General features: G+C 42.1%; 4 protein-coding genes and 1 long non-coding RNA gene across 6 annotated transcripts; 2 read left to right on the top strand and 3 right to left on the bottom strand.

Moving 5' to 3' along the window:
• Positions 1-18174: 18174 nt before the first annotated feature.
• Positions 18175-39379, bottom strand: rps6ka4 (ribosomal protein S6 kinase, polypeptide 4). The gene is made up of 18 exons (XM_077011943.1): positions 38184-39379; positions 37544-37615; positions 32786-32853; positions 31510-31660; positions 30795-30910; positions 30597-30704; positions 30296-30370; positions 29679-29782; positions 29157-29307; positions 28915-29076; positions 27164-27289; positions 26693-26826; positions 26353-26446; positions 26032-26202; positions 25182-25379; positions 24884-25043; positions 23935-24095; positions 18175-22967 (listed from the first exon to the last, which is right to left on the bottom strand). Exons 1-18 carry the CDS (start codon positions 38266-38268, stop codon positions 22749-22751), a joined length of 2355 nt encoding a protein of 784 aa, XP_076868058.1. The 5' UTR covers positions 38269-39379; the 3' UTR covers positions 18175-22748.
• A 2399-nt stretch (positions 39380-41778) lies between these two features.
• Positions 41779-44997, bottom strand: rom1a (retinal outer segment membrane protein 1a). The gene is made up of 4 exons (XM_077010676.1): positions 44848-44997; positions 43259-43689; positions 42541-42787; positions 41779-42082 (listed from the first exon to the last, which is right to left on the bottom strand). Exons 1-4 carry the CDS (start codon positions 44995-44997, stop codon positions 41837-41839), a joined length of 1074 nt encoding a protein of 357 aa, XP_076866791.1. The 3' UTR covers positions 41779-41836.
• Positions 41843-43085, top strand: LOC143518206 (uncharacterized). Its single transcript, XR_013132084.1, has 2 exons — positions 41843-41953; positions 42423-43085. It is a non-coding gene; the product is annotated as an uncharacterized LOC143518206 (long non-coding RNA).
• An 8101-nt stretch (positions 44998-53098) lies between the features above and the next one.
• Positions 53099-57115, bottom strand: cdca5 (cell division cycle associated 5). The gene is made up of 5 exons (XM_077011942.1): positions 56672-57115; positions 56360-56436; positions 56187-56246; positions 55586-56086; positions 53099-55431 (listed from the first exon to the last, which is right to left on the bottom strand). Exons 1-5 carry the CDS (start codon positions 56733-56735, stop codon positions 55351-55353), a joined length of 783 nt encoding a protein of 260 aa, XP_076868057.1. The 5' UTR covers positions 56736-57115; the 3' UTR covers positions 53099-55350.
• Positions 57116-57124: 9 nt separating this feature from the next.
• On the top strand, positions 57125-61185 carry zfpl1 (zinc finger protein-like 1). Of its 2 annotated transcripts, none has more exons than XM_077011940.1 (8): positions 57125-57255; positions 57688-57805; positions 57934-58045; positions 58319-58512; positions 58734-58806; positions 58931-59125; positions 59373-59496; positions 59902-61185. In XM_077011940.1, exons 2-8 carry the CDS (start codon positions 57704-57706, stop codon positions 60086-60088), a joined length of 987 nt encoding a protein of 328 aa, XP_076868055.1. In that variant the 5' UTR covers positions 57125-57255; positions 57688-57703; the 3' UTR covers positions 60089-61185. The 2 variants fall into 2 exon arrangements, with proteins under 2 accessions (XP_076868055.1, XP_076868054.1); XM_077011939.1 differs by having other exon boundaries at positions 57169-57334.
• The last annotated feature ends 10904 nt before the right edge of the window (positions 61186-72089 follow it).

Here is a 72089-nt window from a genome sequence, read left to right as displayed (position 1 = left end):
AATGTATTTACAAAATGACTATAATTTACTGCACCACTCTGCCTCTGAGTGTCTCTGTCAGGTAAATGAGCTTGGTCCATGCAGAATAATACCCCTACTTCAGAGACCAACATCCAGTCATTTAGACAGTTCACAATGCATCGTATAATTGCTTATCGATACTGGACAGCGTTTTTTTGCAGGGACATGAATGATGGGAGATGACATTTTCAAAATATCTTGAAGGTGACGTCGGTATTAACAATATTAACATGAGATCAATACCTATAACTGACGTATCCTCCCCCTTTGACCTTAACACACTTCGCATTGTTCCATGTCATTGCTAGACGCTATGAGATGTCACACTCCCATATCTGTGCTCTCCAAGTGAGCACGGACATAGCCCAGAGCCTACGGCAGAGGTCACGACGAAGGCACAATGGCACATCGATGCAGCTGCGGTGATCGATACACCCTTCGAATAATCCATTTCACTCTCATGTTGCTGGGGCTGAAAGCCTGCAAGCTGATGGGTTCTCTCTGTGTTTACAGCTGCTGAGGTACAGTGGTCTCGTGACCCACAAACCATTGAGTCTTGGATTGAGGACTGGCGAAGTGTTTTGCCAAGTTGTTGATTCCCTGCTAAGACAGAACTGGGATCTCAGAGTGAATGCTGTGTGCACACGCGTGTGTAGTAAGTTTAACTCTACTGAGTGAAAGAGGTAAGTTTAAGTTTAACTCTACTGAGTGAATGAGGTAATTTTACGTTTAACTCTACTGAGTGAATGAGATAAGTTTAAGTTTAACTCTACTGAGTGAATGAGGTAAGTTTAAGTTTAACTCTACTGAGTGAATGAGGTAAGTTTAAGTTATATCCAACTGTGTGTGCATGTTTTTTGCATTACTGGTAAACAGAAAAATCATCAGATGGTTCCGTTCCTGTTACATCAAACTGATCCTGCTGCCCATGATTTCAGACTCTCTCAGTAAATACCCCATTCAAATATTCCCCTCACACAAATACAAAGAGAACCCCCCCACCCCACGCCACACACACACACACACACACACACACACACACACACACACACACACACACACACACACACACACACACACACACACACACACACACACACACACACACACACACACTGCTCTCTTACATCATCTACCCCAGACAGCTGTTTCTCCTACACCATATTTCAGAGTCTGCTCTGACTATCTGGTAAATCATCCCTGTTTTTTGTATTGTACATGATTTTATTTCTTGAACTTGTATTAACACTGAAAACTTAATTGGATCTCATAGCACGAGAATGTAAGTTTAAAGACTATGTGGGGAAGGTGGGGGAAGAAACTTATTCATACTAAGGAAAGCTCTAGAGCAATTTAAGCAATCAATAGTTCAATAATATGCTCTCAGGAGAACTGCTGGGCACACACACAGACCATGTTGGGTGCATGTGCTAAAACAATCTAATCTACATCATACCAGACCGGTCATAGTGGAACTCAATGAAGAGTGTGAGAAGTGCATGAAAGGACATAAATACACTGAAACTGCAACAGATCTCGATATCTTGGTTTATGGATGTGGACACGTAGATCCACTATGGCCCAACTCATTAGAAGAGCACTGGATTCACTATTCCCTCACCCAACCTGTGTACCAGCACAGGTAACCCTCCAGGACATAGACAGACAGGCTCACTGCAAACAGGGACACTGCCTTGCTTCATAACCCAATGCTGGTAATGAACACACACACACACACACACACACACACACACACACACACACACACACACACACACACACACACACACACACACACACACACACAAACTTTGCCTCCTCCACAAAACAGTAAACAGTAACAGTTGAAAAGATTAGCCTTACAACGTTCGCCTCCTCTCCGTGTCCCCCATCACCTTGATGGCACCCTCTGCGTCTAATTAAAATGAGTTAACTACACAAACAAACAAAGGCAAAACAACCATGAAACCATCAACCCCCACGGGCTCTGCCCTTTATGCTATATATGTGACTCCACCGTTCTGGTGTTTCTGTTTCATCCCATCCCGCTTGATGTCTCTTTTCCACATTCTCACATGTGAATCTCTCCCTCCCCCCTCAGGTTAATTTAGTATAAAATAAGATGAACAAGAATTAGAATGAAGCATGAAATGGGTCGCTAATATACAATCAACAGAATGAACCGTCATGATGACATTCCTCTACTGTATGAATTAGTACCATGAAAAGTATCTCTTCCCACTCATAGAACTAATGAGATCATCCCAAGTTGAACTGGGTGTGTTGTAGCAGGGAAACTGAAAACTGAACACTCTCTAAGGATCATCTTTGAGAATTCCCTACTTAATCAAACTACTATGTACTCCAGCGCCGGTCCCAGTCTTGCCCTGATAAAGTCCTCGCCATCCACAGGAATTCCTTTCGACACTGTGCAACGATAGCTGATTTTGCTAATTGGCTTCCCTAAGATGTTAAAGTGGGGTGCACTCATTAGTGGGACCAGGTGGCTGCGCCCAGGTTTGGAACATATATCCGCAATCGTTCCAGGTTTGGCCGACCTGAGCACCCCTGCGGCACGTTCATTTCAGCTACTATTGTAATTTCTATTTAGGGTCCTCTGTATTAAGCAGAATGAAAAAACAAAGAAAAATCACAGCACTGCATTTCAGCTTTGCACGGCCTCTAAGAATGGCGAACCTCCAGCTACGGTGAATCAGATTAAATTTTAAAGATAAACACTCTGTGCTTTCCGGGAAATAAATGAGACTTGAAATCGGACTCAGAGCCATGAGAATGTGCATGAATGTGGTTTCTGTCCTCCTTTAATTTGAACAAGTGTCACTTCTCAGGCCCCATGCCGGCTCGCGACGTCCATCTATTCGACTTTGTTTATTGAATATGTGACGGCCGTTGAAGGGGTTGGCTATTGATATTTTTAGCACACTTAGTGTGTTTTGACATAGATAAAAGTCCCCCGATTTTTCAGGGATGCATTAGGATATTGAATTTTTCTCCATGCTCTTTTGTCAGGCCTAATGCCTTTGAGCTAAAACCTCAGTGTAAACGCATTAAACCCCCTCACGATCACAAAAGCGTCTGGTTCGCGATATGTAGCCATAGAAAAAAGACAAGATGGAGAGAGAACGGGTCCTCAGACAGACCCAGAAAAGGCCAGCTAGGCCCACTTTTATCATGATTGTCCTCCTTTTCACCCCTCCATCGTGAGGCTCTTTTCTGCAGCCAGGCTTCAGTGTGCCTTGTGCAACTTGGGACAAAGGAAGACGAGCAGAAGAAACAAGAGAGGAGAGAAACGAGACGAAGCTGAAAGTCCTGGCCTGTGGGTAAGAAGAGATGCTGAGAGTAAGTGCATATGTGTGTGTGTGTGTGTGTGTGTGTGTGTGGTGTGTGTGTGTGTGTGTGTGTCTGCCTGCTTCAGTAAGCATGAGGAAGTGAAGAGGGAGGAAGAGCCCTGACCTTCCACAGCTCATGTCTGACAAGTACCCACTGTGTAGATAAAAGAAAGGGAACTATACATTCACTGCCCACTTAATTACAGACATTTATTAGTTAGAAACACCTTGTGGGTGTACCGTTACACACATTACACCATCTGTTGCTGTGCAAAATTTGTGTAAGTCATTTAGCACTTCATCACTGGTCAAGGCATGATCAGAGAATTGCTGTGGTCTGGATTTTTGACCTTTCATGACCTAGCATTGATACTTATGCATGTAAAAATCCCAAGATGAATAGATGGGCTACTGTCTGCGATTATGTACCTATGCAATGCACCCAAAAGACAGATGTACTTAATGAACTGGCTAATAAGTATAGGTGCACGGTAGGTGTTTCCAGAACAGTGGCTGTGGAGGCAGCTTCCACAGAGATATGTAGACATAGTGATTATCGACACACAAAAACATTCTTATTGAATACCAAAACATTTAAACAGAAAAACATTTGAACATAAAAACTCTATCTCTCTCATACGCACACATAATATGCTTGCTCAAACTCATTTGCCTTTGAGATTCTTCAATTAAAATGAAAGCAGGTAAATTCCTTGGGGGCAGGAGTAGTTTTTGTGAATAAAGAATCAAATTAATCAAATGGCTGACTAAATAACATTATTTCATACTCTCTCTCTCTCTCTCTTTCTCTGCATGATTTTCCCTCCTGCACATTCATGTACTCGTTTCTGAACCTCATCCCTGCAAGGCGTGTGCACTGACTCAAAATCACCCCTGTGCATCGCCGTGGTCCCCGTGTGACGCCTATTCCACTCCCCCTGGCAACCACGACTGCTGTGATAAGGGACCTAGACAAATCTGCAGGGAGAGAGAGGGGAGGGCAATCATGACTGTGCTATCACCCACGGCGTGTGATCTCGTTTTCAGCCAAAAATCCCTCTTGAGTAACTTCAAACTCTCCCCCACCCCCTTTTGTATGGACGACACAGCCGAACCCGCTGGAGCTTTGAGCACAGCTGCTTAAGATGGAACTGTAAACAACCTCCCAGTAATCCTATGGATTACATTGACGCCAGGGGCATCAAAAAGTACAGTTGTGATCTTCATCATAATCCCATTTCTTCAGAATCAAAATCTATACACTTTATATGAGCCTTTTCTCATTAATCGGGGGAACCATCCACACTGGATTGAAAATACTTTTGCAAACTGGTCTGTAGTCAGCTTCCCTTATTAAAATACTAAATCCTACTATTGAAGGAACAACAGAACTGGTCCCAGATCAGCATTAATGGCCACAGTGGCTCGACAGTGAGCAGTACACTTTTATGGGAATGTGTGACAGATAAATGAGTTATTAGGATAGGAAATGGAAGGCTGAACTCCTCTGGTCCCTCCTCTTCTTCTCCGCCCCTCTCCTCCCTGTTCTGCTCTCCTGCCAGTGTTTTATTTACTGCCTCGTTCCATTGCTGTTTACAGAATCGATTGGCTCTCTGTTTGTTTTACCTGTCGCCAAGCCCATATATCAACACGACCTGGGGGATTGTGGGGTAGTGGGGGGACTGTGATTGGGTATATGCTAAAAGGCCAAATACGAGAATTTTAAAAGCAGGGGTATCTTTATATGCACACAATAACCTGACTGAGATCCTAGTCGGTTTCTGAAAATGGAGCAAACTGATACATGTCCAAGAGCTGTGTAGTAGACACAAGTCCATCCACACTACTATTTACCTACACAGCAGTACAGTGGGGCTTTACCACAGTATACTACCCCATTCTGACCAGCCACAGGGGAGTTTCAGAGTTTTTAAAAACAAAACACTGTTGTCAGTCTTAAAAGATACCATTCTTTTATGCATCATCAGGTATTTATTTGGCAACGCATATAAAAATATCAGCATTCTTTCAATCTAAAAGAGTATCTAAAAAGCGCATTGAGTTCCAAGCACAAGGGATGTCTCTTCACCTCTTCCAAAAATGTGGACCCTTCTCCTTTCATTATTTTTATTTGTTGTTTGACATCAAAGCAAAAAGCTGTTTGTTTTTCCGATGTGAAGCTGGCACCACATGTGTGGTATTGCCTGTGCTGTGAAATGTCGTGAGAACTCTGCGTGAGAGTCAGTGGCTCGATCTGAGCGTTTACATGTCCCAGTCTACCTCCAACAGACTCAAATCAGCCTGGACCACATGTTCTCATCATGCTAAGCTTAGCACAACTAAGACCTCAGTGGCACTATGACATCATCGTATTGCAATGCTAACATGATCATATGATCACAGCTTAGTTCAACTAGCAGTCAGGCTTTTATCGAAATGATATTACAGTTTTTGACGACTGCTAACATGCGTTTCCCAATACTTGTGATACATTGTCAAAACTCTAAACACAGCAACACATTGACCTCACACAAATAATATTAATATTGTGTTCAAAAGTGCATTTTCTTAACTAAATACCAACTCTGCATTTCACAATGCAAACAAAGTTTTCCCTTTATACACCAACTTTGTTAAAACACAGCAAACCTGATTCAGTATCCAATCATTCTTTCAAACACTAGCACAGATTCTCTATTCGAGATGAACATAGTCAATCACTGCACAACCACTGTAAAAAACTAACATGTGATGGCAATACAGAAACCGTGTTACATGTAATATTTTACTTTCTCCCAGCAAACAGACATTTTACAGTAACATCTGTTGTTTTCTTAGTTCATTTTTACTGTAATCCGCTTCATTTGGACTTTTTTTTTTCAAATGTGTGCATTTTTGGCAACATACTGTCTACACAAAGAGTGATATTTACTGTTAGGTACTATATGGAATGTAGATTAGACAAAAAAAGGAGTCAGCAACAGTTTTGCAGTTAAGGTTATATTTTACTGTATTAGGGACATTACTGTAAATTGTGGCCTAATCCCCATGGTCCCATATGTGTAAAAATACAAATATACAAAAAAAGCCACACAAGGGGGAAAAAACAGAATACAAAACTGAACAGTCTTGTTATGTGTAATCTAAGTGGTCTTCAGCAGTTGGCCACATGTTTTCATCCACATCACATCTGATGTTGGCCCTTGCCATGCACCTTTGATAGAAAAGCTTGGTATGCTTTATTCACCCCTGGCAGTCTTCAGCTGAAATGTCTCTGCAGCCGGGATCCATTGCATCCAGGAGGGACATTTGGTCATGGGGCCGATGATCAACCACCTTCCACCTCCAGACTTAAAAAAGTTCCTTAGTGGGGTTGAGGAAAGGCGAGATGGGCGGGAGGAAAAGGGACATCACTCTTGGATGGCCTATAAACCAGTTTGTGATGACATGAGAATGATAAAATGTTACATTGTCCCATCACAAATGTCCTTGTGTTTCCTCCCACCTGTTCCCTTTCTGCTTCTGGAACCAGTTGTTGGTAGATTTCATTCAAAAACGAAAGAAGGAGGTCACTGTTATAGGGACCAATCTGGCATTTGTGAAGGACCAAACCAGCACTTGAGATTGCAGGACAAATTGTTATATTTGCTCCTCTCTGACCCAGTACATTACTGTACTTCATTTTATTTCATTGATCTATATGTGCAAAAATATGTATTACAGTAATAGCTTTTCAGCTGCCTTTGTTTTTGCAGAACTTTGCATTTTATACAGTATTTACGGTTTTGAACCTTAGGTTTTCATTTTTGACATGCTGTGTGCAAGCAATTGTAAATAAGGCAAAAATGATCCAGAATTTTGTTATTGGATAACCTTGTGTGTATAGAAAATTTAAGCATTATAAAAACATGTAAAATGACTGCGTTTTGTGCCATAACAACATTAATTGAACTAATAGTATAGCCACTGAAGACTGATGTTGTGTTCAATGTGTTTAGAGTTTTGAAAATGTAACTATAGATTGGACAAATGCACGTTAGCAGTCATCAAAAACTGTAATGTTGCATGTGACCGGATAAAGAGCAACAGTTTGACTGAAAGGCCCTCCTCGTTCCTCTAAGTTGGTATCTCAGGATCTCAGCCTATAGCCACGTTCTGACACTTAACCAGAACCTGGAAAGCTGATGAGTGCTTCTCCTCATCTCTTCTCCTGCTCTCCAGAGGTGAGTGAAATTACTGGTCTCACAGTCCGCCTTTAAAACTCCCAATCACGCAGCTCATTCTCCCTACCGCACCCGCCCCCACCCTACTGCTCCTCCTCGATCTACTCCTGAGTCAAAAAGGAGTGCGCAGGAGCCAGCGGGCGGAGCAGGTTCCGGGAGTTGCCATAGATACGTATGACTGGAGGTGCAGTGCATCAGCTGAGTAGAATACATTAGAGAGAGAGAGAGAGAGAAAGAGAGAGAGAGAGAGTGCAGAATGACTCACTGAACCCTTGTGGCTTCGCTGTAATAAACAGTGTGCTGGTAATGAAACTGCCACACAAAAACACATAAGGCAGCCTTTTTCCACACACTGGCCCTTCCCCCTGCTCGGATGCCTGTTAACTATGACTGGATTCGCAGCAGCACACCCCGCATTAGGAAAATAAACACCTGTTTTCAATACCACGAGCACGTGAGGCTAGAATAAAGGTCGAGTTCGCGGTTAAAATTAAAACCGCTCTCGTGCGCAAGAGGTAACTACACTAGCTAGCTCGTTCTTCTGCTAGGTGATGCTGAGGGCTGATTATTATAGAATTCACACCGAGCAACACGAGTCCAAATGCTGGCCTTGGTGTTGGGTGAGAGGGAGAAACCGAACTGTCAATCAAACTGACAGCCCCAGCAGGAACACCCCGATTGGTCGTAATTCAGGTACGAGGCCACGGGGCACGTCGCGGGATGCAAAACAGCGCAGTCTGAAGGGGCGGAACCTCCTGGTTCACGAGCCTTGTACCCTATTAGGGCGTACTCACACTAGGCTCTGTGATCCGGGCCCGGATCAGTTAACCGTGCTTGGGCCCGCTTGAAGAGGTGGGCCAGGGCAGGATTCATGTGGACTCGGGCACGGTTCGCTTCTAGTGTGAGCGCTATCCATGCCCAGGCCCGCTTGGTGCCTCGTCTGATTGGCTCATTTCGCTGGAACTCGAACATGACGTCAGTGATGCGACGCTCACGTTAAACAGTCATGGCGGCAAAGCGATTAGCAGACAATCGTGTTAAATTATCGATAAATCTGTAATTGCACCGTGTTTCTGCACTCCCAAAACGACTCCAAAAATACAATAAAAAGAGAATCGTGAACTCCATAGTGTTGTGCGAGCGCACTTTTATTCCAAATAAAGTCACGTTGTGATGACGTAAGCGTGCTCGGGCCGGGTTGATGAAGCCAGTGTGAGTGCAGGCCAGAGGGGGAGTGGGGAGGGGGGATAACCGGGCCCCAGCACGGAACGAGCAAACCGTGCCTAGTGTGAGTACGCCCATAGATGTTGAGTTTAGGGCCCGAGGATGGGGCCTTTTGCTTACTCTACTGTGAGCGAACTTACCTGATTTAAGTTATTATTTATTAATAGCTGATAGCTTGAGTTGAACCAAATGTCCAGAAACAGACAATCCAGAAAGCTGTGCATTGGATTGTAAGCGCAGAGACTAGGCGTAATTTATGATGAGGGCTTTATAAAATGGATTTGTCCCCACCACTTTTCAAAGTGTTCCCCAAAATAGTTTTGATTCCACTATAACCTGTCTTTGATCATTTATTCAGCAATAATTCGAATAATAGCATTATTGTTTTAGTCAATAAAACAAAACGTAGTATTATGTTCCTAATCATAGAATCAGAGATCATTAGCGTTTATATTTTATGCTGTCAAACGATACCAAGATAATGAACACATATGACATTTAGTGAACCAAACTAATTATTTTATTTAGCAAAGTAAAAATAAACTACAAATGTATTGAAAGCATACTTTTTGTGTTGCTAAACACAAAAGAGGCTGAGAGCGTCACCATACAATCTTTCACCAACATCTTGCTTTCAGTACCAGCGCTAATTTATTTTCAGTGAACGCGGACGCCAGAGGACTTCTTAAAGAGTACGCGACTTTGAGTTGCAACCAAATTAAATGCAACACCCGGTCTGCGTTTTTCCCGCAGAACTTTTAAAGGCAATGTTACACCCATAGCTGAACCTGTTTGCTGGAGTGGAACTCGGTACACGCTTATGATGTACCTCAGTATGGAAGCTTACAGCAAGACGTCTGTGAAGGTCCTCAGGTCTTATACCATATGCTTTAGCACGAAATAGTCCTATCTTTTCAGTTGATGTGTGCTAAATTTAAAACCTTGTGGGCGGTGGCAATGATGAGTCTAATCTTAGCGCTTATAACAAACAACCTTACAAATGGTGGCAAGCTAGCCAGCCCGGGCTTCTTTCATTACATCTAAAAGACAAATTCCATGTATGCATTAATGTATTCTTGGGATCTTTTGTGAAAGTTTTACGTTTATTTCAGATCCCACCAGTCAGCGCAGGTTGCCAGACCTGCGTCAGCTGCAGACTAAACGGATTAATTGATTTTGTGGCAACTAGGTCATACCAAACTCCTCTGTGGTCGGTCTTTGCCAAAAAAAAAATTCAAATAAGACAACTGTGGTGTCGAGATCAATTACATTCAATTAGTTGCCCTGAAAAGAAATCTCCAATGACTAATGCCCTTCAAATGGAAAATTGGTTGTGTCTATTTGACGAAATTTGTTAACATCCTTTACTTTCGAAAAGGAATAGAGGCAGACCTTCATAGCAGTCTTAGCTGCCTACATATATTTCACCTGAACATATGAATTATTTTCCCTAAGCCCTAATAAGTCTGTGCTGCACCCCAAATTTTGATGAATAAGATAAATGTTGACAAATAAGACAAAATGTTGATACACATGACATGCGCATATCCTGAAAGTCGAGTCACTGCTCATGGGAGTGGAGGAGTATTTTGAGGTCTTGTTTGAGAGAAGCCTCCGAGGATACTGCACACACACAGGGTTTAGTTTGCCAAGATGACAAAAACGGCACGCTGCAGTCTGGCCAACCCGCTGGCTAACGATAGGCCGTCATTACCACACACACACACGTACACACACACATACCCAGATGCTCATTGATGGACAGTTTTTAATTGAATGCGATGTTGCAGCTAAGCGCCTCTGTTTGCACCTAAGCGCTGATAAGTGGCTGGCGGCGAGTGTCTGGGCCGCGCTGCCGTCTGCGATAGTGGCCACAGTTGCATAACCCAGGCGTTTCTCTCTTTATTTATGAATCAATGCCTGCAGATAGGAATCCAAATGCTAATGAGATAGAAAGGGATGATTATGGTGGAGTGGATCGGTCTGGTGTCTGCTACAGAGAGATGAGATAATATTAAACAGTCTATGTAGCCATATGTGAACGCGCAAATGCACACGCGTACACACAAATACACAGGTGACAATTCAAACAACCTTTTTCGGAACTGGAATTTAGATTGGGGAAAACCGGAGGCATATCTGCAATAGGATATTAGACAATCTCATCAAGAGTTTCACCAGAATGCATCTCATTGTCCTCCTCCCACAAACACTTCTTATTCCATTTTTAGTTGGTTTGTTTTGGGGGGCTTTGTTTGTTTGTGTGTGTGTTTGTTTTCCAGTCAGAATGGAGCAGTAACAAGTTATCTGAATGCTGGCCAGAGCATGACACTGACTCACACTGGCACAACAGCACAACAATGTTTTCTGAGTCACTGACCGTATACCTAAAAACCACTACCAAGTCCTCAGCCAGACATACCTCTCCACAGGCCACGCCCACTAACAGCACATCTGATGCTAAAAGCTGAACATATGTCTCTTGTGCCACGTGTATATCAGGATGCACACATACCAATACACACACACACACACACACACATACACGTGTGTGAGAATTCACATTGCATCAGTGGGAAGAATAGTAACGGTCAGGCACCTTGCCCCATCAAACAGACTGCCATCCAGGTCATCGCAGGGGGCCTGTTTAGACGCCACCTGACACCCCCCACCCCACCCTGGTCTCTCTATCAGCTCAACAGAGACGTGACAAGCTAACAGAAGAGCAGGGGGCTTCACAATGAGGGCCTATTGTCCTCTCTGTTCAGAGCCTGCTAGCTGAACAGTATTGGAGCCAGATAAAAGCACACACACACACACACACACTGAGCAGCAGAGACATGACCTGGCTTGCTGTGAGTGTGTTAGAACAGTGATGGCGTGATCTGTTGAATGTACAGCATTTGTGGTGATGGTGGACGTGTGACATAAGATCTCCAGATACGCTTTTGCTTTGACACAGCAGTGCATGTTCCTGTGATTTCTACATGAACACTAACCCTAGCGAAGGAGTTCCTGCTGTGGCAGCCTGACACCACCCAAGTAAGCCTGGTGTCTTAGTAGCTGATCTGCGCTCAGGCTTAGTATAATACTTCATGGACAGAATTCTGGGCAAGCGGGAAGTTCTAGATCAGTACACGAGAGGCTTGAGAGGCATGAAGTGCTGTTGTGAATGTGATGTATTCCTGTGGCTCGGTGGGTAGATGGTGCTAACAACACCAAGGTCTTGGGTTTGATTCCCACGGAGCACACATGCTACCTGCTGATAACTGTGCAAGTTGCTTTGGATGAAAGTGTCTGCCATATAATGTAAATGAGCTGTGAACAGTCGGTTTAAAGCAGGATTAGTTCTGTGTTGTGTTTAGTGCTGGATGGGACGAAACAGCTGCCACACAACCCTGTCTCTTTCTGGAACATTCCACCTTAATCATATCTCTGCAGAAGGCAGAGCGAGCCTAGTGTATTTGTTCCACAGTCTCTCTCTCTTTTGTTGGCACCCCACCTACTCTCTTTAACCTTGTCTTAAAGTTGCTCCCCTCCATCACTCCGCCTCACTCCTGTGGGGCAAGAGAGAGGGAAAGAGGAAGAGAGATGGAGATAGACAAGGAGAGAAAGAGGGAGACTAGGAGAGGGAAAGGAGGGAGGGTATTATCAACTCATTTACAATGACTTTCAGTTTTTTAATAAACTGCAGATTGCCCTATAGATTAGATACCGTGACGGAAGCAGAGTGGTTGAGTGAGGGTAGGAGAGCCTGCGGAAGAGAGAGGAGCTGAACCCAGTGGAGACACTGTGGGTGAGATATAAGGAGGGAAAGATAACTCATTATTTCTTTAAACTTGACATCTGTGTAGATTCCATCATCCACCTTCCCCTTTTCTCTCCTTCCGGAACATTCACCCTCTTCACCAACCCTCTTTGACATTTCTGACATAAAGATACCCTTTTTAATTAATCTCTCTCTCCTTCCCTCTCCCATGTACTCTCTCTCTCTCTCTCTCTCTCTCTCTCTCTCTCTCAATATCTCAAACTTTTTGACGTGATGTCTTTGTGTGTGACCCTACTCTAAGATCTGAGCCGGTGTGTGTTGAGGATTTGTTTATTTGTGTTGTCTGGGTTGGTGTGAGACACGCAGTAAGCAAGGTACCAAAGCGTCAACAGGGACCGGGCTACTGCCAGAGGCATGATGTTTCCAGAACAATCCGCCAGAATCACCAAGGTGGGGGGGGGGGGGGGGGGGGGGGGAGTGGGGAGAGATGAGGGGTGTGGTAGTGGGGAGGCAGGTCTTTGAAAGCCAAGGTTTCCTTCCAAAGGTAAACATGACAGAGGTAGTGGCCATAATTAGCAGAAGGATGGTTAATAATGGTAATAAAGGAGCTAATAGCATGTTCCTCCCCATTAAGCACATTAGTGTATGTACCCTCAGCCGAGGGGAAGTCATGAGAATTCAGAGAATTCAGAGAAGTCAGTCTCAGTAAAACAGTAACACAGCTGCGTGTCTCTTAGTCTGCGGGCAGAGTAGCATTTAGCAAGCCTGATGACACAAGCAGGTCCATTTGGGTCAGCGGGCCATCTCTTGTTCTCTGTTTATGGAGTGGGGGGGCAGGAGAGAGACAGAAGGTCTGAGAGAGTGTATGTGTACATGTGTGTTTCTATGAGAAATTGAGGCATCTTCATTAGCCATCAAGGGCGTTTCATGTTTAAAAATGGTTGATTGTATGAGACCCACACGGGAGGGAGGGAGTACCTTTATGTGTGGGTGGGGAATGAGAGAATGAGAGAACTAAACAGCAGAGGGGAAGGGAGGGGAGACGAGACGAGACGAATGGACTGATAATTGAAGTGGAGGCTGTGGTGTCAAAGTCACTGAGTGAGAGAGACAGACAGACAGTGAGAAGCAAAGTGCCATGTAAAAGAGATGGGTCACATCTCTCAAACGAACCAGAAGTGAATGGACAAGTGGGATGGGCGGCCCAGACTTCAGGCAGAGGGACAGGGGAGAACAGGGCAGAGGAGAAGAGAGGAGTGAAGGATCCAGGCAGAAGAATGTGAGTGGGGAAGAGAGGAGAGGAGCAAAGGATGGAGGCAGAGAGAAAAGAGAGGTTAATGGAATTGGAGGAGAGTGGGGGGTTAAGATGGCTCACTAACTGAAAATGGCTTTTGCAGCCCAGCACTGAATCGATGGTCCCTGAGCTCAACGTGAAAGCCTATCGCAGCATAGCGGGTATGTGAGCGTGCGCATGTGTGGGCATTAGAGAAGTTTGAGACGCTTCAAGTTGCTCAGAAAAGTAGGCTAAACTCTTGGTTTTCCACTTTTATTCTACCTCAAAGCAAATCCGCCAGTGCGAATCGTGCCGGAGGGCCGCAGCAATGGGGCTCTTCAGCTTGGCCACCAGGGAGCTGATCCACCTCAACATCCCAGGATTCCTTCTGCATAAAAACCAAAAAAAAAACAATTAGCCTGCATAAAATCAATAAAACATTGCATAGCTAACAAATACCATGACAAGTTATGCATTTAGACCACTGGGAAAACATATTAAAAGATAATGGATTTTGTGTGTGTGTGTGTGTGTGTGTGTGTGCGCACTCATGCATGTGTGCTTCTCCTTTATTAGGTAAAAAGGTCATTGGGGGAAGGAAGGATAAAAGCATTAGTACATCAGGCTTCCAGTGTGATTGTTTATGGGGCGGAGGCCTGACATTTGTTTTGGGGGCAATGTCTCACTGGCTGCAGCCGTAGCCCCCCTCCTCCGATTGGGCTGACACTCCGATTAATTTGGTCCACCAATCATTGAGGTATTTCACACACACGTTCAGAGGTATGGGCCATTAATTCTGTTTTAATGCGTTTTGTTGATACCAGAACATCCATCTCTGCCTCCTTCTCTCAGGGACGTCGATATAAATGAGCAGTACAAGAATTAAAAAAAAAAAAACAGTTTTATTCCTTTGCATATTCCTGCAATATTGTTTTTAGATCATTTTTCCACTTCAGAATTATCTCAGTCCTAAATCTTTTGTGGGTTTTTACATCTAATGCTATATAATAACCATTAAAAACAAATGAAACACTCAAAAAAGAGAAATGATGGGACATTTGTGTATTCCGTCTAACACTAGTTTGGTGTCTTAAAAGCGAGGATAAACAAAGACTAATCCAGTAAAGTAGTGGCCAGCTTAACAAACACACTGATTTATGGGTTTATTTCCAAATTATTGCCTTTGTCTCACTGATGCTTCTTACCCAGATAGACATTGTACCGTTGTCAGAAATAAAGTACTGAAGGTCACAGTCACTGTGGTTCAGAATCCTTACAAGTGTTCGAACACTGTCCAGATGCATTTGTGCAGCTTCTCCCCCAACCATTATGACAAACGGCCCTATTAAAATGTGATGGTCCTGTGTTAATCTTTCAGCCTCTTCGATGGAGATGTAAATAAATGAAGAGTGCTTCTGTCTCACTTAAGCGATTTTTATTGCTGCATGACTGTCAGATCAACGATACAGTGTGGCATGGCAGGGTGAGAAATAGTTGTGTGTGTGTGTGTGTGTGTGTTTGCAGGGGCAAGCGGTGGCGCGTGACTGCCTCTTCCTGGGTACGCGGAGGCAGTCGGATGTCTCAGATCCACTCCCAGATGTTGACTGTTGCAATATTAAAGTGCCTTGTGTAAATGTCACGAAATGAGCTCAGCAAGTGTGAGAGAGTGTGAGGGGAGGGTGGAGTGCAAGTAGTGGGTGGAGGGGTGGGGTGTGATGGGGGTGGGGTATGGGACAGAGGCAGTTCGGACTGAGCATCATCCGTGGGAGTGTGGCAGCAGGCTATTGCAGTATCTAGCAACCCTCTTCCCCCACTCCCGCAAAAGGACACTAGCACCGTCTGACACCCCAGCCACCCAGGCACCAACACACACCAACACACACCTCCCCATCCTGACACACACACTCTGAACAGTGCAGCAGAAGCAAACATACTTTTTTACAAAGGTTTTGACACAACAGACCCGAACCTCTAATGCTTTTCTTTGCCATGTCTACACAGTCCTTCATACACACTGACCAACTCTCTGACTCACACGCTAACCGCTATGTTTCTCATGGTCCTCACTTCTCACGGCTCTCACATGCATTCCAAAACAGGCACTTTGATCTTATTATTCTCGATGTTTCTTGAGAAATTGACATTAATACAGAAAAAACATACATGTCTCTCTGTCTGTCTCTCTCTCTCCTCCTTTATACAAATATCCATGCATAAAGGTGTCTGAAAGAGCTAGCCTTGGGCAAGGGTTCTGGTCTTTTTTGTCCTTCTCCTTTTTGCCATTCCTCATTCAACGATCCAAAAGGACAGAGGGAGTATATCTCACAACGGACTAATCAAAAATTAGAAGGAGGGGCAGCCCGAGTACACAGCTCTTTCCTGAGTGGGAGCTTGGCTCCAGCTGGGCCCAGTCCTTCACAGTGTGATCAGCCCTGGGGGGTTGCTGCTTTTTATCTCTAGGTAAAATATACCTGAAAGCTCAAGAGTGTTACACCTCCCGAAGGACTCCAGACTGAGAGTGATCCTGGTCAGAGCTAGGAAGGCTTTTTCTCTTTCGCACACACACACAAACATACACAGCATGGCATGGCGGTTCTGTTTAGCTCCTTAATAATAGAGAGAGGTTTTGGAAAGCTGAGATGAAATTTTGATGAAGGGAGGACGAGAATGTTGAAGACCTGCCATGAAATCAACCTTGAGGCACTTACTGACACCGGTAGGGTGGCAAAATCCACCCCTCACCACCCCACACCTCCCTTACCTTCAATTATTCAGCAGTGGCGGGGATCGAGGGTACTGTATGAAAAAAGCCCAAGTGCAAAACAAGTCAGTTAACTTCACAGGCAACCTTCAAGGAGGTCAAGCACAAGGGCTCTGGATGGACTTGGCTGCTGGGTGGACATGAATGTGTGTGTTTATGTAGGCAACCAAGGACAAAAGGATTCAGACATCACATAATGATAAGGACCTGCACTCCCCTTCAAATCCAGATATCCAGCTCCTGAGATAAGGTTTAACAATTCTTATTTTGGACAATTTGGCAAGAAAAAAAGTCTGCTCAGGAGTAGACAGGTTTATAAAAAAAAATCGATTAACCAGACTATATTGCTTTCATCTTCTGATCTCAAAAATTGGATATATTCCTTTTAAAAATTAAATGCTCTTTAAGCACTGCTACTTTCAGGATTTATCTTGCTACCACTCTCCTGTCTTTATCTGTAGATATTGTGATTTTGACATGTTTCCCATGAACAGCTGAAAAATTTGCTGTTTCTGTGACGCATTTGCAATTAGGGTGCTAACTATATGCAGCCTGCTTCATAATCAGATGTAACACAGCCGCCAACTCCAAAATATATTTCACAGCGGAAAACACAAGGTATAATTAGGCTTAGTGTTAACATTAATAAAACGTAGATTATACATCTTTTAAATAAGTTAACTACATGACTTCTTTCATTTGGTATTCACAGTACCATACTTTTGTGACAGCATTTGTGTATGTTGGAAGTCTCTGCATTTGACGATCGTCCCTTGCCAGCATGCGTTGCACCATAGGGTTTAACACTACGGCTCTTAAGTACGGATACCTTGGCCGTAACTGGAGTCACATTTGGGTCATATCCAGGACTGGAGACTGTAATTGATGGAGCGGTTTTGATTTACCGTTCCGTTCATATCCATCTGTGTCACGCTCGATATATCACAATTTCCTATACGAATGATTCCACTCTTCGTCCACATTGATTAATGACACCTAGACAGACGCATTATGGTCACGTTATCCATCGGTTGTTCTGATTGCACTTTGTGCTAATGCATCGGAAGTGCTCAGAGCTGTCCTGACACCTGGCGGTAAAGATGGAGCACTGCAGGTACCCATGTCCATATGCTGCTCGAAATTTGGTATTTGATTTCTGTTCTGTAAATTGGGAGACTAATCAACATTCTAGTCGTGTAAACCTTTTTTTACATTTGGGGGAACTAATCGAAAATTATAGTAATGTAAAGCAAAATTTTTAAATATTCTGGTAGAAACAATGGTTAATTTAGCTTTTGACTGGAATTCTGTAATATTTCTTTTACTTTAAAATAACTTGGAATAAAATCCCCCAGAGCATTCTACTGGCTCTTTTGAAAGAAGGATAAAAGCATGACGAAATGTGATGTTTCATGAAAAAAGTAACTCCCATAACCCCCTACCAAAACACACACACTGCATGAACTTGACTTTTTCAACTGATTACTATGATGCACACATGCACATCATTGTCACAAAGTATGTAAGACCCTAAAGGATTTTTAGACAGAAGTGTATTATATTTTGTGTTAAGGGGTTAACAGTGCTCATGTAAATCGATGCATCTTATGTTGCTTAAGAGCAGTGTAGAACAGTGCATTTGATTTCAATTCATTTATAAGCTTTTCATACAAAAAAACATATTTGGACAGAACATTTGGACATCAATGTTTTATAAAAAAAAAAAAGAAAATAATTGTAAAACATGCAATTTAGAACTAAAATAGAGAAATAGAGAGAGTTCCCAACTGCAAACATACCAAAGAACATGATCCATTGTCACAAATAAAAGCTTTGTAACCAAAGCCATGGATATTGTTAGAATTATCACAAAACGACTTTTTGGTGCAGTATGAAAGAAGGGGAGGAGCACAGTAAGTACAGTAAGCTCCTACTGCCGAAAAAGACACACACAGACACACATACACCAAATAATGCAAGTCGCGACCATTACTTGAAAAAGAGAAAGCAACCCCAAAGGAGAATAAATCATAATAAATACTTAAGATATGTTTACTTCTTAAAGCTGGACACACGTGAACAGTTACAGCCTTGAACTTGTGCGACATCAGAACAAAAAAAAAGCTATTTAATCACCCAAGTTAAAATATTAAAGTGTATTATCAGTGTGTTCATCACTCAGAACAGATAACAAAAACCATCCCTATATGCACCTGCCTAAAAACCATTTGGTATCCAAAAATGTAAAATCACATTTGAAAACATTTATAATCACATTTGAAAACATTTATAATCAGAGGCTCGGAGCAAAGCACACCAGAACCCCCTCGAGAGTAATTAAAACTTGAGTTGTGACTGCATGGTTCCAAATGGCAAGTGGTACTGTACAGCTCTTGCTGCGAGTTTGCAGAATGCCTTTGTCAGATTTCCAGCCATCACTCATTCACATTGTTCTTGGTGTACAACATTAAACTGCAATGAAGACTGACTGTCTCCCACAGCCCCCTAATGGCCTGCTAGCTTGCTCTCCTTAAAACCAAGTGCACTGGACAAAGGTGTCACTGTTAAAGATAACAACTAAAGTGTCTGCCAAAAGACTTAATTGGGCAGGAAAGTTTGAAGAACTGAATTTTTCGGTAGTAAGCCTACAGCTATACAAAGCTGTACAATTTCCTGTTACAGTCCTGTCACTGAGATAGTGCAGAACTTCACATGAATTTATTACTTCATACCTGGGACCTGTCTCTGTAAACACACCCAACTCATACAGGCTCTCAGACAAATGCAAACATGGCCAACCCATTTCACGACGATGGCCAACAACATTTACAGCGTTTTGCTAATGCCTTTGTACAGAATGACGTACACAAGTTTGGACACTTGAGCTTTGTACATCAAAGCGAGCAACGTGTGGCGACAGCATGAAACAGAGGTGGTTTACTTCTCAGCGGAGAAAGCAACAGTCTTCGTAACCATAGAAGTAGGAAGAAAATAGCTGTCTGTGATAATGCAAAGATTAAGTTTGGATATTTGCCATGAATTTGTCTATGCCTACATCAAGAATATAATTTGCCTAATGGCTAAACACAGCCTATTTTGTAGTTATTTTCTATAGCATGATGTGCTGCATTTACCTGTAGGCAAAATCGTTTCATCTTAAGTTTCACCCTTAGCAGCATAATGTGTAATAGCTGACTGGTCATAGAGCAGCTGGTGATTCGTTACACTGAACTTAACCTGCCTCGGATCAGAGACCTGTCTCACAACGCCCTGCACCGGATCACGGACCTGTCTCATGACGCCATGCCCCTGATCAGAGACCTGTCTCACAACACCCATTTGACTTCCATGATTCCATAGGTGTGTAATCAGGTTTAGATATTCAGGCTATGATTAATCCCCTTTGATATGCGCACGCAAGCCAGTTTTCTTTAAAACAGCCAATTGAGCTTCACCACAAGAACAAGCCACAGAAGTCATAGCCTACTAATGAATGTGAATAGAGGGTAAGCAATAGCTTACTGAATTAAATAAACATTCATTTAAGCAATACCGTGTCTCATTTACTATTATTAAATTGTTGCAATTTAATAGGATGCAAAAAATAAAAATATAAAAACCCAACATCATGACATTGGCATTCTATATCATCCATGGGGCTCCCTTCTCTCTCTCTCAGTATTGACACTGAAAAACCCATATCAGTCGACCAATAAACTAGGCATTTGGAATTTATAACCCATCTACATAATGAGAACAATATCTCAATAAATGAATGAAAGTTGGCATATGGTATACTGATTCTAACTTTGTACACTACACTGACTTTTTAAAGTTGTGTTATCTGCAGCTCCTGAAGTTTAAAGACTAAATATAAAAAAATATCATAAGCTATTAGCTGATGACGTCTACTAAATCTGGAGAGAAACAAAAGACCTGAACAACATACTGTTTGTTGGTCAAACAGTGCCCAAGCACTGGCAATCTCTTAAAGATCTACACAGTGCCTTCTAAAAACTTACAAAAAACCTCCCTTATAAAAGCTTAGATCTCTGAGCCCACTTCCACCGAACAGGGAACCTGACTTCTTACTGGTCCAAGAATTGTTTACGATCAATAATACTGACTTTTAATCTGTGCTGGATCAGGTTAGGCGTGTAGCATGAGCAATCATGGCAATGAAAAAAAAGAACCTGCTGAAAATGTTATCCGCTGTGAGACAGAAAATCCAGGGTTAGATCAAACTAAGCCTAAATTTAGCTGGCTAAGCAATAAATCCCACTTCATGAGACAGGGCCCATTTACCATATGTCACTTTCTGTCCACATGCAGCAAACGAGGCTGCTCCTTCTGTAGCACAACTCCCCAGGAAAAGAAACCTTCCATGCGCGGATACCAGTGCTCCGAGAGCCACGCGAAGGGATATGAAGAACGCTGGCCTTTTTTGCTCCTGCTCTGACAGTGCAGGGTCCCGCGAACCTCAGGCAGCAGGAGGAAGTGCAGGTGTGCGCGTTCGAGCCCTTTCGAGAGATTCGAAGCACCAGAGTGGGTTGCTGAAAACCCAGGTAGCGAACACTACGTCTCCCCAACTCACAGTGGACCACACAGTTCAAGCGGAGGCCGTTGTGAGGCAGAGTGGGCGGATTCTGGAGAAGAAGAGCTGAAGAGAGCAGGCAGGAATTTGTTCAAGTACAGTGTTGAAAGAGACAGTCGAGTCTCCATTTTGAGGGCAGTGAGTGGCATAGTCTCTGAAACGCAGCTCCCAGTGGCTCTGCATGAGCAGTCAGTCAGTGTGTGCATGCAACTCCACAGTCTGATCGCAACAAGAGCCACAAAAACAATGGACCTTAAAGGTGTGATACGTAGGAATGTTAAATTTAAATTAGATCATCACAGATCTCTCACAAAGAGCTTCAAAAAGCATCCCGTCACTGTAGCCCAACATGCATCCGTTGTAATAAAGTCAGATTTCTATTTTTAAAAACTCTACGAACGTACAATGTTACAAACTGCAATGAACTCACTGACCAGATGTGCACACAGCTCAAGCACAGAAAAGCTCACAGTAGCAAGAACAACCCTGGACTCCAGAAGCGAAAGGCTTACTCCTGTATTCCTACATAGCACACCTTTAATGGCCCTGACACAGTTGGACATCCAGGACAAGGAATCACCATCCTCCCACATACAGTAGCACCAATCGAGTTAAAACCAGAACCAAAGTCAACTGAAACAGTTCGTGACAGTGTTCATGCTGTTTACCATTCTGGCCCTATGAGTGTGCATGTGATTCTGCTTTTAAGAATAAATAATTTGAATTAGCCTGTGCATATCATGCATATATTGCCATTTAACATGTTTTTGTACAGTGACATACTCAGTATTTTGTTTTGATTCATACAGTCTATGACTCATAAAGCTGTGCTCGGCAAATGTGGGTTTGTACAGTCACAATTAGAGATCCTTTAAAAAAAAATGCATTCTAAAATGGTTCCCTTCTTTTCCATATGGCTTTTCTGTCAAGATTTCCTAGCCCCACCACCTATTCACGGTCTCGTCCCCGTTAAAAAAATAATAGCTAACCTTCTATTTAAATTGTTTTTAAAAGGCCTGGTGTCTGTGTGCTATTCCTCAAGGGAGCACTCCAAAACTGTGTACATTCGAACGGCCTCCCATTATTTCCACACACTTTCCGGTCGGGTCACACCAACATACAAGGCAAGCGCCCCCATGGACAGCCACTGAAGAAGTGTCTCACTCTGACACAAAGGAAAGAAAGCATGCCTCAGAGAGTCTGAACCTTTCACGCGGTTATCCAAGAGTCACCCTCTCCCCCCACCCCGGTCTCATTACTGACGGCCTACTATCGATCACAAATCGATGCGTGTATGATGGGTGTTCGATCCCTCGTATTTAGTGACTTTGATCATTCTGTACATTCATATCCTTACAAGACCTTTAAACATCACACTGTCCTCCATCAGTTCTCCTTTCAGTCTCTTTTCAGTCTTCAGTAAAAAATGCACTAATACTTTCCACAACGCAGCTGCCCTTCCGTATGGAAAGGTCAACATCCTGGCCAGGGGTTGATGTGGTTTGGGGGTGAGTAGATGACAGACTCGAAGGGTCACAGTTTTGGGTCATCGCGGGCGGGTGTCACAGTCTGGCGACCCTGCATGTTGGGCTGGGTGGCTGAGGAGGAAGAAGAGGAGGAAGAGGAAGAGGACGAAGAGCTGCGACGGGTCTCCACGCCCGTGCTGGTCATCTTTAGCTTGCGGCGCTTGGCCAGTGGTGCGTTGTCCACACTTTTCAAGAAGAAGCCCTCGCGCTTGCCTCTGTTGAATGCCTGTGTGTGTGTGTGTGTGTATACACATGCGAATGAACAAGTAAAGGACACAGAGGTGGGGAAACAGAAAACAGAAAAAGAGACATCTGTCATTGGCTGGCCATGCAATGAATCAGATTTCGCTTCCTGCTTCCTGACACTGTGACCACTTTGATCATGTTTCTCAGACAGTATGGGAGAACCGACTAATCAGAAGTCAACAGCACATGCTACACAACAGCAAGTCAGAGGGAAAAAAGAGAGTGAGAGTGAGAGAGAGAAAGAAAGAGGGAGAGAGGACTGGTGTCCACACCTTTGTTAGCACAGTGTTTCTGTAGCTGTAGAAGCCATGAATCTGCTCAGAGCTGATAGCGGGGTGTCCGGACACGTCTTATCGCAACACTAGTGTGCTGGAGGACTGCTACCTCACAGAAGCGCCACCTGCTCTCACGCTAAGCTCTGTCAACCACTACTCCAATCAAACTGAACAATGCGTAAAATACATGGAACAGTCACGACTGCAACTCTTAATCCATGCCAGGAAAACTGTCCCTAAATATAAGAAATGTAATATACATTAACATTTTGCAATCAACCTGTTCTTTGCATTATTCCTGTTTCCTTATGTAGTTTGATCATAACTGTGTGTGCTGCCACATGTCAGCGCATTAAAGCATTCTGAATGACCAGAAATGGGTTTGCAAGCCATTTCTATTATGCTGCTATATGTGAATGAGCAGGTCAGACATACAGACAGCAGGCCATGGTGCCGTTTGTTGATTTCACACTGGAATTCAAATAATCAAAATGAAATTCAAATAACTGCACCAGAATTCCTCATTCAAAATGTAAAAAATGAATCCTTATGAGTGTCTGAACTAAAGGCACGACACACATGAAGCCACTAAACGGGTTTGATGGTGTTTGTTTTTAATGGGAAACAGCGAGAGCGGGAGAATCTTAGGTCTACCACCACAGCAGCGTTCACCTTGTAGGTCGCATTGACATATGTGCGGACAGTGGGGCCGCTGGACTCGAGGACATCAGGGGTGCAGAGGGGAGTGGAGGAGACACCTCCACCCTGAAGCCACGCATTCTCCTTCAGAACCACCAGCTTCAGTCGCCGTTCCGGGTCCACCGTCAACAGACCTGAAGAATACAGAGAGGAAGAGAGAGAGGGAGCAAGAGAAGGAGAAAAGGCAACAACAAATGGAAGGAATATAGGAGCTGAAGAACAAACAGTGTAATTAAGAGAAACAGATGAGGGCTGTGTTTAGCATTAGCAGCGATTCTCTGGGACCTCCTGTGCTTTCTCATATTACTATTCCTGCTATGTTTAAAGCCGCAAAGCCATTAATCATTAATCATAGCCATAATGATTACATGAGATGAGTGTATTCAGGTATAGTGCCGTTAAAACTCAGTAAACACAACCTTAAAAACCTCTCATAAAGATTACTGTAGTTTTTTATGGAATGAAAATATGTTTATTTCATCATCACTTTAGTGAAAAATCAATAAAAAGTAACAAAAATGAGGCTATAATCTTGAAAAGATAAGCATCTAATTATTGATTTTAAAAGGATAAGATTGCTATTACACCAGCTATTTCCCATCATTAATTGCACACAAAGCAACCTTGTTGACGGCTTTAGTACAGAAGAATCTACTGCTACTCTGTAGTTTCTCCTGGGGCTGACACTCCGAGTGATGGGGGCGATCGTTTCAATCTTACAGAACAGATGCCAGCTAACCCCACTGAGTGTGTTAATCTGCTGAGTGTGAAAATCTACAGAGGTGCAGAGAGTTTCTCAGTCCTTACTATAATGTAATTTTATTACACAATTATAAACCACTAAATAAGGTTTTAATAAGGAGAGTAGAACCTGATCACTGAAATGGTTGAGATCCAGAATCAGATAGAAAATTCAACCTACCTCTCACTAAGTCTTTGGCCTCGTCTGACACGCCTTTCCACGCTTCCCCGTCCAATGAGAAGTCTCCTTCTTTGATCTTGTGCATGATGTCAGCAGCATGCGATGAAGTCATACCTTTTTTCTCAGTCTGGAATGGGACTTGTCCGGAAAGCATGGTGTACTGACAGAGAGTAATGCACAAAATGAAATATCCAAAAGGCGGAAGAGAACCAAATCCTTCCACCTGTCTTTATTCATCTGTTTCTCACAACATCTGTTTGTTTTTTCTCATAACGTGCACTCTCACACTCACGCTTACCAGTATGACTCCCAAGCTCCAGAGGTCACAGGCCTGGTCATATCCAGAGCTGTGGAAGAGCTCAGGGGCGGCGTATTGCAGTGTGAAGCAGGGGGTCTGGAGGGGAGCGCTGCCTTTGCCTGCTGGAAACAGGCGTGCAAAGCCAAAGTCAATCACCTTCAGTACCGAGTCATCGGCCTCGTCCGCAAACAACACATTCTGAAAGAGAGAGAGAGATGAGAGAGAGACACAGAGAGAGATATTTAGCATTATCACATACCTCTGTTATATTGCCAAATATAAGGTTGGTGCAAATACACACACAGCGGGTTCTGCCCTGTTACAGTGCTGTGAGCTCACACACACTCACCAGGTGTCAGGAAATCAGGAGAGTGGCGAAACACGACTAACTGAGCACTGGCACACAGCCCCCCCAACCCCCATGAGCCTTGGGCACAACAGACCCGACTAACAGCAGCGCCCAGCTAAAGGTAGATAGAGCCCATCTGGACCACTCAGGAGAGGAGTGTGTGCAGTGGATTGAAGGCCACACCCCCTTTAAGCACCTGGCACGAGGGGAAACCAAACACTGCACTAATGCTGGCGCACCCCAACACTGCTGAAACACGCCACTTCCTGCCTCAGCCAGTCCCACATTAACATGCAAATTAGATGGAAATCAACCATTCCCTCCTGCAAAGAAAACAATTACAATCTTGTTTGTGATGGAAAACGGATGAGTTTACTAGTGCTGCTCATTCTCCATGATTCACTTTAATTGTTGATGCTGATGGTGTGGACTGCTAATGAGGTTTATCCCTGCACATCTACACGTCTATGCATCCATCCATACATCCATCCACCCACACACCTCCGGTTTAAGGTCCCGGTGCACGACCCCGGACTCATGCATGAAGCTGACAGCCGACACCAGGCTCTTCATCAGCTGACTGGCCTCGCCCTCGGCGAACAGCTTCTTCCTCTTCAGCCGCTCCAACAGCTCCCCCCCACGCAGGAGCTCCATTACCAGGTACGTGTGGTACTGGCAGGCGAGGGTGGAGAGAAGAACAAAGTGAGGGAGATGGATGAAGGAAGAAATCTGGCTTAGATGATGGAGGAGACACAGAAAAGAAAGTCGTGTGTGTGTGTGTGTGTGTGTGTGTGTTTATATGTGGGACTGTGTAGTACATACCTGATCAGTGTAAACCTCATGGAGAGAAACAATGTTGGGATGGGACTGACACTGTCTAAGTGCTGCGATTTCTCGCTGGGTCATGGTCTCCATCCTACACACACACACACACACACCCCTTCATTACACATATTAACTGGAAAGACCTCCTGGCACTTGTTCTTTACGGCTTTTTTTGTTGCCCAAACCTGAAACAATTTTAAGAGAAGAATAAAAATGCTATTTTCTTTGACAGAAGAAAACTGTGTCTGAAACAGAATCCTCAAACCAGCAAATATTTCGTTTGGCTCTTTGGTTCAAAAAGGTGAATGACGAGTCCATAATGTGCCACCGCGCACACCTGCGGCTGACGATCTTGACGGCGTACTCCTGGCCAGACTGCCTGTGTCTGCACTTCCTGCAGACGGAGAAACTGCCCTCACCCAGTGGTGGGCCCTGCACACACAGCTCGTAATGCTGGAAGAACTGGGACTCCTGAAGGAGTGGGGGGCAAGGAGAGACATGGAGAAATAAATATGGAAGAAAAAAAACTATATTAAACATAGAAAACAAGTGTCCATTTATACTTAACACGTAAAAAATTCAACAATAATACATTTTGAGTACAATAATACATTTTATTAAAATATTTTCAAAAAAATTTTTCATAAAAAACAAAAAATATTTGGACATTTATAGCAAATTTTGTTCAAAATGTTCTATGTAACAATGCATTTTCATAGATTTTTCTTTATGTAGTAGTAATTATTTGAGATGTACATTAATAATGACTTGATGATAATGACTAATCGTGTCTGTGAAGGTCTGGTACCTTCAGCATGGCGCTACGCTGTACGGTAGCTGATCCAGGGCGGTCCACACTCACGGGGGCATCCAGGACATCCGCCATCACCGCGTTCTTATTGAACAAGATGGAGGGGGCCACGAATGAATAACCCTGAGAGGAGGAGAGATGAAGGGTGGTGGGGTAAGGCGGGGTCGGGTTCTGTATCCGAGTATGTGTGTATGGGGACCTAGAAAAAGCACTCAGCACTATGAGCAATTTGTGTGTGTTTGACTAAGAACAACAGCTAAGAATAGGACAATTAAAATTTAACATACACACACACCATCAATTTAACTTAAATTGACCTACGTTTAGCAGCAGTGAGCAGCAGTTCTCTGAATGAAAATACCATGTTGATGCCAGAGGTCACAATAGAATGACCAGAGTGGTTTGAGCTGACAGAAAGACTTAAGCTTAGCCGTCTGTTTTATGAGTCTGTCTTATTCAGTCTTGTGTGGACCAAATTACATTTAAGCTCGAATTGTAGCCTTTGACAGGTGCTTGTTCCCAGAGCAACATTAAGTATGAGGGAGACAGGAACATTTAAATTGTACAAGTGCTCACTGGGATTTGAACCCAGGCCTTCAGTGCTGTTAGTACCTTGATCTACCAGTGAGACTGTTTTAAATGAAATGCAGCTAAAAGGGTTATGTTTTAGGTATACTGTATGTGCATGTTTCTATACATGCACGTGTGTTTGTGTCCACGCGCATGCATCAGTACATACAATCACCAGCCACTTTAGTAAGATTATCTGCTCATCAGCTTGTTAACGCAAATATAATCAGACAATCCCATGACAGCAACTCAATGCATTTAGGCATGTAGAGATGGTGAATTCAACCAGCTGAAGTCCAAACTGAGCAGCAGCATGGAAGAGCGGTGAAGTGACTCTAAACGTGGCATGCTTGTAAATGCCACACTGTCTGGTCTGAGTATTTCAGAAACCGCTGGTCTACTGAGATTTTCACATTCAACCATCTCCAGGGTTTACAGAGAAAGGTCCAAATAAGAGAAAATACTGAGTGAGCAGCAGTTGAATGAAATGAAAATACCATGTTGATGCCAGAGGTCACAATAGAATGACCAGAGTAGTTTGAGTTGATAGAAAAGCAGCACTCTCAAATAACCACTCATTATGACAGAGATATGCAGAAGAGCATCTCTGGACACACAACATGCCGAACCTTCAAGTAGATGGACTACAGCTGCAGAAAATCACACTGGGTGCCACTCCTGTCAGCTCAGAGCAGAGGCTACAATTCATACTGGCTCACCAAAATTGGACAACAGAAGATTGATTTAGAGCCCCTTAATATCAACTGAGCATCATTTATACATTACAGCCTGTCTGCTATTGTGGCTGACCGTGTCCATCCCTTTATCACCACAGTGTGTCCATCTCCTGATGGCTACTTCCAGCAGGATAATGTGCCATGTCATGAAGCTCAAATCATCTCAAACTCGTGTTTCTTGAAAGTGACATTGAGTTCACTGTACTGCCTCACAAGATCTCACCCTTGCGGAGCCCCTTTTGGATGTGGTGGAGTGGGAGATTGGCATTATGTATAGTCTGCTGACAAATCTGCAGCGATGGTGTGTTGCTGTGTGTGTGTGTGCACGTGCATGTCTGGATGTGTGTGAGTGCAGATGGGGTGTTGACATGGAGGTCTTCCTGACCTAATGTGTGCGTGTGTGTGTGTGGGTATGTGAACGTGCGCACAACATGCGCATACCTGGAAGAGGCGCTCGGTGCTGGGAGGCGTGCTGGCGGGGGAGTAGACCGGCTCCATGCCCGTGAACTCCTCAGCAAAGTTCCCCACGTCCAGCTCGTTGCGCAACTCCGGCTTGAACGGACTCGCCACCTTCTTCTGTGCCAGATCTGTCCAGTTCAGCCCCTACGGAGATGGAACACGTGAGTGCAGTTGAACGTGTGTATGAGATGGCAGGAAGGACGATGTAGAGGCAGGTGTGGCACCTTGAAGAAGGGGTGGCACTTGATATCCTCGGCCCCTCGGGGCCCGGAGCCTAGCCTCTTGTGTGGATCCTTCACAAGAAGCTTGCGGATGAGGTCCTGAGCCACAGGGCCGATCAGTGAGGGGAAAGGGGGCTCGCAGCGTAGGATCCGTCTGGGACGGGGACAGATAGAGACAGAGAGAGGTCGTAAGAGGCAGAGACAGATTGAGGACTGAACACTAAAGGAATCACTCCCACGAAGCTCATTTAAGATCTTAAATGAATTCATTACAGGTATTAGAGCTTGATAAAAGAGAGATCACGCAGAGCACCAGGAAGAATGTGATAATGAACACTGGAAACGAGGGAGGATGGATGAATGATGTGTGTATGTGCACAGAAGAGTGAGTGTGCGTGTTTGTGTATGTGTGCGTGTATGAGCGAGCGAGAGAGTGTAATATTGGATGGTTGAGTGTACAGGGAGTGTGGAAATAAAGAGGAAGTGTGAAAAGCATAGAAGTGTAAACGGGTGTGTGTGACTCACTTAGACACCTCGCTCTGGGAGTTCCTCTCTCCCTCCAGCGTGAACGGAGACGCACCAGTCAGCAACTCAAACATGAGAATTCCCAAACTCCACCAGTCTACTGTCTACCGGGTGGGGTGTGTGTGTGTGTGTGTGTGTGTGTGTGTGTGTGTGTGTGTGTGTGTGTGTGTGAGAGTGAGAGTGAGAGAGAGAGAGAGAGAGAGAGAGAGAGAGAGAGAGAGAGAGAGAGAGAGAGAGAGGGGCAGACAGAGAAAACCGGAAGGGAGAAATGGACAGAGAGAGAAAATAAACAATGTTAGCACATTCAACCCTCTTAAATATAGGCAACAATGTATCTGCCATGATGAGACTTCTGCATATTTAAAGCAAGCTTGTTATGAGGGTATTACATTAAATTAAATGGAGTGATCATCTTATTATTAGTAAACATATATATTTTTTAATTATCAACAAATATAACAAGATTACTTAACTTGGGAGAGGTTCAAATTAGTGAAAAATCCCTAGTAGCAAGTTCATTTTATTCTGAATTGTAATTTTGGGGCAGAAAAATATTAACCTCAAATGCACAGGTGTCCGTGTCGTGTGGAGGCGTGGAGGGAGGGTGTGGCTCTTACCTTGCCATGGCCGGCCTTTCCTCGGATGATCTCCGGAGCCATGTACTCGATGGTGCCGCAGAACGAGTAGGTCCTCTGTGGAGAGAGGGGCACAGACAGGGTGCGTCAGGGACTCTGAGTGAGTGCACACACAGGCCTGGGGAGGCAGGCTGGGCAGGCCCTATTGTTGCAGCGCTACACTGTGAACATGTATGTAAGATGGAAGGTCCATGATTTACTGCCCTGGGGTCATACACACTCTGCTGCGTCTGTGTCTCACACACACACACACACACACACACACACACACACACACACACACCTCCTCCTCCAGGAACTCTTTGCTCAGCCCAAAGTCTGTCAGCACCACATGTCCCTCGCTGTCCAGGAGGATGTTCTCCAGTTTAATGTCCCGGTACACGATACCAAGCTGCACACATCAGCCCAAAACAGTGACTTGTGAAAATGAACCTCAACCCCCATACCCCCCCCCCCCCCACCTGTGTGCTGCAGGTCTTACCTTGTGCAGGTGTTCTAGGGCAAGCACGATCTCTCCCACGTAGATCCGCACCTCATTCTCTGAGAAGTGGTCTCGCTGATGCAGGTGAGTGAACATCTCCCCGCCACTCACATAGTCTGGACAAGGTACACACACACACACACACACACACACACACACACACACACACACACACACACACACACACACACACACACACACACACACACACACACACACACACACACACACACACACACACACACACACACACACACACACACACACACACACACAATCAATTCCCAGAAGACCCAAAGAGACATAGACATAAGCACACAAGCACAGTTCCAGACTGATAAGACGGTCTGCAAGAACAAATGCAGTAGTTTCTGATAAGAGAGCAATAACAGCTCCCAGCACTGTTTACTGCCCTATTCCTACAAACAGGGTGGCCTATACTTGTACTACAGCTGAACTGACCATAAGTAGCTTGTATTGCATGCAAAATCCCCATCCAGTAACAGTCACGTGGTGTGAAAGTAACCACACAATGAACCTCAGTCAGAAGGCAAATTCTGCCCTCCAAGATAAAAGTATCCTTCACTTCTCAACACTGAATTTAAGCATTTATATTTTGACATTTTGGCAGTAGTGCAAGTGAACGACCCTCGTGAATCTGTTCTCGTGCTGCGTCCCATCAACGTGTGTGAGGGAGACTTCATCCGGCCCTCACCCAGTATGAGGTGGAGTTTGGTGTGCGTCTGGAAGGCGTAGTGCAGGGTGACCAGGAAGGGCGACTGGCGGATGTGTTCCAGGACCTGCCGCTCCGTCCGCGTGTGCTCCGCCGTCTTCGCCTTCTGGACGATGGCCGCCTTCTTCAGGACCTGCGGGAGGGGGGAGTCCCATTAAGGAGGCATCGAGCAGGTGAGTCCTGGAGAGTGATGCGATCACACATGGCAGGGCTGCACGGTGGCTTGAAGGTGCAAGCTGGCCTGGAGGGTAAATATTAAATCACTATGGCGATATACTCTGGACAAATGTTTTTTTTAATCTAAATAATTTTATCTTGTTGGATCATGTGAATGTTGGAATTCGTTAAAACAACCACACATTGACACACCATCAAGGCCAAGATGACACCAGTGGGGTCACCTAGTGAAGAGCCAATCTCTGATGTGCTGTTTTAAAATATGTGAACACACTACCTGTTCTTTGGAACAGAAATGAAAGAAACTGAGCGGTAATGGGCAGTACAGTCCAGGGAAGGCTGAGCATCTGGAGTGCTCAGACATAAAAACAACAATGCCTTTCATTGCTGAGAAAGTTAAAAAAAATGTTTACGGTAAATTAGGGTACTTTAGCAGTTATATACACGTCAGTAATAGAATCTGGGATCACAAATTACATACATTACATCTTAGCAAAACTTTAAGTTAAAGCACAGCATAAAGAGTGGACAGGGGGACGGGTGGAAAGGGGGACTCTGGTCATGACAGTCTCTGGTCAGCTATCTCCCCCTCTCCATCATCCATTACTCCCCTCAGGATGTGATTTTATGATACAATTTGCAGATAAGAACATAAAAACCTTTCATAAAAAATGATTGCGCTACCTCTCTGAGCTAACAGGATAGATTTTCATTTCAGGTGATTTTCTTGTATTGTTGTTTATGGTAGATTTTTTATTGTTTATTGTGCTTCTGTGAGTAATTATTTATGAACGTTTGTTACGTGTGCCCTCGTTAAAGACGATTTTCCATCTCACTTTGTTATTGGACAATAGATATCCTCGAATTGGTCTCATATTCATCAGGATGTTCGTGGCTGACAGGAAGATGTGTTGAGAGGTCATTTGCATATTCCCGCCTTCAGCAATATCAATTTTACAGAAGACGGCACCACAAAAATCATTCAAACAATATATTGTGCTGCCCTGGTTGTATATGCCTGCTTCATAAAAACTCTTAAATGTGATAAAACAAGAAACTGTGAACTCAGATAAAAACAGACCTTCATGGCATAAAGCTTGCCTTCATCGTGACCGCTGATCTTCCTGACCAGAAACACTTTCCCATAGGCTGTAAAAGAAGAGGAGAACATAGAAAGATGTAGCTATTTTAGCAGGACCAACAGTAGATCTTTATTCAAAATTGATGCATGTAAGATTTGATTTGAGGGTGGACTGTCATTGCAAGTCAACTCTTCCTTGGAGTATCAGATAGGAAGCAGAGAAAATTGTAGGTGGGGAGTTGGGGGGGGTGTCATGGGAAGGTCAAAATGCTCTACCAAGACTTGAGAAGAATACATGAGCACTACAGCAATCTAAACCCTAAGGTCTGTCGTTGTTCTTTTGTTGTATTCAGTTCATGAACTATCATATCCTCCTAGTTTAACAAACTGGTTGAGGGTTTAGAACTGGGTATGTGTATATATATATATATATATATATATATATATATATATATATATATATACCTATACACACACACACTATATTGCCACAAGTATCTGCTCACCTTCCTTGACTCACATACGAGTTTAACTGACATCTCATTCCTAATCCATAGAGTACAATATGACGTTGGACCACCCTTTGCAGCTAGAACTGCTTCAACTCTTCTGGGAAGGCTAACCCTAACCCTAACCCTAATCCTAACCCTAGGAGTAGAAGGCCAAAGGACGAGAAGGCCTGGCTCTCAGTCTCCGCTTTAGTTCATCCCAAAGGTGTTCTATCGAGTTGAGGTCAGGACTGTGAAGGCCAGTCCAGTTCATCCACACCAGACTCTGCCATCCATGTCTGTATGTACCTTGCTTTCTGCACTGGTGCACAGTCATGTTGGAAGAGGAAGGAGACAGCTCCAATCTATTCCCACAAAGTATGGAGCATGAAATTGTCCAAAATGTCTTGGTATGCTGAAGCATTCAGAGTTCCTTTTATTGGAAGTAAGGGGCCAAGACCAGCTCCTGAAAAACAACCCCACACCATAATCTCCCCTCCACCAAACTTTACACTTGGCACAATGCAGTCAGGCCAGTACCGTTCTCCTGGCCAATCCCAGACTCTTCCATCAGATTCCCAGATGGAGAAGCGCGCTTCGTCATTCCAAAGAATGCGCCTCCACCAGTGGCGGAGCCAAAGTGGGGGCCAAGGGGGCAATGGCCCCCCAACAGAGCCTGTGCCACCGCTAGTGCCACCCCACTGGAAATGGTCATTTTAACCACTGGCGATCGGTCGATTGCAACATAATACTTAATTTGTGTCCAATTTACACTCGTCCAAGATCAAATCTCTTTCCAAGCGATCTTGGCAAACCTGAATATGTATTTCCTTTCATTCATCATTTGTATATGGACCCCTCTGATAAAGCCTTGGTCACCCTTTGGCCACCCCTTGAAAAAAAGTCTAGCTCCGCCACTGGCCTCCACTGCTCTAGAGTCCGGTGGCAGCGTACTTTACACCACTGCATCTGACGCTTTGCATTGTACTTGGTGACGAATGGCTTGGGTGCAGCTGCTCGACCCATTCTGTAGTGATTGACTCTGCAGAAAGTTGGTGACTTCTTCACACTATGCATTTCAGCATCCACTGACCCCTCTGTCAGTTTATGTGGCCTACCACTTCATGGCTGAGTTGCTGTCATTCTCAAAATATTTTCTTATAATACAGCTGAAAGTTGACTGTGGAATATTTAGGAGAGAGGAAATTTCACAACTTGATTTGTTGAACAGGTGGCGTTCTATCACAGTTCCACGCTGGAATTCACTGAGCTCCAGAGAGCGGGCCATTCTTTCACAAATGTTTGTAAAACAGTTTGCATGCTAAGGTACTTAACTTTAAACAGCTGTGGCCATGGAAGTGATTGGAACGCCTGATTCAGATAACTTGGATGGGTGAGCAAATACATTTGGCAACACACACACACACACACATACACACACACACACACACACAGTTCCAGCAATGGCCTTCAAACATATACACACACAGGTACATATAGGCATAGTCCTGGGCGATAAAACGATAATTTGTTCCTCGATGATGATGATGATAAACTTGGGCAATAGAATTCAATAAACATTTGTTTCAATTTCCCGCCTTAAGTAGCGCTGCCAAAGGAAAGCAATCTGATGACGTAGCATGCTACCAGGATGCACACTGAATTGCTACAGTGGCCCATCCCACTGCAAAAGACTTGCTGAAAATACGCAATGCAAAATCATCAAAATGACAACTCGTGGCGTGTGTTACATTTAGGAAACGTGCTGCAAATTCAAAAACGAACGGAAGTATTTCTGTACGAATTATTTTACGTAGGGACTCTGTAGGTTTTTATCCATAAACAACAGTTGTGTTATACCAGTGGTTCCCAAAGTGGGGGGCGCGCCCCCTAGGTGGGGCGCGGAGCTATTGCAGGGGGGGCGCGGAGCTTGAAAGTAAAACGTGCACATGTGTCAATATTAGGGATGCACCGATTCCGATATTAATATCTGAAAAAATTCTAGATCGGGTATCGGGGACAATGTGACCGATCCATAAAAACAGATCTATTCAGTCTAATTCTATGCTTGTATTGCTTGCTTTTCGGAGTTAGTTCAACCTTAATACTCGCGCTGGTGGTATTCCACTTAGTCCGTTTATTTGCTAGTTGACCAAAATAAACCTGGGCTCCAGCAATACTTCACTGTTCATACATGAACTGGTGAGTTGTCCAAAGCTCATTTAACGTGTTACTTACAGAAATAAAATAAAGAGCAGTGGTCTGACTCGGTCTACGGCAGAATGCTAAAAAACAATATTCCATACGCGCGCTCAACTCGCTCCCTTAAAGAGACAGTACACATATTTCTGGCCGTTACATGCTTTGTGCTCTGCGTGATGTCTGCGCTTGCAAACTAGCCGCATATGTATTGCTGTTTCTCTTATTTCATCTCCTTATTTATTTTAAATTATATTTAGAATTCTTGAACCATTTAAAAGGTTTCTTGCAGTTTATTTTTTTCATGTTTGACCAAAGTTGTGAACCTATTGTTTTTGTAAGTTTCAGGTTCTTTGGTATTATTTATTTTACATTCGATGTTATATTCATAATTGCACTGACTGAACAAATGCAAGTTGTGTTGTTTTTACATGTTTTATGTGTGTTTAAGTGTGCTATACTGGTGCAGAGTTTTCAATAAACTTGTAATTCAGTATGTCTGTGTTTAAAAAAAAATGCTTTAAGTCGGTATCAGATCGGTATCGGCAGAGGTGGTCTTTGCATAGAGGCATGGCTAGGCATCTGCCTTGGGCCCCTCCCACTGCAGCCCACTGTAGGGGCCCCCTGATTAGCTGACTTATTTCTCGCATATTAATGTTTGATGGGCCCCCTACCTAATTTCGCCTTGAGCCCCCAAATTGCTAAGTCCGCCACTGGGTATCGGATCAGTATCGGCCGATATGAAGCCTCAGATATCTGAATCGGTATCGGAAGTGAAAAACGTGAATTGGTGCATCCCTAGTCAATATGGGGGGGGTGTAGGGGGGGCGCAAAAATATTCTCATCTACTAAAGGGGGGCACGGCAGAAAAAGTTTGGGAACCACTGTGTTATACAGTTTCTCATTACGCCGAACGGGACTTAAGTAGTAAAGCTCTTTAAATGTGGCAGCTTTATTAATTAAGTCTCCTTGCCAGCTATTTAGATAGAAACTATGTTGTGTTAAATGGGATTTTTATCAGGGTTTTTAAGCCTTAGTTTCTGTCTAAATACTTAGCTAGCTAAATTTAAAGAGCATTAAGCTTACCCGTGATATAAAGTGATAAGCGATTTTATCACGGGTGAGCTAAATGATGCAATATGTCTCAAAACGATTCCACAAAAGAGACTAAACATAACCTGGTGAGACGAAGGGAATAACACTCTAGGTCTTTAACTAGAAACAAGAGTTGTGTTATACAGTATTCCTTTATATAGAATGATACTAAATTAGTAAAGCTCTTTAAATGTAGATAGCTAGGTAATTATGTCTGAAGACGATATCAAAACCTTTACACTGTATAACAACTCTTGTGAATAACAATCTGCAGGTTTTTAGCCAGAAACAAGTTGTGTTATAGTTGTGTTCACTTCTCACTTAAAGTAAAAGGAAATAGTTATTTGATTATCGATATAGACTGATATGAAAAATATATCGTGATATGATTTTTCCCCCCCATATTGCCCAGTCCTATATAAACAGAGGCATAACAAAGAAAAGTTTTACACCAAGCAAAAGTTAACATCCATGACCCTTAGCTAGGCTCAGCAGATCATACTGATTTACCACAGATCAGCATTTCCTGGCTCTAGTCTTGGCTGGCGTTCTATGGTTTACCTGTTCTAACAAACTTTACTCAGCTCAAAAGCAAACCAAAACTGCTAACGGCAAGGATCTTGCAGGAGACGGAAATATAAGCCTGGTCAAATAAAGTTCAGTTAAAGCAATGTGGCAGGAGCCAGTGGTCCTAAGGCCTGCAACGAAGGCACAACTGCGGTGTCTGTGTACAACGGCCAGAAAATAAATAGTTCTGGTCAACCATGGTCTACATTAAGCATGCAGTGATATGTTATATGATTACGGTCATCTGGTCATTTTAGGACAACAGGACATTGTAGTTCCAGAAGAGCACAAGACCAATGGTTGTTAAAAGTTCTCAGTACTAAACACAACAAAGCTAGAAGAATAAAACATACATGCTGAAGCATTTAGCATGACACATACACTCTTGTGCAATGTTTGGATATCTCACCTCCAGTGCCAAGCACTTTGAGAAGTTCAAAGTTCTCCATGCCAACTTTCTCAGTGTATCCTGTGAGATTTGCTGTGAAGAGCAATGGATGGTGTGAGCGCTAATATCACTTGCTCGCTCACGCTCTCTCACTCACTCACTCACTCTCTCTCTCTCACACACACTCTCTCACTCACTCTCTCTCTCACACACACACACACAGTAATCATATGTCTGTGACCATACTGACGTCAGTGGCGTCAATGACAGCTTGTGCATTCTCTTACATACAACTAAAATCCATCTTTCTGGCAAACTGGTTGCACTGTAAATATTACTGATGGAAACCATTGCTGTCGTTATTCAATATACACCAAAGTGGTTTTTAGGTTGCTTCAAAAAGTTAAATATGATATATGATTCAATGTGAACTCATGGGGACCTCTAGTGAATATATGGCAACTATATTTGAGGGCCATTTCTTACTTGAATCACCTGCAGTAAAAATGAGATGTCAAAATATAGTTATTTCCGAATAGAACGAATTGTTATACTACTCTGAAACGTCTGAGCAACTGAAAAGGGTGATATGTTCAAAATGTTAAAAGATGCGGTTTCCTGATTACATACAATGATGGCAAATGTACTAGGCATCACCTACCATTAGTGATTTCATGTTTGACGGTGCAGACTTTCTTCCGAGTCTCTCGGTCCGAGTCCTCGCTACCGCTACTGTCCCCGGACATGTTTTATAGATTTTCGTTTATTATCGCAAATAAAGTGAATTAGACAGAATGCTCTTCCGGTGTAAAACCATCTATGTTAACACTCATCGCACAACTTACTAAGGTCGAGAGGGAAAAGACTTATGTCAAAACGAAAATGTCAAAATACACCATAGCTGTGAGAGGCATGAATGGTAGATGTGGTCGCTTTGTTTTGATTTGTATATTATGACAATCCTTCAGCTCACAAATCCCTTGGACATCCCGCAGTGGTCCGCAATCTTCATCAGCGCGCCCCAATATTTGTCGCTGCAAGTTAAATATTAATCGTCTGGTACGGTCACTTTTGAATGCTGGTGTATACCGCAAATCTCACTTAAAATACAGGGACCGTATCCCTCGAGCAAATACGAAGGTTACCGCTAATAACTCCAGTTATTTGGTTACAATGTCGGCCGTACGTGGACGCTATTTCCGTATTTCCTACTTCGACACAACTGTAGCGAGCTATCCGCTAATGATATTCAACTGGTTACAACAGTAGCGGCGGTGGCGGTGACCCGCTGCCGAGAACATCTGCCCCCAACCTACGGAGGACTCTTTACATGCTAGCGCATTAGCACCGCTTGACAAAACAATCCCGCGCTGAAAAAACTGCTTATTAAGTCAGTACTTGGCGAGGCCTGTATAATAAACGTTCAATTAATATATCGCAGCATTGCTAACGAGCTAACATGATAGCAAGCTTGCTAGCTATCAACCTTGACAGTCAATTAAAATTCAATGTAATGGTTAATGAACAAAGCCCAAGTAGCATATCCCTGTAATGCTATCTTTCCCACTTGCTTCCGGTATAGTTGTGGCAGAGTCACGCAAAAAATATGCGCCTGCTGTGGAAAGAAAGTAAAATAAAACGATAAACGACTGGGAAAAGTATAGTAAAGACTATGGATTACTTCAACTACGGAAGCCGAAAAGTATCTCTCGCGTCCTTCTCGATTTCGGAATACAGCTGTGATAGGAAGATTGGGGGGGAAGGAAGTTCGTGCAATAAAAACTTCACACCCAGAACTGGTCTCTGGCACAATCGCTGCCTACCACTCCTTGATCCATCTGCTGCAGTTTCTGTCGTGCGCGGGGTTTAGAAATGACAACTACAGCGATGTTCTACAAGAGCAGCTTGGTTGTCGCCTACTCAGATATGTACAAGGCAGCGAAAGTAGGCAGTTAGTTGTCATGGCAGAGGTATCTAGAAGAGGCTAATCTGGAATAAAAGGAAGTGAAATACAGTGATTAAACTGGGCGATTGAATTTTCTCTTGAATTCTCGGGCTGCACAAACAAGGCCTAGACTAGGTCTAGGTCAGTTGTTACAACAGTTTTGTTCTCAGGAAAAATGCAAAGTTATTAATAATATAAATATTTTCATGTTGTTACTTAGGAATCAGTGATGTGCACAGTCTTCCAGGGTATATGAGATATTCCTTAAAACTGATAAATACCTCGCCATCCCTGACCGAAACATTTTAATCAACCTAAAGCAATTCACAGCCCACAAGCTGTGAGAGAGTCCTCCAGCACTGGCGACCCTGTAAGTTATCTGCAGTGTTATTCCAAAAGATAGTTGGTTTTGAAGGCTATGACACAGAAAGGGCATTTGCAGGGCTTCTCTACACATGCCAACGATTTGGATATCTCAAAAGACTCTTTGTAACAACTTGTGTTGTTTAAAGCAATATATAAATACATGTAAATTAAATTTAATGAAGATACTGAACATATTCTATAATATTTTCACATATCAAAAACTGCGTATAAATAGAGTACTGTTTAAGTAATACTGCTTAAATGCTAGCTAATTGCACAATTTCACAGAATACAATGTAAATACAAACAAATTTTCGACATGCTTATATTTAAAGGCAACATCCAATATCATGGGAACATGTATCAAATTGATTTATTTTATCAAAAGATGTGGATGTGTTGGCCATCTGCCAACCGCTAGGGGGTGCTGTAGTGCACTCCTAGCCCATGCTTTACAGCCTTGCTGTGAGTACGTAAAGACTCATCATCTAGCTAGTTTGTGAAGTTCAGTGGTTAGGTTACATCATTAATGCGATAAAAAAATTATGTCTGCTGGTCTGTTCATGCTGGCTTTCCTGTTTGCTGTTCTTGAGCCTTAAATATATCCAAGGTAGTGGAGTTCACTGGGGACAAAATAAAAAAAAAATCAGTTCTGAAAAATGCACAAGTATGTAAGAAAACTTTTTACCTGCTGTGTGGGCACTTGCATGGATTCAGAAATACATGGAGGTCTGTCCCTCCTAATCCCCCCCAACTCATATACTGTACATTCAGTTCTAGTGATGGTATAGCCCATTTTTGACTTGTGTTTGTGTTTAACAATGTCACAGAGACATTAGTATTCACCCATGACTTTTGTAATATTTACAATACATTAAATATGTTTTATTCCTATTACACAGCTCTGACTGTAACACTGACATTTTTTAAATGCATGTTATCTGGTGAGACCTAATCAGATGTAGTGAGAGGACCTGGCAGTGGAGGTGCTTGGACAGCAGTTTGCATATTAAGAGTTTGGATTAGGGTCAATCTGACAGGTCTCAGAAGAGAGGGCACATATATACACGCCTGCATTACTGACAGGTAAATGATTACTGATTCACCAATCTCCATAATCCTATTCCTTTCACCCACTGACATTCACATGTGCCTGTGTGTGTGTGTGTGGGTGTGTGTGTGTGTGAGCGCGCGCGTTGATGAGTGGATGGTTGTGAGTGCATGATTTACTGTTGAAGGCAAATGTCAAAGAGACACAGGCAAGTATTTCAACATCTATGTGCAGAAAATTGCACTACACAACAAAGTTAAGAACTTTAATTTTCATATAATATGATTGTCATACTTCTCTGTACTTTTTCAGTGCTGTATTTTATTTGTTGCTTAAGAGAGCATGGAAGATGTCTGTCTACACCAGCTTCTTATATTTCCATGGCGGTTATCTTGCATTATGTACAATAAATCTCATTATATGTTAATATACAATAGTGAAAAATAGATGCTCACTAAAAAGTCATACAATTAAAACAATTAAATAATAGGGGAAATCAGATAAGTAATCACACAGCTTGTTATTAACACAGAGTGGAAAAACACATCAGGAAGGAATTTTGAAATGATCCCTAACCTGTGGCAGCTGCCGATAATGTATCGACATCCTTACTGATTACTTAATCTTGGCAAAACATCATGACAGGGTCCTAGAAAACTAATCCTCTCAGGGGACTTTCTAAATTTTTCTTAAACCCAGTGTAATGGTCTCAGAGATAAGTACAGTTACTTTAATAGAGTTTGTGCAGTTTTACATTTCACATAGAATAAGAAAAGTTTCAGGAGAAAATATTTTTGTGGGGAGAATAAAGTATTGAGGTAAACTGTACAGTACGTTAAGGTACAATTAAAAAATTGAAATAGACTTATAAAAGAACCATCTTGTTCCATGTTTTGCTGCTTTAATCGTGTACTTGAGTTGCTTATGTATTTAGGTGGCGGGGTCATTGTATTTAGGTGGCGGGGGTTGTTGCCGGTGCCGCCCCTGAGGACCCGGCGGTTCCAGCCTCGGCCTTGACCGTCCCATCCTGCACCTGGTTTAGCAGGAGCAGTTTCATCACCGGGTCCAGGTACTCCATGATGGTCGCCGACACGCTCTTCTCCAGAAGATAACCCTCTGTCTCAATCTCCGTGTTCTCCTGCCCGATCACAGCCTCCATGGAGGTCTGGAGATACCTTAGGCTCGCCACCACTGCACACTGAGGAAAAATTGGAGTAGAGGAATGGAGATTGGGGTTGGGCAAAAAAGAGTTAAAACATTACAGATGTATGTGATAGAAGGACATATGGAAAGTATAAAGGTGTGAAGATCGATATATGGATCAAATTGTTCACATGTACAAATAGATGCACATAAATAAATTTAAAAATATATTTTTTAGCTCAGTGTAGGACATAATTAACACATTTTATCCATTATGCTAAATTGATGGCATACAAAAAATTGTATAATAAATAAATTAAAAAAAACATAATAAACATATAATTGTGACAAAGTACTCTGTAAACCTCAGTATATATTTTCTTACTTCCATATAGTTTCTTCAGTTGTCATCCTCTACATCCCAGATGGCTCTGCTTCTTCTAAGACAAACCCTACGCAATCAGAAATCGATCGAGTGATTGCAGCCCTCCTGTGCCGACTACAGTGTGGTACCTGAAGCATGAAGACAAGCAGCACTCCGGCCCCGATGCTGTTCATTAGGGCCATGTAGTAGCTGAGCAAAGCATCCCTACAGCCTCGGATGAAGATGTTCAGCTCCTCGGTCTGGTGCTCGTAGCTGTAGTGAGCGGAGTTGTTGGTGAGCCTGTACTGAATACAGGGCCTAGGGGAGCTTGGGTTGCAGCAGCTGAAGGGAACTCCATCCAGGAGGTAGCGCCCGTCCACATTACTCTTCACGCGGCTGCAAAAGACAAGGATGTAGGCAGATAGTCTGGATGAGACTGGGCGTTGTTTGAATGGAGAATACATGTTCTGTTGCTCACTCTGCTGAACCTATGCATCTGTTAAGGGGTGTATAAAGGGCCTTTTTTAACCAACTATAATGTGATGGTTGATACGTTCACTATTTTTATATCAAATCATACACCACTTGAGAGCTTCAAGTATTTGCTGCAAGAAATGCAGTCAGTTTCACCTGAATTCATAATGCTTATGTTTCAATCGGTATCTGAATAGACTATTAAATGGTCCTGTTCTTTATTGTTGTGTGCATTGAAAATTATTTAATCCAATTGCTGGGCTTGATCTCCCCCAGTGACACTAGCCACAAATCATGGATCATTCCATGTTTTTTTATTTTTTGGCTTCTTCCCCGTGTAGCCCTCACTCCCAACAGCTCCTCACAAGCACCCCCACCTCTCCCTCCACTCACTCCTTAACCTCCTTGGAGCTGAAGTCCAGGTAGCGGTTGCTGATCCACTGCACCTCGAACCAGTCCTTGTAGTCGTTGTTGCCACAGCACTGGAACTCAATCTGCAAGCGGTCGATGGTCTGCTTCTGGAAGCATCGTCCCGGCGTGTCTGTGTCCTTGTAGAAGCGCAGGCCGTTCCTCAGGCCCACCTGCAGTGAACCCTCCAGGCTGCCCTTCATGGCAAAGCTGAGGATGGTGCTGATCAGCATGAGGCTGCTGAAGAAGATGGAGCAGCAGAAGTAGGGCTTCAGGAAGGTCTTCCAGCATGGGAAGCGCCCGGCATCTAGGGCATCTTGGCAGATCCGTCCCGCAAAGTAGTTGATGCCAATGGAAGCCAGTCCTGATACTATCAGGGTGTTTGGGACAATGTGGATATCATTGTTGTCCAACACCTAGGGAAGAGATTTGGAGTTACTGAACTGTTGTTATGATACAGATCCCATGTTATTGGGGTTGTTCATTTCTGATCATCTGTTGTTCAGATAACCCATATATGGCATGGCAGAATGGACTCTATTTGGCCTGTACTTTTTATATTGTTGCTATGAATAAACTGAATTGTTGTTACTGGGCCTAATGAGGTGCCCTATTCATCCTACATCTCCTATGATTTTAATAATTTATTTACATAGCTTCATTATATGCTAAAGAGCTTAGATGGAACACACTTTTACATGCATCTGGATGCACAAAATCATGAATTTAAAGTCCTTGAGGCAATTTCTCATGGCCTTGCTTTGTTTTCCCACAAGACCCATGGATCTGTGCAGTTCATGCTGGCCCTGATTCAGTTTCCATTGCTTTAGTGGCTGCCACTTTATTCTGACATTTATTCTTTTTGTGGTATGACAGAAATACAAATGTACACAAGTTTGCAAAGTTCCATGCAAACAGACATCAAAGTAATTTTATCAGTAACTCTGCAGATCAACTGTATAGTTCACATACGTGGGGAAAATAATGGGACTAATGCTCCAGATTGGATACTGTGGAAGAGATTCTGTAATGTGACCCAGATTAGTCACAGTGCATTGCACAGTGCTTTGAAGACAACAGTTTCCTAAGCCTATTGTAACCAGCTTAAGTAATATTTATATTCACATAGGTTAATCCGGTGCAGACATTTCAATCTGTTCAGAATGTCTGCTGGAGTGCTTTGTCCTGTGACATGCATACATGCAAATTACATCCAAATTAGCAACCTCTGTTCACATCATTCTCAAAATTATCCAACCTCAATAACAATAACTATTAATGGATTCTCAACACTGACATATTTACATGTATACATATATTTTTTTCATATATAATCCTTTCAGTGTACAACTAGAGGACTAGAACATTCTCAGTAAGTTTTAAGATTACATCATGTTTTCAAGATTACATGTTACAGTTTAGAAAAGTACAAATAAAGGGTATATTTCATAAAGGGTAAATTAAATAATGGCTACTTTAAATAAAGCATACTATAAATAAAGGGTATATTAAATAAAAAGTACTTTAAATAAATGTACGTTTGATGTGTGGCACAAAGGGACATGTTTAGTTACCTCTGCTCTCCGTCGTAATTCTGCCTTCAGGAAGCACCCCAAACAGAAGGTGAGAGCTCCACCTACAGTAGCCAGCCAGGAGAGCAGCCACAAACCCTGAGCCAGCTTCACCCTTTTATCAAAAGGGAACTTCATCTTAGCCCACACCATGATGACAGAGTGACACCCTTCAGAGAAAAATGAAAAGATCTCTGAGTCTAAAAAAGAAGACCAAGGTAAAAGGGCAACTAAAATGGCGGAGGTAAAAAATTACTGTAGATACTGTAGACACTGACAATCGGGTATCAGTTGGAATGCCGAAGATGATTATGAATGGCTCTCAAGATATATAAAATGTGGTATTTTGCACAGAACTTCAAAAAGAGATAAAAATGTTCTTGTAATCCAAAAGTCCAAGGTTACATCCACTTGTGTCTCTGTACATGTGGCTCAGATCAGTTTTGGCTACACAATTTGACTGGTAACTAAATCCATGTATGGTGGTCCGTCTGAGTATTTGGTGCAGTGATCTTCCCTGTCAAGATGCTAAAGATTACCCAGTCAAGAATCCCAGATATCCACTCAATGGAGAAAGTGGAACATTTGCACCTCTGTGTCCATGCTTGTTTGAGACTGGTTTGGTCAAAGCTGAAGGACTGTCTTACCTGTAATCCTTTACCTATCCTATTACCATGGCCCCGTCCAATGGAAATCCAAGGAACTGCCGGCTCAGCAAAGATTTAGATTGCATCTGGACTAAAAGAGATGCCGCAATGTTGCCGTATCATGGCAACAGTCTTGGCATGCAGACTCTTCACGGCTACACACCATTACAAGTGGCCTCTATATGCCACTTACACATTGTTAAGTATTACTTACCTTAGAAAAGCATACCAAGCATTATTTGATTTATTCATTGCTGATTCTGGTTTGACCCTTTTTCTGTATAATACTTTTGTCTTTGTATTACCCTCTGTTTTGCCTGTCTGGTAGAATATCAGATCTGGGCTGTTTTTGTAGTCAAAGTCAAATTTATTTATATAGCACTTTTTACAACACATGTTGTCACAAAGCGGTTTTACAATTTTCCAGATCCCTAATGAGCAAGCCAGAGGTGAGAGTAGCTAGGAAAATCTCCCTAAGATGGCAGGGATTAGGAGGAAACCTTGGGAGGACCACGATTCAAAAGGGAACCCATCCTCCGCTAGCAGAAGTACTAACATTTTTTGCCTTCAGTTTTTCCACAGCCCAAATTCTTCCATCTGTCACACACTAATAACATTATAATTGGTCTTATTTGTGTATAACCTTTTGGTTTGTATTTTCAAAAGCTTAAATGTAATCTTTGCTTAATGCAATCAATGAGCAACAACTATGTGTTCTTCAGAAATTAACATGGTGTTGCTGTCTTTCGTTCAGTTATGAATAAACATGAATGCATTATTTCCACAGTTTGCCCAGAGTGGTAGGAATTACACATCTCCCTGCATTATGTTTTTCAGATGATGCAGCTTAGAACCAGTTTCCTCACAGTTTTAAGACTACTATAAAATTATCATTGCAGAGGTTTATCATCACCTCATTTGCCCAAAAATGCTTTACCTTTCTTATTCAATTTAACACCATTCCCTTCACTCTTGGAAATGCATATGAGAAGAGTACAAAACACCCACCATAATTTATCATTTGTAAAGTGTGTTCTACTGTTTTCTCCACAGTCAAAAACTAGCGATTTTCTGGCTACTGATTCGGTATGCTAATGACTACTTATATACACAGATCTCTGCAGTAAATGTAAATGATTACCCCAGAGTAGGATAGTTTATTCTAGAGGATGGAATGGCCTTGATTGCTTGTAATGTCACCAAACAGTATATTCAAATGGCTTGGAGAGTCACGTTCTCTGTGAAAGGAAAGTAGGTTATGCAGTCGTGATGGACATTTCACATCTCAAAATTCACAATTGTATATACAAATGTGTCCTGGAAAGGAAAGTAGAATTTCATTTATTTTTCTTCCTTTAAAGGCAACACAGTGTAATACGGATTCACTTTTGCGCATTATACCAGATTTAAATTTTCCATAAAAATAAGCAAAATAAAACATAGGCTATTTTAAATACTTTTAGATAATTAAAAGTTTAATGAAAATCACAAACACCTTGTGATTGTCACGGTGAGGCGGCCCTCTACCGGTCGCCTCCGTCCACAGCAGCTGTTGTTGTTGTTGTTTTGTGACGTCGTGTGCGTCCCTCAGGTGGGCGGAGCCCGTGGTCCGTCTCACCTGAGGGTCGTTTGTTTGCCTATATATGTCTTGTCTTTGTACCAGTTGACTGCTGGTCATTATATCCTTAATTTGGATCTATTGCACGGGTTTTTGGTTTGCACACTTTCTATTAAACCATCCTTTTTCCCTGAGACTTGGCGTGATCGCTTCCTTTTTAGTTGCTCACCCCGCCCGTCACAGAGATAATTAAACTTCCTATATTCATTAAACTAGAGTTAATGCATACAGAAAAAACACAATATGACACTAAGTACTGAACTGACAACTGAATACTAACCACTAATTATATTGTCAAATTCACAATATGAGCTTCAGTTCTGATTATCATTTCAGTGACTGAAATAAATCACACAATATATTGTGTATTAAGCAGCTGGCATTTCATTTGATGTTTCAAATCAATGCACCCATGTGCATCAAACATGCATAAAATGTAGACCTATGTGTGAATGTATGTAATCTATATTAAATCTCCCCATTTTTGTTATCTAAAGATTTTTATGTAAGAACTTATATAGCTTTTACTATGTAAACTTTCAAAACAGAAAAAACATTATGAATGAATATTGACAATGTAAACATTTATATATCTATCAATCTATCTAGAAGTGTGTAAATATATACTGATTGTGTGTATATAACAAATAAACAAAATTAAACTTACAAAGTTACAGTGTACATTTCTATAAGTCTACAATTGTTTAACCCTGCTATGTAAGCTTTATCTTTATTACTTGGGTCAACAGTTGCTATATTCAATTAGCCCTAAGATCTGATTTCCTGTTTCTATAGTGTCTTCTCTGTGCACATGTGTTTGCCAACAGAAAGAGTTCTCTAAGGGCCTTTTCTAAGGGCAGTTGAGTCTTACATGTGTAAAATCAAAGTGCCACAGATGGGTTTGATGTTGCCTCTTGAGGACATCAAAGAGATTCCCCCAGCAGGGCTTTGAGAGGCCCTTGGACATACATATCTTTGATTATGAATTGAAAAGACTCATTTAAAATTCAATACTACCCCAATTCAAAAGTTGAATCTAAGTTCCTAGAGGCAGACTGAGGGCACCCGGCTGGTTCATTAGATAACACCTTACAGTAAGATTACAATTTGAATTACAAAATATTTAATTTTAATGTACATCAATACATCAATATATACTGAAATGTGATATATATTCTTGTTGGATTTTGTTCATTTGTTTGGAGTACAGAAGTCACATTAGATTGGTGCAATACTGTTAATCAAACTAAGTACACAACCACATTTTTTAATTTCAGTTCCAACTCAAACTGGTACATTGCCATTCTCAGAATACAGTATTTTATTTTCATTGCATAAACCAAGTACTTGATTGCCATTTATAAATGTAATAATGACTAACTATGGCTCCAAACTTGAGGAGCTGCGAATGGAAGCTTGAACAGCTTGGCAGTATCATCTGAATTGACAAGCTTTATCAGGACGTCCTGGAGTACTGAAGTAACCTATGGGAAAAATAAAAGGAAAGGTAATTGAATATTACACAAAATATCAGTCTGCATGCCAATTGTGAAATTTAGCTGTGATAAAATGGAGGTTATTTAGTAACTGTATGAAATGTATGAGCTATATATGTTCATCCATAATGCCCCTCTGAATTCAACCTGTCTGATATGAGATGCTCTTTGTCATCTTTCTGTCAGCAAGCTCTTACATTGTCTCCAGGCTCTGAATGGTTGTCTTGGCAGCTGACAGCTGCTCTGTCAGTTCTGAGATATGCTGCTTCAGTCTCTCACATTCCCCATCCTGACTTTCAGCTTGAAGACAGATAACAGGAGAGCAGAAAAATGGATGGATGAGAGCACAGAAGAATATTTATATAATAAATTTATATATTATATATAATGTAATGTGGGCAAAGCAGCAGGAGGCGCTAAAGGAGTTTGAAGGTCTTTATTGTCCATGGCAATCATGGAAAAGACAAGAACGCTGATCAACTCAAAAAGCACAGAAGCGTAATCTCTCTAACAAAACACTAACAAAGACTCGAGGGTGACGGACAACAGCTGGCAGGCTATCATAAGGCAGGCTCAAGGAATATGCAGCACTGGACGGCAGACCCTGTAGGAATTTATAGGAGACTCTAGAATTAGCAACAGGTGTGCTGCCTTAATATTCAGGCGATTGTGACTGAGGAAGTGGTGTTGTGGAGGTGTGGCAGAAAGTGGGTGTCTCCCCTGAGCCCTAATCCCAGCCTACCATGACATACAATTTAAAGAAGAATCTCTTTAAACTGCAAAAAAATATTTGGATTTTAAGCGTGGGGTAAATATCTTCAGAAAGTTGATTCCTGCAAGGTAAATATCAGTAACCAATGGAAACCTTATGACTGGAACATTCACTTGAGTCCACTTAAATTCATTTCAGTTCAAATTACTTTACACATCATCAATTCCTCAAAAGGCAAAGGGGGAAAACAGTAAAGAGAACAGGTCTATTTGTGGTTTAAAGGATGAGACTTACTGCAATTTTCTCTAAGAGATTAGCCTGTTGAATGAAGGAACAGTCATCCTGAAACCTAAAAATAAATGAGCACAGAAAGAAAAGGTTCATTTAATAGAATGCTATGAACTCTGACCAGTAAGATCCAGCTGTTTTGATAAGTCTAATACAGATGTGTTTACCTAACTGTTGTACGGAGGTACAGCATGCTTTGAGTGCATTTGCACTTTCAGTAGAACAGGGTAATATATTGGTCCTGTGTGACCTGACTTTGTGAACCTGTTTATCATATCATTCATCTCCACAACAGTCCGCTGTAGCTCAGTCTCCAGTTGTTGTGTAGCTGAAGTCCAGTTGTAAGGTCAGCTCTCAGGAATTCCATACATATGGCCGTCTGCAGCAAAGAATTGTGGACCTCTTCATTTTGTTCCTGAAACATCCTGGAAAGAGAAAGAGGGAAAGAGAAAGAGAGAGAGAGAGAGAGAGAGGAACAAGAGGGAGAGAGTGTAATGATATAAAGCTATATATAGTGTATAATGTAATTTACATATAATATAAATGCAATTCATAATTAAACTCATGCAATGCTTTCAAATTCATGGCCTTTATCCTGTTCAAGCTTAAAAAAAATAAATTGATTTTTAAAAGTTATGGATGAGAGAACTGATGGAAAAGAAATCCAGGAAAATCTCTATTGCTGCTTCAGGGCAAACTACTGAATAAGAAATATGAATAAATTTAGGATCCTCAAAGGCGTAACATTAATATTATTACATTATTATATAATGTTAATTACAAAAGCAGCCTGTCACTTGCTGATTTAAGGGTCAAAGACACCTCCTTACTTGTCATGTGAGCATGATCATGGAGATACTGTAAATGGGAGCGATTATAGGTTTCCACAGTAGTATCTTGGTGAGATTTAGAAAGCGAATGTCAATGGGATTCTGGACATTCAAGGTGATGTTGGGATTCAGAATGGGAATGATGGTGCTGAGATTCAAAATCAAAATTCAGCTGGATCCTCATCTTGGTAATGATGTGCTTCACAGTGAGTTGGAGTTTGCACAGATTGATGGTGATTGTGATAAGGGTGATTGTCAGAATGACAGAAGTGCTTTATGGGGGAGTTGAACAAACAGAGTGGCAGCAATGGAGAGTATCAGAATAGCACAGACGAGATTAGGTCATCAGAATGGTAACAATAATGATGGGAAACATTACAAAGGATGTTTATCAGAATCATGACTGGAATCATGAACTGAACAGTGGCACCCATGTCCAGACTGAGAGGAGTGATACTTAAAAGGATTATTAGAAGGAAACTGAGATTTGTGGGGGTATTCTTTATGAGTGGAATAGTGGTGGTGGGATGCTGGATGCGAGGATTGTTGATGAATGATTGGAATGGAAGCATGGTAGTGTGATTCTGAAAGATGGTAATGAGATTCTGTATTGGAGTGATGAGTTTCTGAGGGTGAACAAAGGTGCCATGTGGCAATCTTCTTTATGATGATGGTGGTCCAATGGAGAAGATGAATGATGGCCATGGCATTCTGGTTGGGAATGATGGTGAATTTCCAAGTATGGACAACAAATAGGTGGATGGTAATAACAACAGTCATGTTCCGATTGTGAGGAGGAATGAGGCTGATGTGATTTCAAATTGAAATGATGACTTTCTGCATGGGAATGTTTACAAGGGGATAGGCACTGGTACCTGCCTAGTGATCTCATTTAGAAAGAAAGAAAACTTCATATTTTCCTTCACAATGTTATGAATGCCCCCCCCCCGTTAATTTCTTTCTCATCTAATTCTCTTTCTCTATATAGATCTACCTGCCCCAGCAGCACCTCCATAGACTTTGCCTTTTGACATTTTCCAGCCTGACACTTTTTCTTTTGCAGAATGCCTTGTTCACTTTTCAGTGCCCTTGAACTTTCTCTTTTGTAAAGAAGCGCTTGTTCCTGCTTGTAGTCTTGTGGCCTTTGCTATCATTATCCAGTAAAGTCACTGTATCTTCTTTGATATTCTTATCCTCAAAGGCTTTCCTTCTGCTGGAGATATCATTGCAGGATTGAGAATACTATGGATGGCAAAGGTTCATTTTGGACTTTGACGCAAAGTTGGGATTTCTCAGATAGCTTTCAGAGGATAAGAAAGAACATGAACCAGAAGAAGAGAAAGAGGACATAGAACTTGCAGAGGTTGAAAATGAGGAATTAGAAGATGAAGAATTACTTGAAAATGAACTTTTCAAGTTCAAGGGGATCTTAGGCTATGTGACAATGAAGATGAGCATAAGCATGAGGAACTAGATAAAGATATAGAAGAGTTTGATGAAGCAACTAAAATTTTAGAATGGGATTTATTGGCTATGAGAAGCTTTTTGTTATGCTGCTGTCTGTCGAGATGGTTATCATCAGAGTGAGGATAATGTGATTTTTCATGACAAAGTTCACTCCTCAGGGGAATAACTATAATGGTGATCATGTACATTACTGCCCTCTGATGGACTCCAGCTACAAATGAGCAAAACAACAGTAACAGGATTCTTATTCCTAGCCACAGATTCCTGCCCTATTCATGGAGTCACAAAATGACATCATAGTTGATCACCTCAACTCTCATGTGCTTATCAAGCCCGATTCTCAAACCCCTCAGTCAAGTGTAATCCATACAGTGGTGCAGGCTTGTGGTGGTGATGAGGTAAGTGATGATGCTGACCATCATAGCGCCCTTAATGATTAGCCATTTTCTCCTCACACTTCAGATGAAATGTGCTGTCCTAGTGCTGCATGTTCTGCAACAAATAGTTTTTTCCAACAGATAATTGCATAGACTTAGATACAATAAGGCTTAAACTCATAATACTCCAAATCAACTGTCAGAACTGATGCTGCTGAAGGTTTTATGATTGCTGTAGGAATAGCAGTGTCACTTAAAACTAGTCATTGCATCATATGATCTTTTGACTATGAATCAATTTTTTTCCATTTTCAAGTACAATTTACAATTTTAATTAGACAATGTATCATTGTTTCTACTATTAGTCATACATGGGAAATAAACTCAATTCCGACAAAAATGAAAAATGTACATAAATGTGCTATATATACTACAAATAAATGTAGAAATATAGTAAACATATTAGTGCTATTACTGTCTTGAGTCATAAAATGATATATTAGTCAAGCAACATGACGAAACATACCTTAAACAAAATGGTGAAGGAACGAAAAATAGATGTCAACACTCCAATAAAAAAGATATATACCTGGTACTTATGTTAAGTCCTAAATAAGCTTAGTTCATGACAATTTGTGCAACAAACTGCCTTTCACATAACAATGCAGCATTGCCAGGATAACGAGGACAACTGAGAAGAAAACAAATTCTCAGAACTTTTCTGAGTGACCACCCCTCCATCCCTTAATACACACTCAACTTCCCTTTGTTCCACAAGCCTAAGATGATCTCAGTCATTTTTTGTTCGACATTTTCAATTGCCCCCAGCACATGTAATTGAAGACCAAGATTCAACCCTTATATCTGTTACAAGGTAAACAGCAGTTTTTAATAAGTATTCTCATTCTTTTAACCATACTTTACTGAGGACTTAGCACTTAAGTACATTATTGGCATATGCACTTGTTATTTGACAGATTAATATTGTCTAGTTTTCTGTGCTTCAGGGCTGGATATGCACAATGGTAATGTGTCACTGGTTGTTATTGATCACCATATTACAGCAAAGCAATGGGGGTGGTGAACTACAGTGAAGACGGAATCATTGGGAATCAATCTGAATTATGGCACATTTCATTCTCCACAACACATACCCATACTTGTATGACATTTCACTGTATGCCATGCTAAATGGCATCATAAATATCAAAGCATCAATATAACCTTACCAATACAGAGCTGAACAAGACAAGTCAACATGATACAAAGATACCAAAACACACCTTCTCACCCATCTTTAATGTAAATAAGACTTAATTCTAAATTATTGTATTAGCATTATGAAAATGACTTAATACAAATGAAAAACATCTAAGAAAAAAAGTGATTGATATTATTGCTTAAAGCCATTACTTTATTAACTCGGAAAATTCCTAGTCCAACTTTAGCTGGATTGGATTTGAGACAAGAGAAACAAAACTTGTAGTACAGTTAGATCTCTATGAGCTAAGCCATGTTGAAATTTGGTTGTGTAGGTCTATGTCCTTTCCAGTCCCCTCAATATCAATCAATGCTGACTTGTGTAATACAGACCATACCTCCAGTGATGAGTGATCAGTGATGAGACCCTCCAGCATAAAAATTAAATAAATAGAAAGGCACATAGGAAGCGGCAGCATGAAATATATCTCAGCGTGGACAGCAGCACAGTGGGACTGCGTAGCTGTATTATTGCTTCCATACAATTTGTTAAAAGAACCTCTACAAACCTAACATTCCACATGGCAGACAGTGATCATGTGTGTACCGCAAGGCTCATTTCATTGGCAGCATTTTCCCTGCACCCATAATGTACTTTGGGCAATGTGAAATTACAACCTACAATCAGCATACAATCTGAAAAGAATTCAAAATCTCATTTAAATATCAATTTTCCCAGTACGTAACTGAATAAACAAGGGTAAAATGCAATCATTCAGAATATGAAGTTGAAAGAGAGAAATAAAAATATTGTGGAGGGATAATTACATCAAACAATTTATTAGGGCCTCATCTTTCTGCATGGGACATACAAAGCTGTAGACACAAACCTGTGACACAGGAACACAGAGCCTTGATTAGGTGTCTTATGTCTAGTCATGACTGCTTATACACGTAGATATAGAAGGTAAAGTCCAGACTTTAGTAATCCAAGAAGGTAATCATGACATGAGAAAAACAGAAAACAGTTTGAAGATTGCATTGCAGACTGCTGCTGATTTCAAACATCTAGTTGCTGCAACAAAGTGCCCTCTCTAGAGGCAAATTGGACGAAGTGTAAGTAGCCTGCAGAGTGTAGATATGAAGAAATCTTACAGTAAATATACTGTATAAAGCAAACTGATGCACAATTATGAAACAACTAGTGAACAACATGAGCTGGTGGAAGCCTGTTAGAATTACCTCAGTGCACAATAGACACCAAACCTACCGACACCTTTTAGCACTGTGGATGAAATATTCTATGAAATACTGGGACCAGGTTTAACTGTGCATGTCCTAGATAGAATACTAAACTCAGCAAGAGTTTCTACACTACAAAATGAACAATATGTTAAAGCAAAAAAGGAAGAATACAGGAAAGGACAAAAATGAGCATGAGACCAAAAAAATATACTGGTCATAAGTTATAAATTATCACCGTTAACAATGATGCCTTGTTGAGGAGAAAAAGGAACGCCATAAGATTGGCCTCGGAAGTAGCAAAACGCTATGACAACGTACAATTCCTTGCTTTATTTTACTTGTGAAATATAACAAAAACAAATAAAAAAGCACCAAATTAAACAGAATAAATCCTGCAGGGAGAGGTGCTGCTAAAGAACCAAAATTTCCCTCTAAAATAATGGCTTGTGCCATTCTGCTAAATCTTTCGAATGTTTGACTGATTTGCGCTCAGTAAAGACTGCCTATATAGGTGTAATCTGGTCATTAAATGTGATACACCGAATGCTGAATTCTGTTCCAGTTCACTCCGGTCTGGAGGTTTCAAATGTTTCAGTGGTATTAACTGTCTTTAAAGCTCTAGGACTTTACTCTACCACCAGCTCAAAACACTCAGCCTCTTCGAACTCAGCATTCATTTTTGCAGCCAGAATGTCCAGCTCTGGAATCTAAAAAGAATAATGAGACAGAATTCAATTCCGAACTAGATTTAAACAAAAAAGAATAAATTCTTAGGATTAACTACCAAGAAAACATTTGACTTTCATATCAAATTGCTTAACATTTTATGAAGTGCTCAACTCAGAAGTGTCCTTCCCTCACCTTTATCTGTTTGACTCTCTTCCTCCGAGTGGTCTTCTTTACCAGGCAAATTCCTGGGATGTTCAGGTCTGGCTCTGATTGGCTACACACACTGTCCTCAGCTGCTGAGAGGTTGAAAGATCCTCCACATAGAGAGGAGGTGCTTTGGAAGGCTCCCCTCGACACGTTGGCCTTACGCATCACCTCAGGAGTCTGGAGCCTCTCAAACCCAAACAACGTCACACGGCGGGTTGGAGATGAGTCAGACTGGGGCTTTGAGCTCTCAAAGGACCGTTCCCCCATGCTCAAGCGGCTGTAGGAACGACGTACTTTATGGGACCACAGAGAATCCTGGTCTGGCTCTCTGTTCTGGGCAAGGGGAGAAGCTGGGGCTTGGATAGGGGAGAGGATGGTAGACTTGCATACAGGTGCCTCAGCGTGGGCTGGACTTGGCATCTCAGGCCTCTTTATTGTAGCACTGGATAATATGCCCACATTTTCCTTTTTGGGGACTGATGAAACCTGTGAAAAAAATTAGTTGAGGAGGCAAAAAGAGAAAATGTAAAGAAAATATTATTGGTGAATAGATATTCTGCTATTCTTTTCATACTGTTACACTGACCTGGGTTTTCCTTGGTGCAATTTTCCTCACAGTGATGGAACGTTTAACAAGCACTCGAGCCTTAGGAATTGAACAAAAAGACGGATCTGATAACTTGTCCATGGAGATTTATCAAGACTACTACATCCTCAGCACACATCTCAAGAAGTAATCTACCAACAACATCCTCTCACCTCAGACTGAGGAGGTACATTTTCTTCATTCGCTGATAGCCTCGCAGATCTCCTTCGGGGTGGGCTTCCATCTGATTCTACAGAACCAAAGCGCCAGAAATTAGCTAGCTAACCTTTATTAAAGTCAACTAGTTAGCCAAGTCCTAGATCACTCAGCTCGGTAGTTAACCATAGATAACGTTACGTTAATAAAATGAAACTCTCCCAACGATGTCAGCTAGCTAGCGAGATCGTTTAGCTAGGTAAAGGCAGACCATTACTGTCAACTAGCTATGTTGGACAATGTTACAGGACTACATGAATGTAACTCACTTCTGATTTTGTTGTTCTTGCTCACTTCACCACTCGACGCTGGTCGCAGTGTCCTATTGCTCATTTTGCGAAGTAGCTAGCCAGTTATCTAACTAGCTCACCATCCGTTAAATATTGAACAAACGTCTGAACTCTAGATATCTACCTGCAGTTGATTACTTTGTACGACATTACTTTGTATAAAATACCGTTTAATAGCTAGACACATTTCAGAGTTGCCACGGTGTTTCGAAATTGCCCGCCTTATCGTGTCAGAAATGGCGGAACAAGAGGTGGAGCTTTTTTCTCGGAGCTGAGTCACCAATATTCGCGTCGTAATGTCGTTCTGCAGTGTTACGTGGTGCGATTAAAATGCTAAAAGACAGACGGTTAGATTTTATGTCCGTTTGGAATAAACGTAGTTACATGAAATCTTTAATTTGCTAAGTGCCAACATGTTGTAATTGAGTCTCCGGCGATAGAGGGCGGTGTTTGTAACCGAGGCGAGAAACTTGTCAATGAGAGACGTCATTATCCTGCGACTGTAGCGGAAGAGACGTGGCAAAAATATCCTTCCCGGAAAATGCTTCCAAAAGTGAATCCAAGTAAATGAACGTTTACATTTTACGTCGTTTGAATATTTTGAGGTAAAACACTGAGCTGTATTGATTTAGCGTATCCTCGGTAAGTAGCATTCTTTTTGCTGTCTATCTAATTAGGTTTAGGTCCTCGAATGTCAAAAACGTCCACTACGTTGGTAGCTAGATATCTGGCGTTAGCTGTCTGAGCTGTTATATTGCTTACGGATCACTAGCTAGTAGCTGGGTAGCTAACTAGCTAACTTTATGGCTTTTGGAGGTGTAATACTGTTATTACATTGTCTCCTCTCGTTACTTAGTACCACCAGTAGTGAATTAACAAGGCTGTCTTGAAGCTTTATCATTGTTATCCTTAACTCACTGCAACTTTAATTTGCATCTTAATATGTTAAGACTGGGTTATGCTTTCATCTAAATGACATGGGTGTGTTCGTGTAGTTTTGACAGGCAGACCATGGGTCTGTGCAAGTGCCCGAAGAGGAAGGTTACGAACCTTTTCTGCTTTGAACATCGTGTAAACGTTTGTGAACACTGCTTGGTCTCCAATCACAATAAGGTTTGTGATCTAACGATGTAAAACAGGTGTTTACTTGGGTAAATAGAAGTCTCGCAGTCATGAGTCTTTTTTGTGTCAGTTAATTCTAAACCTTAATTTTCATTGACGTTTGCTTTTCTTTTTTACAGTGTATTGTGCAATCCTACCTGCAGTGGCTTCAAGACAGCGATTACAACCCCAACTGTAGTTTGTGTAGTCAGCCTCTAAGTTCCCAGGACACTGTAAGATTAGTGTGCTATGGTAAGTCATTCTAAACTAATCTGCTTTTTGCATACTTATTTTACAGTCGGATTACTAACTAACCTATAAACACAGATAAATAAATACTCCATGCCATATTGAGGAGTTCAGCAAGATAATTCCACCAACAAAAGTGCGCTAATTACAACAGTAGAATTCACCAGTGTTGTAATGCAAGACAAGTGGGCAAGGAAATTTGAACAAAGTATTTACAAAAAATGGCCTACACTTTAAAAAATCTTCTTTATTAAGTCTTCCCTTATTCTAACTTAGATCTATTCCACTGGTCCTGTCTGAATGACCTGGCATCACGCCTGCCCCTGTACACGGCCCCGGCGGGTTACCAGTGCCCAACATGCCAGGGGCCTGTCTTCCCACCCCCCAACCTGGCCAGCCCTGTGGTTGACATGCTGAGATCACAGCTGTCCTCAGTCAACTGGGCCAGAGCAGGACTGGGGCTTCCACTGGTGAGGATGAGACAGATCCATCCTGATGCTTGAATGCAGTATTAGCATATTTATCTTTCAATGACTGGGATAATAGCATAGAGCATAATTTAAATGTTATTAGGAAGCAATTATAAATAATTATTATATAGTAAAACATGAGGAACTTTTTAAAGCATTCAATTCAGTAGAATGTAACAACTATGCAGTTTATTCTGTCTTTTCACTTACATTTTATCAAGGTTGAAGACAAACCTGAGACTGAGGAGGGCACAACCCATGATGTTACTGATTATACAGAGTGGACTTTTAACAGTGAGTCTGGCCTGCTCCATCTATAAATCAGTTATTTCTGTTCAGTGTAGCCAAACTACTGTATAATACAGTCAAACTTGGATCAAGTCAGTTCTTGTTCCTCTGGCGTGTCTGCCCCACCCAGCTTCTGGCACAGCAGCATCTGTCCCGTCCTCTGCCCTGGCCTATGCATCAGAACCAGCGCTCGGTCCAGCACCTCCTCATCAGGACATGGGGGTGGGCCACAGCCTGCAGAACAACGGGGGCCTAGAGGTCCAGGAGCACTCTGTCATCAATATGATCACAGCCACCGCGCCAGACACCATCACCATTAACAAAGGTATGACGCTATAGGTTTTGGTTCTGAATTTCTGGCAAAGTACTGCAATTTGATTAGCTCTGCATTTACTAGGAAATAGCATAGTAAAACATTGGCTGTACAGTGGTACATTTTAGCGTGTGCGGTTTTGAAGCATTGGTTATGGTGTCTGAAACTCAACCTCCCTGCCAGCCACTGCAGTTTTTGGATGTGGTTTAAGTGCATCATTGCTCCTGTCACTTGTCAGTAATTAAGTTTGTTCTCCCAGCATCATCACCTAGGAAGGTGTATGACACACGAGAGTCTGGCCATACTTCTGTGACCCAGATCGACTTCGACGATGACAAGTATCGCCGGCGGCCAGCCCTCAGCTGGTTTGCACAGATTCTAAAGTGAGCAGCCAACCTTTGCCACGAAAAAGTCATTTCATGTATGAAAATGAGATAGCTAGCTAGCAGATTTTGCATGAAAATTATACTAGGTTGTGAAATTGTTAGCTAGCTAAGTATTTGCACTCAATCCAATTTTTAATAATAATTAGTTTTTATTATAAATAGATAAACCGAGCTGTTCTACACATTCTGGCATCAACCAAAATGTGTTTTTGGCTTGAAGGCAGGGCTAGCTAGTAAACTGTAGGTGTAGATTGCCATTGCGCAGGATAGTTCATACATGTGTTCATACATAATGTGTTTAAAAATAAATCTCTGAATTATCTTTACATGGCTATATGAGTATCTCATCTTGTTCCTCTCAGCTGTTGGGAGAGTAAATTGTTCTTTTGTTCTTGGTGACAGGAACCGCTTGGGTACCAAGAGAAAACCACACACACTGAAGCAGAAGGTATTTATGCTGCTGCTGGTGGGAGTCATTGGCTTTTTCACCCTCATCATCATCATGGCCAAGCTGGGCCGGGCCTCGGCCGATGAAGACCCTAACCTGGACCCCATGCTGAACCCCAATATCAGGGTGGGCAACATGTGAAGGACCTGCCTCCTGCTCTGGACCAGTGTTGCTTTGTGGTGAAATCCAGCTCTGGTGGAACAAAACAGAGGCAAACAGTGCAGCTTAGATGGACTGCTGTGAAGTTTGGAGTGCTGGGACCAGTGAGTACCTGCCTCTTCAGGGGAAATAATGGCGATCCAAGTCCTTTCTTTTCTGCCTGCATAGGTGGGAGGGCACCAGGATGACACTCCTCCCCTTCACCACTTTGGCAGCCCGCAGGAGCAAAAGTTTTTGTGTCTGTGAGATGACTGCTGCTGTCCTGTGTTCAATTGGAATTCCCATCTTAAAACACAATATGAGTGGGTGAGAGTTTTATTAGACCATCTTTAATTGTCTGTGATGCTTCTGTGTGTCCTGAAATGCAGTGATCGGTCGTCTGTTTGTCCTCGGTGGGGGGAAGGTGACTCTTTTTTTTTTCCAAATAGCAATACAGCCAATTAACATACTGCTTTAAAAAATTTTAAAGAATTTACAATTTAGATATTTGCGGTCGAATAATACATTCGCTATGGTGTCTGTTACCAAATCTGATTTCTTCAGTTCCCCGTAGCTGTAAGATAAAGGTGTGTGTATGTATAGAAAAGATCATGAGAGATTTTTGAGCTGTACATGGTAAGAATGGGTCAGAGTCCCTACATGTCTGGTTAAACAAGGAACCTCAGACCTTCATCTACATGTTTAATCTGGGACAATTATTCATGTGTTATCAAATTAGAATATCCAACAAGCTTGAATGAAAACTGCAGTTGCCATGTAGGTTTTGCTTTTTGAGATTGGTTTGATTTGTGCTGTATCTGAATGAAAAATATTGGGAAAAAAACTCTGAATGTTACACTACACTGCTGTTTGCACTTTGCCCCCTTGTTTTCATATGTCTAGCTCTTCTGTTCTTCGCTTTTAAAAGTTTCTAGATTTATAATTGCAAATACTGTACAATATGAACATTACAAAAAGTTCCTGAACTTCCTGTGGCAGAGGGGTGTGTGTGTACCATATTCAGCTCTGAAAGATAATTGTTCTGAACTAACAGGATTTCATTCTGTTCATGTCAATTTCTCTATTAAATTATGAATTTATATTAGATTCGGTGCATTTCTTCACCACTGTGTGTGTATATGATACACTGGCAAACATTAAATGTGCTAGAGGGCAGTCTCTTATTTGATAGGTGGGGTACGGCAAGTGAAGTAATCACTCAGGAATTGTTAAGATATCCGATTTTATTGGAGGGCTAAGAACATGCCTGAACATGTAACTGTACTTCTTCTCAGATTTCTATATTGGCAGACGAGTTTGTCCTAACACTTAACACCATTTTCACTACTAAGCCAAAAGCAGTGAGTTTGAATTAACTCAAACATACTGTTATGCTTCCTATGATTGTTCCACATAATCCTTGAAATTTGGTTTTATTGCCACAAACTGGTAACAACAAGTACCCAAGTAACAAGAGCCATAATGTAGGGATCTGCAAAAGTAATCATTCCAGAGTTATATATTTGTATTTAACCAGATATAGAGATCCCTCTGTAAGCCAACCCCAGTCAAACTGACCTCAGTGTAGTGCAATAGCAAACCCTGATAACAGCTAAGAAACATTTATTTTAAGCAGCTGTCAAAAACGGCTGCTAACGAACTACGTTTCTAGTTAAGAAGAGCAAGGGTTGGCACAAGCCCAGAGGACAGCTTACTAAAAGATACAGAATGTCTGAAAACGCAAAGAAGGTGCTTCTATAAAGCCATCTGAAATTATTTGTAATGAATAGTGAGGCAAGGCACAACACAAACACAGGTGTGCAACATTTAATTCAGGCAAATCCAATAATCCATATACTGGCTGAGGTGGAGTGGCTGGGAGACAAAGAAACTGATATCCATTGGGTGGACCATGGCAACCTTCTAGCACTCATTTCCTTTACTTCACAATCTGCATGAGCTCGTAAGAGAACCAGGAGATGGAGTTGCCCAAGTTGAGTACTATGAAGTGACGAGACTGGGTTGAGCATTAGGCAGCATTCATTGTTCAAACAAAGGACTTGTATATATCACATAAGGTTCTTACTACACTTTACTAAAGATTGTTGGAAGTACTACATACTCCCTGCAAGACACAGTATTTCATTTATCCTTTAATGGCATATTTAAATTATGAATTGCAAAATTCAGCAATGCCTAAAACACTTTGGGTGGCATGGGAAATGATTTGCAAAGAAATAATGCTAGTAAAAAAAAACATACATGCATAAACATGGAAACAATGGACCAAACCTCTGAAACGACTGTAGTAGTAGAATAGTAAATCTGCTTCACTGTATGAAGTGTGTAAATTTGGCAAGGACTCACAGACAGACAGCAGTGCGATGTAGGCTGTTTTCCAGTCATCTACTAGCAGCGCATACACTAAGCCCAGCATAGACCAGTAAAAGCTCACCACCTGTAACACCTAACCATGAAATAGAGACAAAGACAACTGCCCATGTTTCTAGAGTGAAGTTAAAAGCAAGGGGTTTGGAGGAGAAGGAGGGGCATGGCCCACTGTAAGAGATGCCGGGCATCTTGCAGCCAGGCAACCAGGCAGCTAGTCAGGAAGGCTCAACAGCGGCTGTACTTCCTGAGGAGGCTGAAGAAGTTTGGGATGTCTCCTGTGATCCTCACCAACTTCTACAGTTGCATCATTGAGAGCCTCCTAACCAGCTGCATCACCGTGTGGTACGGCAGCCTGACTGCGATGGACCGTAAATGCTTGCAGAGAGTGGTGAAAACTGCAGAGAAGATCACCAGTTCTCCACTGCACTCTCTGCAGAGCATCTACAACCACAGAGTCCGAAGGAAAGCTGCCGCCATCATTAAGGACCCCACCCACCCCCAGCACGGACTGTTCAAACCTCTGCCCTCAGGCCGGAGGTACAGGAGCATGAGGTGCAAGACCTCCAGGTTAAAGAACTCCTTCTTCCCCACTACAATCAGAGCTCTGAACCAGAAATGACTCCTCACACTTTAGATTACAATCGCACTGTTGCACTTTACAACACATCACTGTAATTTATACACTGTACATTTTGCTCCGCTGTAATTTATTCCATGGTGTAAATTTAAGATTCTATATTGTAGTAGCATAGGTTTTTATTATATTATTATTTTATTTAGTGTATATTTCCTGTGGCATTCTTAGCAAGGAGCAAAGTAAGATTTTCATTGTATCTTAGGAAACCTGTTCCCTCTGTGCATATGACAATAAACACTTTGAATCTTTGAATCCTTTGAGATGGTGGAAACCTGAAGCTAATTTGTGGGAAGGGGCTCTTGTGTGTAAATCATCACATCTTTTGTAGTTATTAACAGAGGTGGGACCAAGTCAGTGTTTTGCAAGTCTCAAGTAAGTCCAAGTCTTTATACCTCAAGTCCCGAGTCAAGTCTCAAGCAAAGACACTCAAGTCAAGTCAAGTCTCGAGTCAAGACAGGCAATAGTCAAGTCAAGTCCCAAGTCTGAAACTTGGAATTTCAAGTCCTTTCGAGTCTTTTTTTTTTTTTACCAATGTTGCAGGTATATTTTAAATGTAAATAATAGACATGCGTTCTTTTTTAAATCTGTATTCTCCTCAAATCTTGATAAAACATGTGCAACTGAAAACACGAAGTATAAAAAAAAATTAAAATTACACCTCTTTATTGCACAGTTCAATTTGTTAAACTTAGCTGCAAAAATATTCATACTTTAAACTACAATTTTCCAGAAATAAATATTCTGTGAAAAAGTCATAAGTAGAACTCATGTTCAAATAAAAAGTGCTGATATTTTCACAGTACAATACAAAGAACCATAACAGCATTTTCTTGGAGAACATGTGTGAGTGACACAAGACAAACAAATACAAGAACTGAACAATTAACAGGAATCTGCAACTTTAGACATTTCAGTAAACTATTCTGCATTGCATTTGCTGGCCAAAAGTCTGTATGTCATTTGTGCACGATGAATGATGTCCCCATAGCTGAAAACTCGCTCCACATTTGTCAATATATTTTTTCTCGACGTAGATGTCTTCAAATACACAATCCATGCTGAGATAGAACTGGATATTATGATGGTGACAGAGAGAGGCTCTCTTCCCCGAGTTCAGATACAGAACCCAGGGTTGCCAACTCTCACGCATTGAGCGTGAGACACACGCATTTGACCGTCTTCACACGCTCTCACGCCACACATCCGATTTCTCACGCCGGAAAAAAATCTAGTTTATTTACCTCTGATCCACATCTATGATTCAATGAGTTACTAGTTCGCTCTGGCACCAACCACTGGCGATCGATCGATCGCGATATAATACTTAATTTGTGTCCATTTTACACCCCGCCCGGTAAAAATTTACGTTCGCCAACCCCCCATTTGATTGGTTGTGCTGCAGCTCATGCACACACACACACACACAGCGTACAGAGTGTGGAAAAGCAGAGGACTGGTCTGCGTCAGAAGGACGGAAATGAAATTAATGGGGCGCACTTTATAAATATTAATATGCGTTTTAAAATTTAGATTTGGGGTAAAAAAAAAATCAAGTCTTTGCAAGTAAACAGGTTCAAGTCCAATTCAAGTCCCAAGTTATTGGTGTAAAAGTCCAAGTCTAAGTCTCTGAATATTTTTTCAAGTCAAGTCAAAAGTCTTAATATTAATGACTCGAGTCTGACTCGAGTCCAAGTCATGTGACTCGAGTCCCCACCTCTGGTTATTAATGTATTTCTTCTCTTCTATATATTCTTGCAAAATTAATCGGCACTGGTTTAAACCTTCTGTTCCTTTTTGACAGCCATGTAGAAAGTTGTAAAAGTTTAAAATGTAATCTTCTTATACATTTTTGTGCTTGTATGTAACGTGGCTCGCGCCACGGAGCGAGGAGACGGACACAAATGCTGAGATGAGCGAGATTTATTAAAGGACATACCGTATGCAGAGTCGTTGTAACAAGCAGGGGTCGTAACGGGAGAGCCATCAAGGTGGGACAAATACAGGGGCATAACGAACCAGGTAAAACAAAATCAAGGCAGGGTAACACAGAACAGAGAACAACGGGCGATCAGGACTAAGTACAATGACAGCGTGAACAACACAAACCGACAGCGTAGACAAAACCACGGATGACTCGACAGGGGGAATGACGGGACTTAAATACATAGAACTGAAACAAGGAACAGGTGATAACAATGACACGGGGGCGTGGTAACAAACGAGGAATCACGGAGACAACGAGCAGGGCGGGATAAACAGGCACGGGACACAGACACAAGGGAACCCGGAGTGACAGCTAGGAGAGGGGGCGTAGCAGAGGTGGGGACTCGAGTCACATGACTTGGACTCGAGTCAGACTCGAGTCATTAATATTAAGACTTTTGACTTGACTTGAAAAAATATTCAGAGACTTAGACTTGACTTGGACTTTTACTCCAATAACTTGGGACTTGAATTGGACTTGAACCTGTTTACTTGCAAAGACTTGATTTTTTTACGCCAAATCTAAATTTTAAAACGCATATTAATATTTATAAAGTGCGCCCCATTAATTTCATTTCCGTCCTTCTGACGCAGACCGGCGTTACACCAGATTCTGTGACCGTCGAGTTTTGTGACCACAGGGAGCGCTATTTCACAGTTTCTGTTCAGAGGCACAAACGCTTTACGAATGCTACGTAAACTACGCTGATGCACTTTCTTTACTCGTTTTGTTGGTGTCCACAAGCCAAAATATGACAGATGTTTATATTTACATTTATCGTCTCTTAATTACATAAATGTACTTAAACAAGATTTACCATCCCCTCACCATTCCAGCCAACAAAGAAATCATGAATGGGATGTACAGGTGAGCCTTTTTAACTGGGGTCACCAATTCTGACGGCAGCCATCAGAATATGTGACCCCACTGAATCTCCAGGTAACAATAGTAGCCTACACCGTGACCCCACAATAACAGAAAACAATGAAAAAATAACCCTAACCTTTTATTAGTCTATATTTAAACATTTTATCCAAATGTTTAGAATAACCATTCGTAATGACAGCATCTTGCTTACGATGAAGCTTGCTATTTTCGTGTAAAATGATGTAACGAAACATTCTTGTTTAAGTACATTTATGTAATTAAGAGTGTAACGATTGTGAATCAGGAGACGGACACAATTGCTGGAGAGAGGCTGATTTATTGACGGAACTAGCTCGCAGTTTCACTGCGCCAATGCGAACGGTGCGAGACCGGCGAGGCATAACGACTCACATTACTTTAACACACAACGATGAGATAATGAATACAACAACTCGTAGCGTTTTGCACTGAAGTAACAACTCGTAGCGTTTTGCACTGAAGTAACAACTCGTAGCGTTTTGCACTGAAGTAACAACTCGTAGCGTTTTGCGCTGAAGTAACAACTCGTAGCGTTTTGCACTGAAGTAACAACTCGTAGCGTTAACATACAGCAATCATACGCAGAATGGAAGCCATGAAGGCTATTTTACATAACATGTCAATACAATGAAAATTAAACAAACATCACACACACACTTTGAATATTCAAATACCCAGACACAAAATGTCGACAAAACATTAAAAACACGAGCAACCAATCCCAGAGAACACTCGACTAAAGAAACACGAAATGTGGAAAAGAATCAACAAACGAGAACTACACGCTACAATCGACGATGACACGCACTAAACTAGAAGAATACAAATCACGCTAACCAAGGAACAACTAACTGTTCCGACACATACACCGAGGAGATTAAATCAGTTAGAGACCGGGACATAAACAAACGATACCGCTGATATCCATACTTAAATGACCAAACGCCGACCATGTAGATACTCAGTTAACATGACTAGGAAAAACAGATACTTAATCAGACGCGGAGAACTCCGACCTAACAAAGAGAAGATAAAATGTAAATGATCTGTCATCTTTTGGCTGGCGGACACCAACAAAACGAGTAAAGAAACGCATCAGCGTAGCATTCGTAAAGCGCTGGTGCCTGTAAAAAAAAAAAAAAAGACTCGAAAGGACTTGAAATTCCAAGTTTCAGACTTGGGACTTGACTTGACGGTTGCTTGTCTTGACTCGAGACTTGACTTGAGTTGACTGTCTTTGCTTGAGACTTGACTCGGGACTTGAGGATAAAGACTTGGACTTACTTGAGACTTGCAAAACACTGACTTGGTCCCACCTCTGGGGCGTAGCCATACGTGACATTGTACGTTGCTTTATATAGATTATGTATATTGTCTACACTACATTTTCTTTAAACTTCTTTGATATATGGCCACATTTTGCAGGACAATATATTGTAGTTCTGACTTTGAATCACAATTGTAATTTATTTTGCCCACAGCCAGTGAGATAATAGACAACTATAAAAAAAAAAAAAGATTATATTTAGTGGTGGGCCGTTAACGGCGTTAACGGCGGTCGTTAATTTGATACTTTTATCGGGCGATATAAAATTATCGCCGTTAATCTATTCTTAAAGTTGGGTTGGGAACTGGGTCAAAATATCTAAGCAAACTATGATGACTTTCAACTTGATAGTTCAGCTCGGCTGTATTCCTAACCAAATTGCACAGTAGGGGCGAGAACGAGTTTTCAAACCTGTGAATTACAAATCGTACGTGTTTTTACATGGATGCAGCCACGAAGTCGCCAGGTTTGCTTCATGGAAAATTCATTTTTAGGAACGTTACCGGAGCGGAGCTCGGAGCGGTCGTTTTCTGCATGGTCCTAGCGCTAGATTCGTCGCTATTTAAATATTTCTTTTTAACCGTTAAAATTACAGAGGACCAAAACTGACTTTTGAAAATTACGTCCGTGAGGTTAAATGTACTAAATGTTGGCTTACATTTCAAATATCATGTTTAGCTGAATAAACATGTTATTTAATGTACAGTATATAGGCTTAAAATTCATGTTTAACTGAATAAACCGTTGAACACGAGTAGCCTACATTTTATTGAGCATGTTTTTTTTTTCTTCAAGTATCAAAGTAGAACAGCTTCCTCAAGCAGTCATTCATGCATTTTGGAAACAGGAGATGAGCCCCTGGTCTAATGCACCCTCTGTATTAAGAAACCCTATCTCAAAAACTGACTTTTAGTCATTACTTGGGTAGCACGCATATGAGCCATTTTAATATAGATTAATCTAGATTAATTTCAAGATTTCAGTGAGATTAATCTAGATTAAAAAAATTAATCTATGCCCACCCCTAATTATATTATACCACCACACTGCAAGGTGTTACTGCAGGGTGGACAACGTTTGCATGTCTTTAATTAAAAATGAACTACAAAAAACTACAATGTAATTTAAATTAATGCAAGCTTAACCAAAAGGTAATTTAAAGGTAATTTGGCAGACTATGTAAAAATGTTTGCCATGTCATGACAGAAACTGCTTTGAGGCAGGTCATACAGAACGTACACAGGACTTGGGAGTTTGTAAATGTAGAAGTACAGTCCAGTGGTACTTCAGCTTTGGTTAATCACCTATTATTACCTGTTATTACCCAGTGGTTAAACAGTGCCACAGACATCTGTCAGTTTAAGTACGGTACATGTTAGAAAATGCATTCTAGATATTACTGTGTTACTTTCAAACGTAGGCTATTTGTTGCGGTCTAGTTGTCTAGACTAGTTGTGAGCTAGTCTATAGTAAAATATTGTCAAGACCAAGATAAAGACTATATACTGTAGTGAATCTGCATCAGTGGGGAACCGTCAGGGCCCTCTACGCCCTCTCTGAGGGCCTAGAATATTCTTAAAACATAAATATATATAATTTATCCAATTTTTAAAAATCTACTTACAGTTTGACAATCGACATCTAAACAATTACAAAAATATAAGCAAATAAATTAATCAACCGTGTCTATTCAATACGTGTTGGAAGGTGAGGGGTTAAGTGGAAGCCTGTGAACCTGTGTCTCCCCCTATCAGGACTGTGATGCCCGCTGTTCGTTTACAGAGGGCCTGGCAGTTATAATTCAGCGCAATACCAGTTTCAAATGACAGTAAAATTGACCAATCATATCTTCCCTCTTAGTGGGCAGGCTTAACTGTATGATAATTTCCGCCCACTGTGACGACGCTAGCTGTCGTTAGCACCGCCGCTAGCTAGTTTCGATTTATTCCCTCGAGCGCGTTGTTTGCTTATTCCGCTTCCGATGAACACAGAGCTGTGAACCTTATTTTGTTGGAACCTTATTTTGCTTAAGAAGTTATCTAGTACAGATATTATTGCGTTTCTAAAGCTGTACAGTGGTACCTCGAGATACGAGCTGCTCTACATACGAGCGATCCAAGATACGAGCACCGAGACGAGCAAAATTTCTGTTCGACATACGAGTGCACGCTCGAGATACGAGCATGAACCACTAGGTGGCAGTACAGTACTGTATTTCAATACTGTTGTAGCGACTACTCCTCGCAGCGAATTCCCTAACAGACAGGCACTTGGCCCTTTAAGTGACACTGGGGGAGCGGCGCCTGCGCGCGCCTGGGGGAGGGGGAGAGGACAGTGCTTTTGTTTAAGTTGTGTGGTAAATAAAGTTTCCCTCCTCGGGATTTTCTGGATTACGCAGTTTCTGCCTTATTTCCCGAACCCGCTTCACTGTACTACAAACGTTTCGACAGAAACAAACCTCGTTGGACAGATTTTTTATTAAAAAAACAGATCTGAGTGAACATGCTGAAAGTTCACCCAAAAGGGCTAAAACCAACGAGTGAGTGTTTAAGCAACTTTTTAAGTTTAGGTAATGTGATGTGTGTACGTAATTTTTACAGTTTAAACATGTTCTCTGTTACGGTAATTTCTATTGTTCAGCATGTACGTACGTGTGTACCGGTGAAGTTACTGTACGTATTGTTTAATTATACATGTTGCGTGTGCCTTTATTAATAAAGAACATGTCTTTTTTTCCACATTTACGCTAGTTTTGTGACTTTTTTAAGGACCGGAACCAATTACAATACTTTACATTGTTAAATTGCTTCGAGAACCGAGCAGTTCGAGATACGAGCACGGGTCTGGAATGGATTAAACTCGTATCTCGAGGTACCACTGTACTGTCGTCTCAGTTTTTTATTTATTTATTCCAGTTAATTAGGAAAGGAAACATTTTTTCGGGGTGGGGGGTGGGGGGATGGTAGCGGGCCCAGGTTTAATGGTCACAGTTCGCTACTGATCTGCATTAATGTTCATGTTTTATTAACAGTTGAGAATGTTCCGTTGTGTTTAGAGCATGAAACAAGCATGTGATTGGGGAAAAGCATAGGGGGGCTGGGCTAGGTAGCATGGCTGTGTGTGGAGGGGTGGAGAAAAGAGAGAGAGAGAGTGGCTGTACGTTTTTGTGAGGGAGTTCAGAAGTTAGCGGAATCCCGATAGCTTTATTAGCTCGACAGCCTGTTGACAGTAATAATCTGTTTAAGTTTGCTTAATAAATCGTTGACTGCAACGCCTTTCCATCCGTCCTTCCATGCGTCTAGTGAGACGCTACATTGGTGTCAGAAGTAAACGACCGGAGTACAGTCTCCATTCGCTGTAGCTGTGTGTAGCTCGGACCAGGCTTGCTAGCATTATCAGCCAGCGAGATGACCGCACAGCGGAGCGAGAATAGCGCGCTGCGTGTTAAAGAGGAGGCGATGGACGGCGAGTATGCTAGTGCTTCCTGGCTTGGGATGAGCTCTGCGCATGCTTCAGAGCATGCCGCTCGTGTGAGACAGACAGCCAGGAGGCTAACTGCCGATGCTGGGTTCTGCTCGGTGAAGGAGGAGGACCGCGCATGCGTGAAACCTCGCGGCGACACACGACCTAAGGTAAACGTAGATGGCAACCATGGTAACCATCTCCAAGTAAAAACGGCAAAATACTCTGGTAGAGCGGACTGGGAGGCTTTTGAACCATGCCCAATTTGAACTGCTAGCAAGGGCTGCAGGCTGGTCAGAAGACATGAAAGCACTTCAGCTGGCTCTGTGCCTTACTGATGAAGCCCTAACATTGTGATGGTCAACAAGAAAAAGAGCCCAAAAATGAGGTTTTGTGTGGACTACAGACCTTTGAATAGCGTCACAAAAAAGGATTTGTACCCGCTGCCCCGCATTGACGAGTCACTGGACTTGGTGTCTGGCTCGTCCTGGTTCTCTTCTTTGGATCTACGCAGCGAGTACTGGCACGTGCCCCTAAGCCCTGATGCTAAACCAAAGACTGCTTTCTGCACTGGGAGAGGGCTATGGCAATTTCACGTGCTCAGCTTCGGCTTGTGCAATGCCCCAGCCACTTTTGAACGGCTGATGGAAAAGGTCCTGGCAGAAATGCCACGGCAAGAGTGCCTAGTATACCTAGATGACATTCTTGTCCACGGGAGCTCCTTCATGACCGCCTTGGAGTCCCTGCGGCGAACCCTACAAAAGATAACAGCAGCAGGTCTGAAGCTCCACCCAGACAAGTGCTGCTTTATGCGGAGAGAACTGGAGTTTCTGGGCCACAGGACTGGAGGAGAGGGCATAAGCACTATGGAGGAGAAGGTGCAGGTTGCGAAGGATTGGCCGACTCCCTCCAATCTGAGGGAGCTAAAAAGCTTCATTGGCCTGGCATCCTATTACAGACGGTTTGTGTGTGGCTTTTCTTGCATAGCTGCGCCCCTATTCCGCCTGCAACGTAAGGGCAGTGATTTTGTCTGGACACCAGAGTGTGAACAGGCTTTCAGCTGTTTGAAGAGGGCCTTGACAGGGGCTCCCATTCTCACCCCCCCAGACCCCAATTTGCCTTTTGTTCTAGATACAGATGCTAGCAATGTGTGGATGGGAGCAGTGCTGAGCCAGGTGGGTCAGGAGGGAGAGAAAGTGGTGGCTTATTTCAGTAAGACTTTCAATAAAGCTGAACGGCGCTATTGTGTCACACGCAGAGAGCTCCTCGCTATTGTAAGAGCAATAAGCCACTTCAG

This window comes from Brachyhypopomus gauderio, chromosome 7 (assembly GCF_052324685.1).
Source record: "Brachyhypopomus gauderio isolate BG-103 chromosome 7, BGAUD_0.2, whole genome shotgun sequence".
Taxonomy (NCBI): domain Eukaryota; kingdom Metazoa; phylum Chordata; class Actinopteri; order Gymnotiformes; family Hypopomidae; genus Brachyhypopomus; species Brachyhypopomus gauderio.
This window is presented reverse-complemented; position numbering and strand designations above follow the sequence as displayed.

Coding starts and splice junctions, on each gene's coding strand:
- rps6ka4 (XM_077011943.1), bottom strand. CDS start 38,268: ATGTCCGGGGACAGTAGCGGTAGCGAGGACTCGGACCGAGAGACTCGG. Junction 25,380..26,031: donor ACCGGGACCTTAAACCGGAG/GTGTGTGGGTGG, acceptor TCTCTCTTTCAG/AATGTGTTGTTTGCGGACGA. Junction 22,968..23,934: donor ATGTCAATGCGACCTACAAG/GTGAACGCTGCT, acceptor ACACACACACAG/GCATTCAACAGAGGCAAGCG.
- rom1a (XM_077010676.1), bottom strand. CDS start 44,997: ATGGTGTGGGCTAAGATGAAGTTCCCTTTTGATAAAAGGGTGAAGCTG. Junction 43,690..44,847: donor AATTACGACGGAGAGCAGAG/GTAACTAAACAT, acceptor TCTCTTCCCTAG/GTGTTGGACAACAATGATAT. Junction 42,788..43,258: donor AGCTCCAAGGAGGTTAAGGA/GTGAGTGGAGGG, acceptor TGTCTTTTGCAG/CCGCGTGAAGAGTAATGTGG.
- cdca5 (XM_077011942.1), bottom strand. CDS start 56,735: ATGAGCAATAGGACACTGCGACCAGCGTCGAGTGGTGAAGTGAGCAAG. Junction 56,247..56,359: donor ATGTACCTCCTCAGTCTGAG/GTGAGAGGATGT, acceptor TCAATTCCTAAG/GCTCGAGTGCTTGTTAAACG. Junction 55,432..55,585: donor AGAGAGTCAAACAGATAAAG/GTGAGGGAAGGA, acceptor TATTCTTTTTAG/ATTCCAGAGCTGGACATTCT.
- zfpl1 (XM_077011940.1), top strand. CDS start 57,704: ATGGGTCTGTGCAAGTGCCCGAAGAGGAAGGTTACGAACCTTTTCTGC. Junction 59,126..59,372: donor CACCATCACCATTAACAAAG/GTATGACGCTAT, acceptor TTGTTCTCCCAG/CATCATCACCTAGGAAGGTG. Junction 59,497..59,901: donor TGGTTTGCACAGATTCTAAA/GTGAGCAGCCAA, acceptor TCTTGGTGACAG/GAACCGCTTGGGTACCAAGA.